The sequence below is a fragment of the Camarhynchus parvulus genome, chromosome 2 (genome assembly GCF_901933205.1).
Source record: "Camarhynchus parvulus chromosome 2, STF_HiC, whole genome shotgun sequence".
Lineage (NCBI taxonomy): Eukaryota > Metazoa > Chordata > Aves > Passeriformes > Thraupidae > Camarhynchus > Camarhynchus parvulus.
Genome location: NC_044572.1, coordinates 123,565,998 through 123,638,086, shown reverse-complemented (window position 1 = coordinate 123,638,086; position 72,089 = coordinate 123,565,998). Strand labels below are relative to the sequence as shown.

Below are 72,089 nucleotides of genomic sequence, written 5' to 3'. Positions count from 1 at the left end.
CCTCCCTGCCTTCCCGCAACATTTTTGGATGCTTGGGTGCCACTCAAGGGTGAGAAATGCTCCACTCCTTGAAATGCAGTAACCTCCTTGTCCAGTGCCTTGCCCCAGGGCACAGACCTATGAAACTCAGGGTCGAACAAGGTTGCTCATCTTTACACCCCTCTTTTTCCAATGGCAAAACTGCAAGAAGGTGTGCCCTGCAATGTCTGGGATCCCAAGACAGATCACAACAGCAGAAATGGGTCACAGAATCAGTGGTATAGTATAATAAATCACCAAAGATGCAGTTCTCCTGCAGAACTTTGCTGTTGTAAAATCAGGGAGATTGAGTGAACCTTGCAGAATGCCCTTCCTCAATGCTGCCAAGAACGTTCATCATATTTGTCAGATTAATAAATTGTAGTAAGAGAGCAGAAGAACGCACATTCGAGAAGGACACCATAAATACATTTTGATACAGGTGATAAAAACACACCGCAGGATGAAGTGTTACTTGGTTAAATTCTTTATAGACTGCTGATGATTAATTTGAACTTCTTTCCACTACTTTAAAAGCAAACATGAAAAAGAGATACATAGTTTAGTCGATTCATTAGTCACCTCAATATGATCTTGGAAAAAAATCACAAATCAAATGCACATGTGGCAAAGGAAGTCAGCACTGGCTAAAATATGTGACTTTGCAAAAGTAAGAGTCAACAAACAAAGCTTTGTACAAAGAAATAAAAGGAAAGACATAAAATTATACAAACACCATGTACTTTGCCTCAAAATCTGGGATTCACCATCCTAAGTATAGTACAACGTAAAACTCTGTTGAAGATAACTCACTACAATTTACATTGTAGCCTATGTGAGATACTTTAAAATCAATAATGGGAGCATACATTTGGAGAAAATTAAAAATTAATAAATCAAAAATAAAAAATCACTAAATCAGAAATGTTAGCAATGATGTCAGAAAGCATTTGAACCTTCTACTTACTTATATCTGCAAAATTTAAGTCAAACTCCCAGCTTTTCATCCAGACATGCAAATCACAACACTTATAGTAGACAATCTGCCTTATTTGCATTTGTTTCTCTTTGGAAATAACAACCTCGTGAACTTTGCATTTTTGTACAGAAATGGCATTGCACAAGTCACATTTTAGAGAATTCACACCACCAGAGCCATGTGTATCCATTGCCGTGTTTCATACAGCGGCTGCTTGCCTTACTAGGGTTTCTAAAATCTACAGACAAAAAGCCAGCAGAAAACAATACAGCCTAAAAAAAATCCTAGGTTTTTCTATATTTCCTTAAGCACTGAAGAAGATCAAGCACTTCAAATATTGCAGTCTTTCACATTTCTAATCAAATCAAACAAGAACAGAATAAAATTACATGAAGAATACTGAAGTCTATAGTAACGATTGCTAGATTTCAGTGAGTGGTCTGCTTCAGCTTCTCGAGCTTTTCTTTTGTAAATGTCACTATTAGCTGCAAAAGTAGCTTAATGAGGAAAAGCTTTTCTGTAAAAAAAAATTGACAGCATTTAAAGCTGAAGATACTCATATTTTACAAAGAAAGGCATTGCAGAATGTTCTAAATGTACTGAAACCAGAAGAGTAAGCCCCAAGTCAATGGTGAAGGGGACATCCGAATATCAAATACTACAGTACCAAGGCTGGAAAATGTGGAAAATGTTCAAGTTTGTTGCGGGACTGATCTGGCAGCAAAGAACCAGAACCAGCCAGAAGGTTACCAGGAGGGAAAAACCCCACTGGTGCACCTAGAGAGAAAGAAGCTTTAGTCTGGCTGGTAAAGGTCTTTTACAGCTTTATACCAACGATTCTGTACGTAGGACAGAGAAAGGCAGAAAAGATGACGAACGGAACAAGGCAGGAAGCAGGATCCCCCCACGAACGCCCCTTTCCGACCAAGCCGAGCGGCAGCGCAGCGGGCACTGGCAGCGCCAGGCAGCGGCGGTGCCTGCGCTGCGGACGGACGGACGGACGGACGGACGGACGGACCGTGTGGCTGTGGCGGCCGCGCACCGCCACCTGCGGGACAGCCCCGCCACAGCGCCGCCTCCTCCGGAGCGCACCGCGCGGCTTCCCTGCGCCAGCCCAGGCCGGGAAGCCAAGGGCACGCACCTTTCAGTGGCCACCAACCCTGCGGAGAGGGACCTGGGGGTGATGCTTGATGAAAACCACCTGCAGTCAGAGGGGCTCACAGCCCAGAAAACCCACAGTGTCCTGGGCTGCATCCACAGCACCGTGGCCAGCAGGTCCAGAGAGGGGACTCTCTTCCTCTGCCCTGCCCTTCTGGACCCCAACTGGAGTGCTGTGCACAGTGCTGGTGCAGTTCTTATGCCTCCAACATAAGAAGGTCATAGAACTGCTGGAGCAAGTCCAGAGATGAGCCACGAAGTTGGTGAGAAGGCTGGAGCACCTCACCTAAGAAAAAAGGCTGAGAAAGTTCAGACTGATCGGCCTGGAGAGGGGAAGGTTGTGTGGAGACCACATAGCAAACTTCCAGTATCTGAAAAGGGCCTACAGAGAAGCTGGAGAGGGATTTTTTTGTCAGTAGCTGTAGTGATAAAACAAGAAGTAATGGGCACAAACTGAAAAAGAAAAAATCTAGGCTAGATACTGGAAAATTTTCTTCACAGTGAGGGTGGTGAGATACTGGAAACAAGCTCCCCAGGGAAGTTGTGGATGCCCCAACTCTGGAAGTGTTGAAAGCCAGGTTGGTTGGGACCTTAAGCAACCTGGTCTAGTGCCAAGTGCCCCTACACATCATAGGGCAGGTTGGGACTAGAAAATCTTCAAAGTCCCTTCCAATCCTCAGGATTCTATGATGAAACTGTACCTACACTGCTGAGCAGAGGCAGGACTGTTACCTCCCAGCAGAACAAGCCACACAGGGTAAATGTTCACGTTCAATCAATCTCCCTGTCTGTGATGTTGGCAATGCCAGGCACATAACCGCTTTAGAAATTAACATTCTCACTTTCGTTTAATGTCTGTGACAGGGGAGAGAGGAAGAAGAGATATTTTTAATTAAAGATGGATACAGGAAATACAGGATTTAGAGGAAATACTATATTAGTTGGCTTTCAAAGAGTCTAATTCCCCAGGATGATTTAACTAACTCTGCCAACCAGCTGCATGCCAGATGAAGACACCGGATATCTTTTCAGTGCTTCTTTAAGATGGGGGAAGGAGAATCAAGGAATGCAAAAGTGTACTTTATGCTATGCCGTGTGGATTCTTGGCCATCCTGGTCACCAAGGCAAAGCTTTCACCAGTCCATATGACTATCCTGCTATATCCACAGTTTGGATATAATGACTGTGTGAGATTTTTCCTAGTTGAGGCTTTATAAATGTCAAGGACACGAATGCTGCAGAAAGAAATTCCAACAGTTTGATGCAAGACATAGTTTGAAAGGTGCTTCTTTCTGAGGACATTATGGAATAAAAACAGCAACAGTGTCTGTGTTACTAAGAAAAACCATCTGCACACATTCTCCAAAGAACTGGTCCTTTCAGCTAACTGTTACTAACTACTGGAAACAGAAGGAATTTTTATGCAATCAATCCATTCAAACAAACTTCAAGTAGTAGATATGAATCAGTGTCAGCTGAGCTACAACAAGCAGTGCACAGCAAAGAAATGCCCCACTTTCCTAGGAAAAGCAGCACTGGTGTGTGCAAGAAGGCAAGAGGGTCTGCCTGGAGGCAGAGCTGTCTGATGTGCTCTGCTTACAGAACACCTCACACAGTTGGGTCCTGTTCTTGACCCTTTTTGAGGTACCTCACATCCACTGTCATCATCAACAATTTGAAAAAAACCCAAGCCCTCTAGCAGAAGTGGACTGAGATGTTATAAACTGCACTGGAGCACTTGTTCAATGCTGACACAAAAATGCAAATGCAAATCTGGGACATGTGGATGTGGTCCATCAGACGCAGAGGTGACAATTCAGGAAATTAGGTTCAGCAGAAATCAACAAGACTGATGAAGAGTGTATGTGAGGAGAGAGTATAGAGCAATAGGATTGACTTAGTTTCAAACAGAGGAGAGGGATAATGAGATTATGGAAAATACTGTCATAAACACATCAGTGATTAATTGTTTTCTGTGCATCACCTATAAAAGAAATCAGCAATGTTGGCAAAGAAGAAGATTTCTGTGAGGCATAGGAAAAATCTGTTTATAAGGAGAGTTAAGTGCTGAAGCAACTGAGGAAGTTAAGAAATCCTTGTGTTCAGAGATTTTTGAGAAAAAATGCAGCAGTATCTGGACTCCTTCCACTTGGACTTAGTGTCAATTCAGGAGATGCAGTGATATTCCATATTTCTCTTGATTCTCTCTTATCAATATGTCTTTAGTCGTGGGCAGATTAAAAAGCCGTGACCATATTGCAACTATAATATGACACATACAAATGTATGAATATGAATACAGAAGGAGAACACATGCACATTATCTCTTTTTTGCATTTCACTAAGCCAAAGATATTTCTGCAACTTCCAGTTTGACTCATAATTTTTAACACCAAGAGAACAACCAGCCTGGAATCAAAACAAATATTAAAGAAAAACAACACTAAATGCTCAATTGTCTTTTTTTTTTTTAATAGGTAAACATACATGAAACAAAGACATATTTACTGTTCAGTAAGTGTAGAATTTTTACATCTGTATATTTCAAACCTGAGTAACACAATAATGTGCTTTTATAAATTCTCAATAACATCCAGAGAACTAGACATATACAATGTAATACAATCATATTGCTTGAAATAGACTACTTTATAGAAAATAAAAGATTTATCACAAAATGAAACACTAGGAGCCAGTGAAGGTACCAAAAATAGGAACCTAACACATCAGTATTCGTTCTGAATTATGTACAGCAGCTCACAGATGTCTTCTGCATTACAGGCCTTAAGTTTCATATGACTATAAAAAACAGATTTGCCACACGTTTAAATAATGAAATCCAGTGATTTGTGTTATTTGGAAATCTCAGACACTGGGCTTCAGCATATTGAAAATATTCTAGAAATTATCTGGATATTAAGAGAATCACAGAATGGTTGGGATTGGAAGGGACCTGGAAAAGTCCAACCAACCTTCCTGCTAAGGCATGTTCATCTGAAGCAGGTGGCACAGGATCACATATCCAAGTGGGGTGTGAATGTCTCCAGTGAAGGAGATCCCACAGCCTCCTGGGCAGTCTGTTCCAGTGCTCTGCCAGCCTCAAAGTAAAGAAGTTTTCCCTCACATTCAGATGAAACGTCCTGTGTTTCAGTTTGTGCCTGTTGTCCCTTGTCTTGTCACTGGGCACCGCTGGAAAGGGTCTTGGCCCATCATCTTGACACCTGCCCTGAAGATATTTGTATGCATCAGTGACAACTCCTCTGGGTCATCTCTTCTTGAAGCTGAACAGGCTTCAGCCTTTCCACATAGCAGACACACTCCAGTCACCTAATTATTTTTGTTATCTTCCACCAGCCCTACTCCACTAGATCCTTGTTTCTCTTGAAATGAGGAGCCCAGAACTGGACACAGCACTCCTGGTGTGGTGATGCACACTTGAATGCCTTGAAACACACCAGAATATCTGACAAATCCCTGAAGAGCTGGTATGTATTTCACAAGACCTCTGTGAGACCCATTTCCTTCTAGAGGCTGCTGGATATTCTCAATAGCTCAGACACCACTGGATGTTCAAGCATGAGCAAATCAACCAAGCCCAAGGAAAATAAATTTGGATTTCAGCCCTTTCAACTTATCTACCAGCCTGAAATGTTCAAACCATAAGAGAAAATGCCAACAGAAATGGTTCTGTGCCTCTTTAAATCTTCTGCTGGAGTGGGAAGAGGCATGAAAAGGGGCCAGGGATGGTGGAAGCAAGTTGGCGTTGCTTGGCTCCAAGGACAGACAGCACAGAATCTCCTACTTTGGGTAGAAATACACAGTCTGAATGGCAAAACACAACATAACATGGCCCTCCTCCTGTGAAGCCTCTTGAGAATAATAATGTGATCACTTTTTTCTTATTATTATAAATAGATTGTTACAGAGCCCTGACTTCTCTAACCTCCATAGAAGTATTGGAAGTATTACTCCACCAGCACAATAATAACACATTGGTAAATTATATTAATTCTACAAATAGTGTGAGAAATTGTGGATAACCAAAAAGGTTAATCCCTGTTTAATCTTCAGTTGCTGCGTTAGTGTGGTATAAATCTGTTGGTAAATGGGGTGGCAGGAGAGCAGAATAAAGTGCTGCATGTAAAACACAGTCATCTGAAAGTTTGCCTCTTACTCTGCTTTAGCACTATATTCTCTCACAAAAGGCTAGTGAATTAACAATAATTGGAAAATAAGCACTAAAAAAGAATAGCATTTTTCTGCCCTTTCTGGTATGCTGACTCCAGATGCAAGAGCTAGGGAAAGATTGAAATACTGCAGCTGAGCTGCACAAACCATTTGTTTTCAGTACAAGAAAAAGGTTCCTCAAGGGGTGCCTAAAATACTCAAAGGACATATTTTGTATACATCCAAACAACCCTTAGATTACTCTGTCCCTAGCATTGCAACACCAGGGAAAGCAGATACTGAAAACAAGTATTTATTCTCTGCATGGTATTTTTTGTCTCTCCCTGCTGCTGATATTATTCTTATGACACCAGACACTGCATAATTTGACATTTCAAATGTATGGCACCATCACAATGATACATGAGGACACATTTACAGAGCCTGGCACAAGAAGCAAAATTAATACTGAAAAGCAAATGACTTGCTTATATTGGCTGCCATTTCTCAGTTTGCAGGGTAAATATTCAGTTTAAGAGTTAAGCTTGAGAACACAAATAATTGATAGCTTTCAAGCAATGACTGTAGATATTTACCACCTACCTGTTTAACTACCTGTTTTTGCCAGCACCAAGTTATCTTGCTGCAGGCATGTCTGGCTATATGACCAAATGTGCCTAAAATACACTGTGAATTCATTATGTTCTTTATGTAAAGAAATTATCTCTAAGATTTCGAGGAGAAAATGTTGCATAAACACAACTGAAGAAATAACCCATGGAGGTCATTCAAGGGAAAATTAAAAAAAAAAAAGAGGAAAATTAATGAAGTATTACTCTCTGCCCAAAGTATTTGTTCTTCTTTAGCACAATTTTAAAAACAATTTGTGAAAAGTTAATCAAGAAATACACTGAGTGTTTCCACTAGGCTGCCTTGCCCCTGCACCCTCCCCACTCCCTTGGGCAGCATTCATTCAAGACACATCCTCACGCTTGGTTTGCCTTAAGCTCAATCATCTTAAAAGAGTTTTTCTGAAGGTCAAAAAGAAACAAAAAGCATGTATCAACATTAAGGGAAGAGGAGTAATATGAGTGTGAGTGCCAAGAAAGAATCAAAGAGAAACCAATCATGTCCTGGGTAGCAGAAGGAGGACAAGGAAAAAAAAAGGTTCACTCTCCAAATTGCAACACTCCAAACAATCATTTCTCATAATATAAATCAGCAGAATAGATTATGCAAGAATTATAAAACCACCAGTAATATGTCCAATGATCTCATCACAACTAATATTAGTGCATAGAATGCTTTGGTCTGCATTTTCAAGTGGGTAGCTAAAATGCACAGCTGCATTGCCAAGGACTAAGACCAAAACGGACCTTGCCAGATCAGTATTTTACAGTGATGAGAAAGAAGCTAGACTCCTATAGCCTTGAACACTGCTAGATTAACTTTCTGCAGGTGATAACAGGTCTGAAATCTCCACGGAGTGGGGCTGACTCAGCACCAACACAACATGTAGAATGCCTTATTACAATCTCAGCTAGGACTTTGAGGTGTTTGGGAGGTTATCAGCCAAGATCTTCCTAATGTAAGATCGAATCTCCACATAACTCCAGCCTTCTGGACCTCAAATTCCATTTGGTCAAAGGTTTTAGTCTATATAGTTGGTTGTAATAAGCTTTTGGTTGAGAAGCTTTTGTTCATGAGTGATTCTGAATGCAGATTTGTGAAGAAGAACAAGGACTGAATACTCTGTTCCTATTTGTTTCATACTCAGTCCCAAATTAACAAAATACTGATGTCATTTCTGGGCTAGTTCTAATTTATATTACCCTTCATGATATTTAGTTTTTCCTTAGCTAAAAAGACAAACACTGCTATAAAGAATTTTTGTTATTCCCTGAACACTCAGATCTGCCATCAAAAATCAAGCTGGGTTTTGAAATTTTAATGATAAAGAAAACAATCTTTCCTTTAATTCAGGTCTTTTAATGTCCTTTATTAAGTTCTGCAAGGTTTTCAGTTTTATATTTTTAGTAACTGCTAAAGAGCTTATTAACTGACCAATTCATTGTGCAATCACAATAATATAATTTATTTCTAAAGTGGAGCCTCAAAGCACAGTAAATCTCAGCCACAAATTAAGCCCTGACCCTGAAAATGAAACCACATGGAGAAAAACTGGTTTTAGATAAACAAGAAAAAAAGATAAATTTGGCTGTTCAGAGAGGAACAAAGCTACTTCACCTGGTCCTGTATTGAAGGGCCTTTTGTGAAGACTATACACAGAGCATTTTTCTTCCTGTAAAAGGAATGATCAATAAATATCAATTTGCTTTAAGAAAAATTCTCTGTCTATAAGCAATTTCTCACCAAGTTGACAACCCCTTTTTCTTATAGTCCCAAAGCAGAGCTATTAGACTGCATTTTAGTGAGAGCTGTGTCCTTCAGGAACACTTTCAAAGTCAAGTGATGTCTCACCTACAAATTGCATCTAGGACTGGCATTGAAGGGATTTAAGTTGGTAATAAAGGCTCACATGGCCAGTTAGATCCTGCAGCTCAGATGGCTCCCATGAGCTCCTACCCCAGGCTTTTACTGGGGTGATACATCAAGACCTTATCTGCTCTCTTCTTAACTCAGATGACTTCCACATCAGCTTGTCAGCAGGTAAGATTCCAGCTCCAAGCTCGAGACTGACACGTCTTTTGAGATAATCAAGATGAGCAGATGAATAAATGTAATATATATATGCTTATTTTTGGCAGGTTGACTGTATTTGGCACTGAAAAACAGAAGTGTTGTGGGAGGGAAAAATAAGGCCTGATTCCCTTTCCTTTTAAAACCTTATGCTGTCCTGTGGGACCTCATCGGGGGCTACGATTCATTAGGCTAAAAAGACCATCCCAGATAAATAAGATTAATAAGTAATAATGCCAATTATGCAACTGTCTGGGCCAAGTAGTGAGACTGAAACAATTACACTGAGTTTTACATTATTGTAGAAGAAAACACTTTATAAATGCTGTCACTGGGGGTGTGACACAGTCCACACCGCAGTCCTGTCCAGAGACAAGCAGGACAGTGCCAGTCACGCTGCCCAACAGCAAAGTCAATCACAGACACACACCACTACGAGCTACGTTGGAGAGTGCTGGAAGTACAGAGGAAGAGATTGAAAAAGGAATCTTCTCAACACAGGGAGAGGGGAAGATTGGGAGAGAGCAAGAACCTGGAGCCAGATAGAATGGATAGAATGAACATGGACTGCATGACAAATCCTAAAAAAATTATCAGAACTCAAAGGTATGGTTTTGATACAAAATTGCTTGGTGTAGGTGAACAGATTGTATTCTGCTGTGGGATAGATCAACTCATCTGGACACAGAAAGCAAAACCAGCAGTCAGCAACAGAAGGAATTACCTCTGTGTACATTGAAGCAATTCTGAAGATGTTAGAAGTTATGTACCTCGATCTGAAATCAGATAGGAAAACTCTCTATCTTCCAAGGTAATATCAAGGGTGAAATGTCTTGTGTGTTTTGTAATCAATCACATCCTTAAAGCAATGTAAAATAACTGCTTAAGTGAATATAGACAAAGCTGTGCCCTTAGAATTGTAACAATTAATAGCTTTCATGATGAACTGAAAGAATAATAAACTCTTTAACAAAAGACATCAAGTAAGACTGATTTGTTCAGCATAACTTGCTTGATGCTGTTAAAGCCAAGCTCCATGAAAAAAAGAAGATGGATTCATGTATTCTCTCGTATGAAAGATGTCAGAAAGTATTGGGAAAAAAGCTATATTCAGTCTTGCAGGAAGATGATTCACCATCCACCCCTTGTAGCCACTGAAGTCAGACACATTCATTACCCATTATGCTGAGGAGTTTTATTTTCCCCGTTTTGGTGAATAAGTGCTGAATTACCCATATCACTGAGCCATCTCACTAAATGTGGTGGCTGCTGCTTGCCAAATAATCATGAAAAGTTTATCTGTGAGGAACTCCAGGCATTTAAATGCATGGAAGCTGCCTCTACTAATAACAGAGATTTATATTCCATTCTGAGAGGGGTGTACACAAATTCTAAAAATCACTAGTCAATACTACATGCAAGTATAAATGCTCTGTGAATACTTGTGGATTAAGTCTCTTCTTTTCATAAGAAGAATCTAGCAATCTTCAGGGACAGGGTTGATGAAATGTGGAATCACTAGTGAGGATTTATAATCCTCTAAATTCTGTTCCATATGGATTGGATTTTGAATTGATAGCCAGGAGCCACTCCTCACATCAAATTTACTATTTTAATGAAATATTTAATTTCACTTTTTTTCTAGATTCACATTATTTTTAATTTTCTCCTTTTAATCAATTTACTCCTCAATAGCAAAATACAACCATTAGGCTGGATTTTTACTAGTCTATATCTTCCAATCTAACTGGATGCTACCTATGTATTAATGTGTTTCTGTAATAAAATCTACTTAAAATAATAGAAATCACTTAAAATGTACTGCTGCTGTCACCTAAATGTGTGCTCTACTGTGCCACACAAAGATCTGCTTATTAATGTACCTGTGGAGCTTGAGAATAAATAACTTTATATCAAAAATATTTTTATTGAGAATAAAAAAATCAGAGAGGTGTCATAGAACTGTGTTATAGAACTCCTAGCTAATATATATAAGCTTTTTCTTGTACTTTATTTACTGTTTATACATGGAGTTAACTGCTTCATTGTTTGCAGAAACAGGAACAAGGAGGCAGGTTCAGTCACTCTATTGAAAATAATGGAATAAGATCTAGTTGCTGGACCAAATTTGACCCATTTCGGATTTTAACTTATTGGATGTGCAATGGATTACCATTTTATTTTGCAGCAAAAATTTCTATTAATCATGTGCAATAAGCTCTGATAAACCTAGCCAAGAAAGACACACATCAATTCAAAGCTTTTTAAATTGTCCTTCACATTTTTGGACAATTATTTTAAATGTTTAAATGGCCTTTATTCTGCTCTCTTAAAACTAGAGCTTTACACACTAGTCCGAAGATGGTGGGGTCCCTGGCCAGGAAGAGGTTGGGGCAGAGCTCAGTGGTAGCTCTCCAACCAAGCTTCAAGCAATGATGAAATCAGTTTGACTACCGTACAAGAAAGAAGTACTTCTCATTTTCCTAAAATTTTAACATAGCTGATTAATGCCAATAAGCTAAGTCATGTATTCAGTGTTTTCAAAAGCATCACAAAAAGTAAGCCCAAATAATTAATCCATTTGCTTGGTAACTGGAATAAGGATAGGCCAGAGAGGTAGGTCAGATCATCATAAAGCAAATCTCAGTCCAGGCTCAGTCCTGAGTATGCTGCAAATTAAATTGTTTGCTTTGGCCTTCAGACATTTTTAGGCCATGTACCAGAAATGCAAATTTCAGTCATTTATCAGTCTTTTGTATTGAACTTCATCCATTGAACTTCAACAATTCAAAAATAACTCAATCTTATTTCCACTCAGTCAGATTTTGTCATATTTTATGTCAGAGAAACTGCTTGCCCAGTAAAGCACCCTACCATATGCATCATCTTTCTCCTCACAACTCATGTGGGGTCTGAAGACAAAATAAACATTAACAGTTAAGCCATTATTATTACATCTCAGTTTTCAACTCACCGCTCCAATAAATACATAACAACAACTGCAATAGACAAATGTGCTGCTAAAAAATAAAAATAAATCTGAGAAATTGACCTTGATTTTAAGGCTTTTCATCTTGCACTATGCTGCTGAAAAAAGATCTTGCATACTTTCAGAACACAGACTCAGATTAAGATTCCCAAAATTGTTCTGCAGATATGAAAGAAAACTGACTTCTCTGCAACTGCCTTTGGTTATTGGAAGTGAGGTGCTGGTACACAGCATGCTGCCTCTGCCAAACCCAGCTGAACCCAATTTTACAGAGAAAAAATCTATGCAGGAATTTCAGACAATTACAAGTGAGTAGTGCTTTTAATTCTGAACATATTGAAAACCTAGAGTAGATAAAATTACCTATACAAATGGCAAGACTGAAGAAATTATTCAAATCAAAGTGTGTTAAGTATAATTAGAAGTTTAGGTGGAATAAATGCACAGTGTGACACAAGAATGATAATTACTCACTTTCCTGTTTTACAATCTATTTTCCTACCTTCTTGAGATCTGATTACAGATCTGATCTAGTAACGTTATTTTTCTTATCATTTCCCAAAAATCAGCATTTTTCTCATAATTTCCCCAAAATTAGCTCTAGATCTACTCCAAAAAAAGTTCCAAAAGGGTCTGTTTGGTGGCTGAAGCCAAACAGAAGCAACTCCTGTGAGAGCACACTTCTGTGCTCCCACCTGGTCCATACAATCACTTTAAGAGATACCTCTCAGCTCCATGATGGCATGGCCGCTCCAACTTAGTGTCCTAAAACTATCCCTCTGCCACAGGCAGGGTGCATCAAACTCAGAAACTCTGAAGAATTTGGTTCAGCAAGTCAGACATGGTTTGTCAGGACATTTCAAATCTTTCACGATTCTTGCTCCTAAAACAAACTTTGAGTTTAATCAAGTTTCTGAGGAAAATACACTCACTTTCAACTAATGAACTTAATGGAACTAGAAGAAGAACAAGAATTGATTTAGAAAAACCCTGTTTTCCTCTCTTTTTTTTTTTATTCCATGGTGTTGTGAATAAAAGTGTTTCTAATTGACTCAGTCTCAAGATAAATTCAATACTTCAACAATACTCCTCAGAAATTAGCTGTGGTGACAAGACCAGCACATATTGAATGTATTAAAATGCTACTAAACTTTCTGATTGCAAAGGAAACATTTTAAGATCCTCATGGAATCACATGCACCTTCACTGGAAAAGAAGGAAAAAAAAGAAAAAATACTCTCTGTGAACTGCTGCTATCTACTGGAAATTAAATAGAAAGGCATTTGGTTTATATATGACTAGAATAAGAGTCAAACCAAGGAAAATAAAGCAGCATACTCATACAATACTACCCATAATATGTGCCTTGCTGACTTGATCTAATAAGAAAATAGTTTTAGCTACTTGAGCTATTGCTTTAGCTAGATTCATAAACTGATTTGTCTGAACTCCTGGGCTTTGTGGGCTTTATTTTCGAGTTTGTTTTTTTCTTAAATGGTCTCAGATGGTTTATTCCCACATATCACCTTTTCATCAGTTCAATAAACAAGCTGTTATTTATACTAGGTAGTACATTTAAACTAGGTAGTACAGTTCTTCAGACTGGGAATATGCCTCCTCTTTTACAATACCCTGAACATCAAATGTTCCAGCATATGGCTGAGGTGACACTTCAAATACCATAAGATGCACCTCACCGAACTCCAGCTGTCACAAAGACCAGCATCAAGTTCAGTGTTACCATTGAGGCTTCTCTGCAGTCAGTGGAGAAAGACAGACACCTCCAGAGCGTGATTCATCTCTTCTGTTCCAGGAGAGAGAAAGCGCTCGCTGGAAGTACCTGCCTCTCTCCTTCTGAGGTGACCAACCAGTCCAGAACAGATAGCTAACCCTCCAACACCTTCAGTTAAATGAGATGACTCCCACCCTGACTGCCTGAGGCTGTACTTAATTACCAAGAAAAAAACAGGGCATACTCCAGGATTTTCATTGTTGATCTGGGATCTCCCAGGACTTGGCTTGGTTTTCCTTTCTGCAGAAATCAGAGCAATGAGATGAAAGGAGGAAGCAGCCTCCTGCACTCCAGGGTCACAGCCTGAGCAGGAGCCAGGATGCAGTCTCTGACAGCCCCTCAGTAAGATTAGCAATGGCAGCTTACAGCTGTACAACCTTTCTCTGCTGGAGGTGTGCCTGCTCAGCGTGGTGCAGTGCTGCAGAGAGAGCCCCGAGGCTCCTTGGAACAAGCCAGTCCAGAAGCAAGGCAGCTGCCTTGACCCAGCCCTGTGTATCAGCTTTTCATCATAGCTAATTAGCTACTTTAATTCAGCACACTATCCTTGTTACACAGGCTCTACGCAGTTCAAAGACAGCTTGGTTATATCTTCATTTTGGATTTAGCTAGAATGCCTGGGAGCTCACACAGATTTAACTCGCTTGTACTTTTAAAGGTGCCTCTGCAACTAAAGGATTGGAAACACATTTTCCCCACATGAAAATTTATTTTCTGGAGCACACTTCAGGCTCAGGGAAGATAAGGGAGGAGACTAGTACAAGGACAAACCCTGAACTACAGGGCTAGACACAGTCTACAAAAACACAAGAAAAAGATATTTCCATATTCAGGAATCTCCACAACTCCAAGGTCAACCTATTCCCAGTGCTTATAAGCTCGGGTAAGCTTATGAAGTACAGGTGGAAAACAAGTGTCTCTTTCTATTCTTTCGAAAATTTTGAATGCTAGAAATTTCAACCACGTGTTACAACCAGGTATTATGCAATTTTTTTTTTCCTTTTTGATCTATTTTTCAATTAAGAGGTTTTGAGAGGGACCTTTGTGATCTCCAGCAATGACAGAGCCGCTGCTCCACACTTAGGTCTGGGATAGCTGAGGCATGGGCTCAGAGTCACCAGAACCAGTGAGTGTCCCACCCTGCACAGCTAGATTTCTTCCAAAAAACTGGTATAAATAGTAAAATTACCTAGAACAGTCAGTGAATTCAGTGCACAGTGATGGTATATATGCTGTACATCTTTCCCACACATCATCTCTTTCTTTTGATGGGTTTAGCCTGCGTGTTTTTGGGAAAGGTTTCTGGCTCACAATACACTGAGTCAACAGTGCAATGACTTTTTTGCTGGTTTTGTCTGGGGTAGAGTTAAATTTCTCCACAGTGTGGGGCTATGTTAACAGTGTTGATAATTCGGGGATGTCTATGCTATTGCTTATCAATGCCAAGATTTTCCATACCTCTCCCACTGCCCCAGCAGTGAGCAGGCTGGGCATGCATGAGGAGTTGGGAGGGGAAATAGCCAGGACAGCTGACTCCAACCAACCAAAGGGATATCTGATACCATATGACATCATGCTCAGCATAAAAAGCTGGGGGAAAGAAGGAGGAAGTGGGCAGATATTCAGAGCTGAGCGGTTTGTTTTCCCAAGTCACCATTATGTGCCATGGAGCCCTGCTTTCCTGGAGCTGACTGAACACCTGCCTGCCTATGGGAAGTGGTGAATTAATTCCTTGGTTTGCTTTTCTTGTGTGCACAGCTTTTGCTTTGCCTGTCACGCTGGTTTTATCTCAACCCACAGGTTTTCTCACTTGTACCCTTTTGATTGCCTCCCCCACCCCACCAGGGGTGAGTAAGCAAGAGCCTGTGTGGGGATCTATTGCTGGCTGGGGTTAAACCATGACATTTTCAGAGTATTCATGAGCAGACATCAAAATGACATGGAACTTAACTTTGATATATACATTTTTCTCAGTTTCTGAGGGCAAGGAGCAGTTTCATACATCTACAGTATGTAAGGCCAAATGCTCCACTTCCACACTCATCTTCATAGTGTGAAGAAATGAGTTGTACATCCTCCTTCTCATAACCCCCCAGGTAAAGGGAGCTCTCAGAAGAAAAGACCCTCAGCATCACCTTTACAAAAGGCTCTAAAAACAGTGATGGGGACTGAGAGGAACAGAATATTTCCTGGCAGTCTCCAGCTAGTATAGAAAATATTGCAAACTCATAAAACACTCAGCTTCAAGCTTCATATTTCCCCACCACCAATAATGGCAGCTGAGCGATCCTCCTTTTTTCTTTTTCCACACAGCAGAATAGAATCCATTCCAGAAAGATTTGATCCTTTGTCCATTAGGAACAATAACAAAATTTGCTAGAGGGAGATGTGGGCTTTTGATGGTTCATTGAAGTTATATCTGTGCAATAAAACTACCTAGTTTTGAATTCTGTATTCTGAAGATGATTTGGTATGATATGAAAAAGAACCAGTATTCCTCCATGGGTTTCTGAGCACAGTAATTCCACATTCTGAAAGCTTCCATTTTCACCATCACAATAAATATACCAGACCACTCACTGACATCCACTACTGAATATGCATAAGACTTCAACAAAGTTTACTTTGCTGAAGCCTGATACACTATGTCAATGAAATCCAAGTGCAGTTTATTTAGGACCTGTAAGAAAGGGTTCTGAGGTATATCAGCATGCTCTGACTCTTAGCACAAACAAACTCAGTCACTGAATAGAGTAGCCCTGTCTGCTAATACAGTCTTGGAAATAAATGTCAGGCATGCTTTCTTCTACACTCAAAACTGAACCAAGGTGTCTAGAGGGACAACATACCCTTTCCCATACTCACTAATCTAAAATGAAACACTTTCACCATGGTACATGAGACTGGGGGAAAAAATAAGAAACTAATTTCAACTCTGAGAGGAACTCTTAAAAACAAAAAAAAAAATTACAGATTTCACACATTACTCTCTCTGTCTTGTTTAAAATGTCTGATGGAAATTGGCTTCAGAGCTGATGACAGATCTTGATCTCATGGGACATAAGGAGACAACAGCTTGAGGTACAAATGAAAGTGTAATTAGATTTGGTTACATCATACTTTAATTTTTAGTCACCCCACAGTATCAATCACACATAGTTTGTACTGGAAAATAAACACCAAGGAACTAGGGTTAAAAATTATGTAACTAAAGTTACATCAGAAGTAAAAGGAAGCATCAGTATCTTTCTAAGCAGTTTGGGGTGGGAGGGTGATTCCCCATGAGAAAGATAAATGTAAGTGTGATTATTGTCTTCTAGAAGGATGCCTTGCTCCACACAGAGAGTTGGTCCAAATCAGATTCAACACACATAGCCCCTAAAGGAAACACTCACCTGCACCAAATATAACTCAAAGTTTTTAAAATACAAATAAGATTTTTTGACAAGGGATATACAGTTCGGTATAGTCTCTTCCTTGTACAATTAAAATATTAGCAGATCTTTATTTTTAATTAATTTGCTGTTTGGATAGTTCTAATTCTAACTACCCTCACATGGCTCCTACTAATCATTTATTGAGGAAAAACATGTGTTTATCAATTCATATTTCTTACACAATAATATGATTCCTGGTTCCTCAATGTTCAGGAGAAATGCCTAAGAGCAAACATTTTGTTTATACACAACTTGGTTAAAACTAAACATAATGCAATTGCCCATACGTGATGAGACAGCTAAAACAATCTCCAGCTCCCTTCTGAGTAGTGGGGAGAGAAAGGAGATTCAAAATGAAAAATTAGTTTCAGATTTTAAAATGAAATTATGTGAGCCATCCAGACATAGTGTAAACACCACTGAACACTAAGCCAAACAGATAATCTTCTCCCCAGGGAAGAAAAAAGAAGTTCTATCTAAATTAATGTTCAAGCATGGGATTAAGTAAGTAAAATTACAGTCTAACCTCTGTTCCACCAACTCCAATCATAAGCAGCCCAATTCTGCAAAGAAACAAGTACAGTGTTTTCACACTGATTGCCAGTAAAGCCAATGTTTGCCAGGGCTGCATCTTGGGTTGTTGTTTATACCACGTTCACAGTCAGCATTGACTGGCAAAGACACCAGACCAGACCTGACTCCCAGCTGGGCTGTTTGCCTTACCATTGGTTTAGCAAGACAGAAACAGGGAAGAACTCACCGTCTCAATTTCTCAGTAGTTTCTGACAGTCACTGCTGACTCCTCCTTTGCAGACAGCGGGACAAAGTCATTCCCAATTTAATAGGATTGCAGAGTAGTTTCACATGCAACCCTGGTAGAATCATGATGAAATCAAAGAAACAGACCATAAATGAATCCTTCAGTGTTATAATAGGAACCTCAGCCCAAGCTCCAGACACACTGTGGTAGCAGAACTGATGTAGGTCCATGATCCACTGTTCACTGAGGTGTGAGAGCGTTTGTGCAGACATGAAGAGAAATCCTTTCTCCAAAGAGAGACCAGGATAAAACTAAATTTTCTCGCTGTGTGGTGATTATCCCAAGTGGCCTTGCACTAAACACCCTTCACAAACCATTTGTACCACTCAAGCCTTCTGAATTCTCTCCTTGCAGGTGCCCCTGTATAGGGTACAAGCACAGGCACAGGTACAAGCACAGGCACACCCTCAGGGTGCTTCTTACCTTGAACAACCTTCAGTCCATGATCCTGATTCAGGAAAGGATTTAATGGCATATATCTATGCTCTTTTAAGCAAAGCTGGAAACATGCACTGAAACTTCTGATATAGTGGGATCTAAGTTATGTTTAAACACTCTGCAAAATAAGCTTTTTCTAGAAGAATGGGAGAAAGGATGAACTATCAACACCCCTCCTCCCTTTTAACCAACAGGGAGGGAGGCTCGGGACCAGTCAAAATGTCTTTAGCAGAGCTCTTGGTACTAGTCTTACTGTTACTAAGTTTAATAATTTTAACATCAAAACATTTTATGTATTAAAAGAGTAATTTTAGCATGCAACTGGCTAGAAGAGTAGGCAAATAAGGTGGAATCAATACTCCAACAATAAGAAACCATGCCTCCATCACTGAAAAAATGTGAAAGCCAATATAAATGTTATAGTAAAACACGCCCATTTTTAAAATGTTTGGCCTACTGATCAGACAGAAAAAAAATCTTTCAACAGACCAAGACTGTAAGAATTCAAAATCATCATAGAGTCTGCAAAATATTGCTAAAATATTACTATTTTTAAAATTCTGAATTATGATCTGGACTATTCTGTGTCAAGAAAGTGAAACATTCCTCTCTGCGTAGTATCTCAGGACCACATCCAAGAAAATAACTGACAAAACCTTCCAAGTATACAAATTAGTCCACAAACATACTTTTATTATTTTTTATTCTTTGCAACCTGTTAGTCAGGTTTTTGATTTTAAAATAAATTTCTTCTCCCTCCTTTCACTTCAAGAAAAATAGACAAAAAGGTTCAACAAAAATTCCTTCACATTTGTAAAATATATCTTCCCCTTCAGCTACAACTCATAAAAGGACATTTTCCTTATGTCAAATTTTGCCACAAAAATGTAATTCTGGCTTAGTTACTTTAATTTCTCTTCTCACCTGTTTGACCAATTCAAATTATACAACTGGCAAAACTGAGTCTTTTTAACTGAGCTGCAGCTTAGTTAGGTAAAAGCAGCTGGGAACAATAGGTATCTTCCAGGACATGCCCAGAGAAGAGGAGAAACCTTCACATTTTGTTGGGGAAAGTCAGACTACAAAAGTTTTAGAAAGAATTAAACCAGGCAGGAATAATGTTCCATTTTGCCAAATGCATTCAACATTTTTAAACTGAATGGCAGAGTTGCAAGCTCAGGATTTCTCCCTTGCTGCCTGCCAAGCAAGTCAGACCTTCAACCCTTGCTTTTTACTTCAGTCTACTTAATGGATGGCAACACAAGACAAAATCCCTGATTCAGTTCTGAGCCTATTTACAATCCATCAGTCCAAGAAAGAGAGTATATCCTGAGTGTTTTGCTAATAAGCTAAACTCAAAATAAGCCCATCTTTGTCTTTAATATACAGACATCAGCAAAGAGGTGTCATTTTCCCCGGATAAATACAACAGAGTTTTTTTAAATAACTGGTGAAGCTGCAATGAGTTTCTACATAATATATCATCAAGTCTAAACATCAATGTTAACATCCACATCAAAACTTCCAACTTTTAAAATCACAAATTATCACTTGTTTTTACCTCCAAAGAGTCAGTAGATCCCTAACACAGTTTGAAGACACAGGGCACAGGCCTTACTCAGGTAAGGGGATGTACTGGTGAACTAGGTGAAAAAAAAATGTTAAGCTTAACCTAATTTCTAAAAAAAACTTCATTACATGCAAGGATTTCTAGAATGAAACATTTGTACTTTTGTGTTGGAAGCATGTCTTAGATTTGTTTGCTGTGTCAGAGAACAGGTGAAGAATGACCTAACAAAAGAGCCAAATGGCAAATTATAGTGTGTTGATCTCAGAAAAGAGAGACAACTATGTTTAAGTCTTTATTACAGGCCAAGGAAAGCAGAGATTCAGACTTTTATTTACTATTATGTAATTTTACTGCCTAAACACTGAATAGTTCCTGTTCCATTATAGCAGGTTTTCACCTTTGTATTCATTATTGTCTAGCAAATTTCAAAGTATCTAAAGTTTTCCCTATGTTCAACCAAGACCAACAAGCAAGATTTATTTCAGATGGTGCTCTGTGCACTCAGAAGTTTTGCAAACCCAGCTCATAGCTCACTATACCGTACTCAGCTCTGCATAAGCAATTCCATTGACTTGCACAGATTTGTGCCCAGTTCTTCAAGGTCTGACTAAACAATGATCTCTAAAACGCTCTTGAGCAGACCTCAGAGCTGCTTCCATTTATTATTTTGTACCACAAGCAGCTATTCTACTATCCAGCATTAACTTAAAATTAATTGCGCAGCACCACAGCCAGCTAGTTATCTAAATATACCTGAGGTAGGTAAGGAGTGAAGAATACACAGAAGAAATTCATCACCAATTCAGATGAATATTAAAAAATAAATAAATAAAATCAGCAAAGGGCTGCATGAATATATAAGAACTTGGACCCATTTTGTGAGTTTATTCTCTTGTATTTCATTATGAACAACTTTCAATCATTTATTTTTCTCATATTGATTAATTGGGTGGAGTGAACAAGACAAATTTTTAAATAGTATAAGTCTGTGCACAGAGCCCATGATCTAGTCCAGAAAAATCAGTGATTTATTTTTTTACTGTTCTTGACAGAATTATTCCCATGGCAGACTCCAGCCAACACTCAGACCATCTGGTAAACTTTGTCTTGGCTAGGGTCTAGATGTGGATTTCACTGGTGAAACTCCCCACTTGGATTTTTCTCACCATCCTCCAGCCCATGAGAGCAGCTCCAGCATCACAGCAGATCCCAGGCACAGGAGAGCAGATTGCATGGCAGACCCAGACCTGGCACACAGCTTCAGGCAGAGCAGACTCTGGCAAGAGCAGCCAGCAAGTCACCAAGAATGGACTGAGAAGCAGCCAATAAAAAGGGAGGGTTCAGAGTGACCAAAAAAATGGGGTGGCTGCAATGGAAAACCAGCACAGATGGAAACTGTGATGCTGTTCTCAAGCCAGGCACTCTGAGAATGTGCTTAGAGATGTTGTAGAATAGACCAGGAACCCTGAATGAATCTTGACAACTCATAGAGTATATGACATAATAAGAGTAGCTCAAGAGCAGTAGGAGAAACATGCTGGAGGAATGTTCCTCATGATCAAGAGTAAGCCAATGAAAACAATAGGGAGTGGTTCCTTTTCTCTTATTTCAACTTCCTCCCGTCAGAATTTTCTTGGGTCTTAGAAGCATTTGGATATTTATTCTCCTTATTTGACAGTTCCAAGGACAGCTGGAGTTACAAATTCCTCTTATATACTGGGATTTCAATTTTGTGCCACACATGAGTGTAGAAAAGCAAGTAATAATGAAAGACTGTGGAACATCTACTGTCAGTCAAAGCCTCAAATCCACTCCATTTGTACAGTAGACTGGTTTTGTTGGTTCTTTTAATTTAAGGGCAATGAAAAGTTTTCTTTTAGAATGAATAACATGCAAGGCTTTGGAGCTCTGCATCCAAACAAGGCTTTAGCAGTGAAAGCATACACTCATCTTTTATTGTTGCTATTATTACTATCACTATTACTATTATGCGATTTTCTTTCCCAAAGCTTTGTTACCTGTGTGAGTTCTACCCTTATCTATGATTGGAATAATTTATCAGTCCCATACCCATGGGAAAAGGAGAGGTCTTCTTCTTCTTTGAATGTTATCTGCTCCAAGATAAAATATAACACCTGCTGTTTTCTATCAAATACGTATGAATAGAGGAAAAAACCACTATATTTGGTATTGTACGTCTTTGTGAATGTCGCATACTTTTCCATGTAATATACAATTAAGCATACACACAAGAGAAACAAAACTAAAAATAAGGATCAAGCTAAGTCTGCTTTTCCAAGAAAAAGAGTAGCAAATATAGAAATTGGTCATTTAACAGAGGCTCCTGGCCCTACAGGTCTGCAGACAGGCTTCTGATGGGTGCTGGGAGCTCTGCTGGGAGTTACAGGGAGGGCAGGGATTGCTGGTGTGATGCAATGCCCAGCCCACCCCACAGTGGGGATCCCAGCCCTGTGGCACCTGCAATGAGCCAGCTTTTGGGCTATCACAACCTCAGGAGTGCTCACTGACCAGGATGCTCACCTCACTGCATGTGCTAATGGTGGATTTGATGCTCTTGGAGGTCTTTCCCAACCTTAACAATTCTATGATAAACAGTATCCATAACCTTTTGTAGCATGAAGGAGGAGAAACAATTTAACAGATACTTAAGCAAACTAGAGAGGCCAGAGTGATTCTGGGGCTGAAGAAGAACTTTGACACATTCTACAACCTGTTTTGTCAGAGGAGACAAGCTGGCCCATGCTGAGGATGCAAGCCTGTGCCTCTGCATGCACCCCACTTTCTTTAACATGCACAGACACACTCTGGTCTCCTACAAACATCTGCCGGCACTAAGAGTCCTTGTGCCTGACAGTGCCCCAGTGTCCTTGCCCAGATGTGTTTATTGCAGAAAAACTGCAGTCTTCAAGAGAATGCTGAAAATGTCCCATAATTTTCCTGTTACAAACCATACCTTCAGCAAGAGCACTTTGATAGCAGAGATCAGCGCAACCACACCAGCATATCCATACCAGCACTGTCTGGCCTGAAGTCCTCCACCTTGACCTCTCTTTTGTCTTCAGCTTTCACCTGCCTGAATTACCACCTTTCACTTTCTCTTACAGCTTTTTCCTTCTGCCTTGATCATCAATTTCCCTGCTGCGCAAAGGATGCTGAGGCAGGATAATGTGCACAAAGATTTATTAGCAGGATCCACTGCTGATGACACACATCAACTCTAATAGACAAAGCAATCTTGAGGGAAAAAACAAAAACAAAAGCAGAGAAGGGCAGAGAAAAGAACAGGAGAAAGGAAAATGCAGAGAGGGGGAGAAAAAATTCCCTGAAGGCCAGTCAGTAAGAGCAGCCATGAGGTCTCAGGTGAGCCTCATCCTCTGGACAGTGTCTCCAGTGATGATGAAGGAGGAGGACATTTCCCTTCATCCTAAATGTTTCACTGAAACACACTTAAATTCCCTATGGACTGCTACTGCTTATGATGGTGTTAGCACAGACCAGAGTACACTAATATGATGCAAGCACTATACCTCAACTGATTTTTAAGGCTTTTTCCACTTATATTATTAGATAATGTTCACTGAGCATTTGTATTATCTACTTGTTGTACAAAGTGCTTGTTTTCTCTAATATAAATTAAAGCCTATTCATATTTTATTGATTGTAATTATCTCACAGTGTTTTCTAATATTGCTCTCAACTTCTACTGAGGTAGCAATGCCAGAACTAGGCATCTGTCTGCAGATTAAAACAGAACAGAGCTTACTGAGTTCCAAAGACTGAAACTAGAATTTGTACCATCCTATCCTTGAATTAAACTAGTAGGCTCATTACATTTCTAGTTATCACAGGCAGGGCAGGTTTGTATACAAAAACAGACTCCAAACCAGCAGGGGTATCTCAGCAAGGAGGCCAAGGACTAAATGCACATGGTGAGTAAATTGTCCTCTCATCTTCCAAACTGCTCCCTCTGGATGGCATTAATGACATGCATTAGTTGTGTGCACCAGCACAGAAAAAATTGAGGCATGTTTCTGAACGATTAATGATCACTTTATCAAGATGGAACAGGTGGACTACATAGGATGGCAGCAGCTAGACAAATAAACCAAATTGTCAAATAAACAATTTGTGAACTTAATTTTATTTCCAAGGATTAGCTCTAATCACTCCATTTGGATTCTGTCCTCAGCTTCCATTACAGCAAGGTAAGCTCACAAGTGTTTGAGATATGTGCAGCCTTGCTGAGCTACTGACCATGTTTCTCTGAATAAAGACAGGATTCAATTACTAGCATTCAAAGGTTGATAGGAAAAAAAAGAAGACAGAAAATTACTTAGAAAGTTCCAGAAAATGCACTGAATGTCAAAGACTGCAATCCAAGCAGTTACTTTCTACCATAACATATGATTAGGTGACTAAATGCACCTATCAACATTACAGGCTCTAAATGCACTGGGAGGCCACCACTGAACCTGAAAGTGAAGATGTAGAGCAAGAAAAGACAAGGCAGACAAGCTTAAGTACTCCAGTCCCTGAAAAAGTTACAAGTGATTTGCTGACATTGGCATGGAGGGAAGAATGCAGGCCCACTACCCTGCATCAGGATAGTGGCCCAGCCCAGCCCACAGGGCACCACCTGGGAACCGTGACAGGCAGGGACAGGCAGAGGGGCTTCCAAGAAGCCCACTCATTTCACAGATGAAGGGAAATGGGTCAGTGCAGTCCATTCCCGGGAAGCAACCCCTGTGCTTATCTGGCAATCCAGCCAAGCAAAGCATCTGCCACTCCCCAGGAACAGGGCCTGAAATCTCAGGTTCCCTTGATTCTTGTGTAGAAGGTGTTGACTTTCAGTGTTCCCTGACTCTTGCGGAAGATGGGTGACAATTCCAACACCAGACTAGAAATTAGGACCACCCTGTGTGTCCTGTGGGTTTCCTTTATTCTCAGATGAAACGTCCCACTGCGAGTGAACTCCAACCCATGCTGGGGATGCTCCATTCCCTAGGCTACCAGTAGAAAGAGGAAGGAAGACTTCACGTTAGGAAGACTACATCCTCATTCAATGCTGGTGGCTTTTCTTATGCCAATTTCAAGACATTTCCACCCATACTTAGAATATTCAAAATTCATTTCCAAAGTGGTGATATTTGTAAATATTGATCTCCTGGTTTTCTTCTAAACAACTCAAACTAAACCTGATACAGCAGTACTCCAGCAAATGAAAATGGGTGATAGTATCTTTTTTATTTCATGAAGAATATAAGAACTTTATTTGGAGAAAGAACAAAAGACAGGACAAAAAATAGGCCAGAAGAATAATTTCAGAAAATTGGTAACAAAAAGCAAGTCTTTCAGCTCCCACAAACCTCATAGACAAAAAAACCATTAAAGCACACACGGTGGCAATGGAATAATTTGCCCTTTCAGGTACCTATAAAAACTCAATTGTAAAAATATTGAATATAGCATACACATAGTATGCTGTTAACTCAGAAGATTACTTGTGTGACATCTTTTACAAAAAGCTGTTATTCATTAAACAATAATATAGAAAATGGGACAACTGATTTATATTCCAAGAGGCTGTAGTTGCAGTTACAGATAGGATGGATGATCATCCTGTACTCTAAATTTCACCATTACAAAAGTTTGGTATAAACCAGAAAGTATCACCCAGTTAGAAAGTTTTATGAAGAAGTCTTGAAAAAGAATAAACATAAAACCATTTCCAAGAAGCCTCCAGGTCCTACTGAGATGTGCACTAACCTTTGAAGAATCAATCTACATGTAGTCCTCAGCCAAACTGTGCTAGTGCTTAAAACTAACAGACTCTTGCTAAAACTGTGTGATTTAAATTGTCCTGGGTTATCTTAAACTTCTCAGACGACCTCCTACTGCACAGCACCACAGGAGTGAATTGGTTTAAAGCACACGACATCCCCCAAGTACAAAGTTACCACCAGAGCCTTGTTTCTGACCCAGAAACTGAGACTGCCTTTTTGTTGCAGAACAGATGGCAGCAGGAAATCAGCACTAAAGCATGCATCTTACAATCGGCATTTAGCACTGTTTGTAGTTTCTAAATGTGGTTTTCTTCTAAATAAATGCCACCAAAGCATTGTGAGAATTGCATTTTTGTCTTCTTATAGATTTGCAGGTTAAATATCTCAATATACCAGCAAAATTACTTTTTCTTCTAAATCTCAGGCCCATAAATTCACTCTGGGCAACAGGAAGTCAAGCTGGGTTTTTTCCATCTTAAACATTACTACCAGAAATAAAGGCTTCACAAGACTAATTTAACTCTCAGCTGTGCTTCTGTAAATTCCCTACTTTTAAATCAAGCTTCTAGTTTTGAACACCACATCAGGTTAATTTAAATGTTAGATGATTCTCAGGGCAAATATTTAGGTTTTGGAGCTGAGTTTGGAGGGCTAGAGGTTATAGGAACACAGCTGATGCAGGGACTTGGGACCCTGATGCATATTGTCCTATGAAGGGTCTCTGCTAGTGGACAGCCCCACTCAGCACACTTGAGTCTCTGAGCATGACTTATTGCAATGTCTGCTGGTTAGTCTTCAAACTCCTTTGGCCCTCAGACTCCTGACTCACACAGAATCACAGAATCAACTAGGCTGGAAAATCATCTAGTCCAACCTAAATGATGTAACACCACCATGTCAACTAGACCATGGCACTAAGAGCCACATCCAGTCTTTTCTTAAACACCTCCAGAGATGATGACTGCCCCAGCTCCCTGAGCAGCCCATTCCAATGCCCAATCACTCCTTCTGTGAAAAACTTTTTCCTAATGTCCAACCTAAACTTCCCCTGGCGCAGCTTAAGACTACATCCTCTTGTCCTATTGGTGGTTGCCAGAGAGGAGAAACTGACCCCCATGGGTTACATCCTCCTTCCTGACAGTTGTAAAGAGTGATAATCTCCCCTAAGCCTCCTTTCCTCCAGGCTGAAGACCCCCAGCTCCCTCAGCTGCTTCTCACAGGACTTGTGTTCCAGACCCTTCACCAGCTCCATCATCCTTCTCTGGACATGATACAAAACCTCAATATTCTCCCTAAATTTAGGGGCCCAGAACTGGTCACAGGACTCAAGGTGTGGCCTCACCAGGGCTGAGTATAGTGGAAGAATCATTCCTCTGGTCCTGCTGGCCACACTATTCCCGATACAGACCAGGATGCCACAGGCCTTCTGGAAGGGGATAAATGCTAAGCAAAAGCAGGCACACCCATGCATAGCTCTCCTTCCTAAGTGAACACTCAGCTCATGCTAAAAATTTACACAGCTCAGTTAGTATTCTCCTGCACTCCTCAGAGCTGTGGGAAACTGCTTCAGCATTGGCTTGGGCTCAGTGAATTTGGCAAAGTCAGTTTGGGATCAAGTGCAAGGTCTGGCCCACACTGGCAGCACATTCTAACCATTGCAGTGAGTTGCACAAAGAACAAAGTAATTTCATGGGCAAGCAAGGAAAACTATTGCCAGACCAGCCAATGTGGGACATTTCATTAAAACTAATTTCTAAATCCTGTCTCCAAGTCTTTAGTAAAATCATTAGTTTTAGACCAGCTCTAAAACATTGCAGCACAAATTCCAGAAAGCCCAGAAATTTGTGACATAATATTTTTACCTGGGAAATGCTTCCTAACAAAGCAGACAGTGTCTTGACTGAAGGGAGCCCCTTCTGAAGAGAAATCTGCTAGACTTCCTGACTTATTTGGATGCACAAAGCTCCACAGCAATATCAGTACATTTCTGAAAAAGCTTATGGCAAGCCATGTTTATTTATTTGTTCAGGTCTACAGGTTCAAATTGCCTCAGCTAACTTATTTGGAACTAATGCCATTATAAATATTTGTAAATGTCAGAGATTATCCTCCTGGTTGATTTTGTATTACTTCCTCTTCAGTGCTTCAAAATGATACAGTACTGTCCTATTTAAAAGTACTTTCTGCAAGTACATGCAAATGTACCAAATTCAAGAGTTTCCTATTGTTTTCAAGTTTCTCAAATGGTGGCAAAAATCAACAACCTGATTCCATAAAAGAAGCTTCATTGTACTATCATTGCATTCCTTTATGAAAAAAAATTGCAATAAATAACTTTAGACTGCAGAATTGGTAATGTTAAGGTTCTTATTGTCTACCAGGGAACAGACATAATTAAATATGCAAAACAGTATACACTAAAGATTTGCTGCAGTTTAACCCATCTACCCTAGAGTTATCAAAAGAGAAATTTAAATAGACCAGTAGCACTTTCTAGGAGAAAAGCCAAGTGTTTGCTTTGAAAAGAAAAAATTCTCCCCACTATTTCATCTCTAAAGCCCCTTTTAGACAAACACTTAGAAAGGGAACTATTATGAAAATTAATACAGAAATTACATAAAAAGTAGGCTAGGTAATAATACAATTAATCTTGCCATAACGAACACCCACCATCATATAATGGACACAGCTTCAATGCATATTATGCTCCATTTTTATTTCTGAGTTTTAGGTATATTATACTTTGCTTGAAATATAAGACTAGAGCTGTCTAAAGACAAAATCAAACCTTACTTTAAGTACCAAAAATTGCACAGTTCTTGTGTACTTATAATCAGCATGACCCTTACTACTTAGAGAATGGAGCTATATACAAGACATAACAATAGGAATTCATGTATTCAAAGTTTGTTCATTTTTCTGGTTTTGCTTCCTTTTACATTCTTAAAAAAGGCTAATAGTCACGGATGCATATCCCTGTAAATACTTGATAGCACACTAAAACACAACATTCCCATTTTAATCCTAAAACGATGTGAGCAAAAGAGCAGCCTATGTATTTTTTCTGTCAGACCACTTAAAGAAAATCAGGTTTTACAAAAGCAAAAAGTGGCACTGGAACAAAGTAGCAAAGAAATTACTTTGAAAGAGCACATCCAGAAAAGCATTTCTATAATTTTCATTGGTCAAAAAATTGCATTAATGTTTGGATTTATCAGCTAAGGACTAATTTCGGTAATAACACCAGATCCATTCTTGTAATAGGAGTCTCACTGTTTGGAAAAGTGAATGAGGTAAAAGACTGAGAAAAATCAGGGGAAGCAACTCTGAAATTATGTATTTGCCAAGACCGTTGAGTGTTCTGTATTGAGCAAAACAACCTACTAAAGCAGCGTCACCACAACACATACTTCTTCCAAACCAGACACAGCTTATGCAAATCTTAGCACTGACATACTTTATTGTGTTCAGGAAGCCACTACATAGTCCATAGTAATTCCATATCTATAAAATTTTCCCATTTGAAAATTATGAATACATTGGCAACACTCCTAATCTAGATAACCAGATGTTAAAAATAGTTTTTTGTGAATACAGTTAATTCCATTCTAAAATACAGATTATATTATGATAGCAAAAGAATTCTTTTCCTGTTATTATACATATCTTCCTTGGAAGATGTGAAGGGGTTACCAGAAAATCTTTTAGAATGATAAGAGAAAGCAATACTTCTGACATCCAAAAATGATAAATATGCAAGACACAAAATAAATTCTTTATTGTCAACTTGCGAATGAATGAGAACATGAGGGTTTTTATATGCTGGATGAGTTCATAATATCTCCCTTATGGTTTATTTGAACTTTTCCAGAGAAGAAAAATTATTTGCCTGGCCACATTTTATTACTTATAGCACAGATTAGAGAGAATCTCCCTTCCTCCCCGAGACATATTGCAGGTCTCTGCCAATGTCTCCTGAACACCCTTCTTTTGTGGGAGTCTTTCTTCAAAAATGGCAAAGGTGACCCCATGTAGATGAGAGATGAGCTGCAACAAAAACACCTTAAGCATCATTAGCTATGGAGATCACACTGTTTTAGGCAAGCTACCAAAAATGAGCAAGCAGTTTGCTGGAATGTTCAAAGTATTCTCACCAAATGTAAGGAGAGTCAGTGATACATCTATGAGAAATGCATAATGCAGGATCAGCACAAATGCACACTATGCATACCAATTCAAATTGCCTTCCTAAATTCACAGAAGAGCACCTTCCTCATTTGTTCCTCTGTACAAGAACTGTTCTATACAGACAATAACTGATATTAAGAACTTTCCCACAGCCACTAGATTCAACATATTATGTAAATGATGGAATTCATAACTTTTCTCCATCTAAAATGCAATTATAACTCTTATTTGTGATGTAGCAACAGAAAATCCTTTCCTGCAAGGAGATGATCCCAATCAGGTTAACCTGAATTTTGACATTGATTTGCATAGAAAAAATATTGGGACTCTGACTACTTATGCATGAAACAGCAGTTATCTGCCTCCAAGACATTTCCTACATTGGTACAGATCTATCACCTTGCATGACTCTCCAAACTTCCAAATCGAGCTTCTGAAGCGGTCTAATTTTCATATCACTGTTCCAAAGTCAGCAGCTATTACCCATAACTAATATAATATGACAACACTCCTCAATGTCTCACTCTTCAAATGCCCTTAGTCATTTCCATCACTCAATATTTAGAATTATGCATGCTGGGAAAATGCAGCTCAGAAGTGTAGAGTCTCTTCTGCACAGAGATTCCTCTCAAAATTTTAGTCTAGAGTTTTCAGAGGTAATATGAGCCTTGTGGATGCAACTTCTTCTCAACAAATACATTTCAAAGCAATGTTTTCTTCTATGGGAAACATCCTTGAAAATATAATAGAAGGCATTTTGACCAAATTGCCTTCTGTTTGTCTGCTACCAATCACACTCTGTTCACATTAGTTAAGCCATACAGTTTACCTGGATGCCAGCAACCCACGAGAGCTAATCCCGAGCTCTGCAACTAATTTTGCCAACACAGCTCTATATTACAGAAGGGGAATATTGACAAATAATGAAGTTTAATTACTGCTTGTGTTCCTCAAGGTGCGTTATCGTACTGACTTGTTCTTTCTCTCCCAGAATCAAACATTTCTTTTATGACAGCTCTTCTTCCATAGAAGAATGAGTTAATATCCTAACACTGGGCTCAAGCACAAGCAACCCAATTTTGTCATCCTTTCTCACATAAACAGCACTTTGTTACATAAATAATACACTGACCCTACAAGGACTTTTACCTGAAATGAGCCAGGTGACAGAACCAAACCCTTCCTAGGTTTAGAGGGGGCTTAACCTGTAGAATACACACCACCACTGCCCGTTGCACTGCTCCAGCAGTATAAAAGGACCTTGAAATGGGTGCAAATGCAAGTGTCAGATCAAAACCAGCACTGTGCATGCATACTGCACAGTCATTAGCAAGGCACAGAGTGTGAACAATAGGCACAGGTGGTGTTCCTGTGCACAGCAGACAGACCACAAGTGACTGATGGGTGTGCATGGCTGAATAACAGGAATAAAAGGAACCCAACAGTCAGTGCTCCACCCCTTTATCAGAGGTTCAAATGTCCAGATGTAGATCCTTGCCAAGAAAGAGGGGAACAAAAATGCCCCGCAACAGCAGCAACTGCAACTCTTAGACCACCAGTGGGAGTCACTGAGGCCACAGAAGCTTTCCTAATGCTTTCTTTTACAAACTTCATAAAAGTCTATCATAAGCATTGAGACATGACTGGGGCCCAAAGAAGCATGGCTCAAAACTCAGCATGAGAAAGCTGTCATTGAAAAAAAAGTAAGCACCACCTGGGAAATTCACTCTGAAGGAAATTAGCTCGTGTTCTACCAAAGATTAGGTCAAAAGAGTTAAGCATGAACTAAGTAAAAGGCAGTAATGTAAAAGTGTCTTTGGGCAAAAAACCTATCTCCTAAAAATATTTGTTTCGCATTACCTGACTTCTTGGCACCTAAAGGTGAGAGAAAGCATTAACAAAAGCAGCATTTTCCCTCTACCCTGAAATCTTAACACTGTGATTTTGTCAGTCAACTGAGTGATCAACTTACCTTCCCTCCATCATCATGTATTTGACAGGGTGTTATTTTATCAGTGCTAAAAAGCCCTGATGCCTCAGTCCATTACAGAGACTTTCTGAGAATAGAAGTCTTTTCAACCTGCAGAAACATGTACAGAAGTGTCTAGAGAAAACTTTAAAGACTTTTTAAAAGTAAACCAGTCAATTTCATGCACTTGACTGCTGCCAAGTTTGTACTGTCATGATCCTTGGAAGCATCCTCTGCATGGAGAATAAAGAGTATTTAATTGTATCAAATGCAAACTTATATGTGTCAGTGTATTTACTCTGCAATAAACAAAGTATTTGGGTTTTTCCCAATGGAAATAATTTAATGGACTCAAACATGTTGAAGCAAATTAAGTAGAAATAGAAGACAGTTTTCTCAGAACCAATATGAACCCATTTATTTAACAATGTCTTTTTCCTTTTTGGGATGTTAACCTAACTAAAGATTAGGTAAATTTTGCTTTGCATTAGTTTTAAGGGTTAGAAAAGAAAGCAGGCAAGAATAGAAATGGCAAAATTTTCAGACTATACTTAACTGTAAACATAGCCAAAGATCATAGCAAATGCAATCAAGAACAGAAGAGTTTTAAACTAAGCAAGCAGACAGCAATTAAATGGGGATAAATTTACAATGAGACTAGCAACAAAAAAAAACATCCCAAACTCTCTAAAATCTCAAAACTTTTTCTGCTGAACAGGAAAATGCTAAGATAGGCCAATATGGAGAAAGAGATTAAAGAGAGCAACATACATTCCTAACAGTTAATATGACACCGTATTTTTTGTAGCAAAAAGGAGAAATTTGTTCTGTAAGTGGGACTAGTTAGTCAAGATTCAAAATTTTGCCTATAAACACCTACAGTTCATAATGGAACTAATTTTAAAAAAAGAGTGGAGACACTACAGGTGATATAGAAATCTAAAGTGTTAAATAACTATGAACAAGATCTAAAAGTTTTGGAAAATTGTCAACTTTTTCCACAGTGTGATTAAATTAAGTGATGATTAGTGCTAATTTTCCATTAGAAACCTTTTTTGAAAATAAATGATGGACAATTTATTACACACTGTTCCTCTTTTATGACTTTATAAAATAGATAATAAATTTATTGCCTTTTATTTTAAAAATCCTGTTGAAAACATACAAGGTAGCTTGTTATATCTTTCAGCATTGACTCAGCTACAGGAAGACAGCAGTTTTGTCACCCAGGAGAAGTGCTTGAATTATTGATCTGCTCTCAGTGGGGTTGATCCTACATCTAAGTAAATATCCCAGCATTCATCAGCAAATCACACAGCATGCTCTATTCAGCACCTACCACTACATTATCTTTTAGGGACACCCACTGAGATTCCATTAGTCCTATTTCCAGCTTTTAAAATTTGCATTCAGACGCTTCTTGAATCTTCCTTTCCTTTATGGGGATTCTCAAATTCAGATATGAGGCTTAAAGGAAAGCTCAAGTATGTTTGTGGAAAAACCTGAGGGGAGATAACAGATTTTTTCAGACCACCCAGAAAGCTGGGATGCCTCATCCTTTTCTTTAACCACACTGACTTAAAATCACATATGACAATAGGAAGTTAGCACAGAAAAAGATAGTCTTCTAATTTCACACAGCTTTGTGAGAGCATTATTCTTTCACTGTTGGAAAGCAGAAGGAAATGGCACCCATACCCATTGCTCCTGAAGAGGTTCCTGAGATATGTGTAGAGATTCAAACAATTGAGATTGATGCTGCAAATTGCAAAACAGTATCTCACTGAAAAACATAATGAGCTATTTCAGGAAGCCAAAGTGGGAACAGAGAGTGTTTCAGTGCCTTTATCCAAGCAATCACAATTCAGACTTCAAGGCAATAGAAGCAGTAAAATAAGTATAATCAAAGAAACTCACTTGTCTAGGTACATTTAATAAAAAAGGATGGATGTGGTCCTAAAGAAAGAGTGCTAATCTGTTGGTTGGTCTTCACCAGCATATTTTCTTCCCTAAGTCCTGGTAGTGGACAGGCTATATAATACTCTTTTCAATACATAAAATGTGAATTCTCTGCAATACAGAAAATACATACAGCTGCTAGGGGTAGAGGCAAAGGTGGACCTTCACCCAGCAATCAATCATGTTATGGTTAGTTACCTCTTTCCTCATTAGCAGCACTGGCTCTAGAACAAACATCTGGTCCAGACACGTGGATCTTTAACAAAATATGGCAATAATTTGTTTTTCAATTTCCCATAACATTCAAATATATAACCAAGAGCACAGCTCAGAGTAACCCTTCTCCTCTGTATTTTCCCTCTGAAAATGAAAAAAAAAAAAAAAAATAAAATTAATGCAAAAAAGAAAGCACAAGGGAAGGGTCAAAAGCAGCAGCTGAAAATTTTCTATCTTGGCTGATAGAAATGTGATAGTTAGGTATCTAGGTCTGTAACACCTACTTCAAGAGATCTTGGTGCTAGTCTGGGCCTTTGAACACATACAGCACATACCTACCACTGCTGACCTGTAATTCAACACTGAATTCTTAAGTAACATTTTCTGAGGGAGATAGAAAGTACTGTTTTTCCCATTTTCTTGACTCCAGAACTGAAACAGACACCTCAACAACTAATTTGAGGCCCCTGAAGGAAAAGTTATTACAGACAAGCTTTCACTGCAGAAAGTCATGGAAAGTCCATGCTCTTAAGTGACAGGAAACACTGCTTTCTGCCTTCAGAGTGAGCTTCATCACAAACATTTTCAGCATGAATATTTAACATTCACTAAAATGTCATATTCTCTTCTTTTGCTTTTCTTTTTTTAACAGGAAGAATACATAATACATCTTCGGTTCATCTCTGCTCTTAACCTTGTAGCTCTCATAGAAAAGTTTAACACATATGTCATTTTCCTTGAGAGCTCTTGCATGCATTTCCTCCCTGGCCATACAATCAAAACTGAGACCCAGCCATGGATGAACTGGAGTTCAACACTTATGTACATGGAAACCTCTCCAAAATGATCCAAAAAGAATCTCAAAGAAAGGTAATCTCCGAAAAACTGAAGTCCTCTGAAAATGCTTTTGTTTAGTGCAGGCTGCTAGGGATATCCACTTTGAACGTAATTTGTTTAGATGGCTAAACAAAGGTAAGAAGCCTCGTTCCTGAGTGGGTAGGAAAGATGTGACAGTAGACCAGATGGCACAAGAAACCAGTCAGCAAAAAGGACAAGTTTTCCCACCACTCTACATCACTCACTTAACTTTTTCCTAAAAGGACTATCTGCCATGTTAGCTACAATTTTCTCTGTACAATGAATCCTCAACCACTGCTTATTCCTTGGTATCAGCTGGGTGCTATCACTCCAAGCAATCTTTTTTTTTAATGTAAATATCTAACAGGAATGAGAACAAAACAATCAATTCATACCAAATAGACCACTGAATAATCACCTGGAGAAGACAACTTCAAACCACTATTGATATGGCTGGAAAAAGACTAATGATTTAGATAAGAAGGATGCTTTATGATATTGGCAATCCTTTTGCCCTCTACTTGCCCCCGCTACAATCTTTCATCAGGGAAGGAGATTAAGGAAAGATGGCTTGTAATGCAGTATCAGATACAGTGCACCAAAAATTTTAGCTTCTAATCACATTTCATTTTTAATAGTCATATCCCAGATTATTTATTTTTCAGACAGCAGCTTAAGTTATTTGAACAACTTTGTGAGCAATTTCCTTTACCCCATTTCTTCAGACATTTGCAGTAATTTCATAGGTACTATGTCTTTACATTATTTTCTAGCTCATCACTTTTACTGTCATTTTGACTCAGAGCTCATTTCATTGATGTACAATAATTTGTTGTGAAAGCACAGGATATCAAAGGACAGAAAGATCTTCATCATCTAATGTGCAGCATGATCTACATGTCAGAAAGAAATAGTAAGGTTATTATTTATGCTTCTTCTCAACCATCTCTCTTGCACAATAGTCAGATTGCTACATTCAAATTACAGCACAAAATTCATTTCATACCAAAGAAGCTCCATTTAATACCAGGCAAGGAGCCTTCTGGTGTAAAATCCTGTATTCTACATTGTACAGAGTAAGAAAAGGCCAGCTCCCTTTGTCCCAAATTGTTCATTGCTCTTTAGATTAACCTGCAACACCATCCACAATACAGCATTTGGGTCCTATATGTAACATTTCTTCTTTTTTTTTTTTCTCACTGAGGTTTATTTTTGTTCTTCCCTATTTCACTTTTTCTTTTTGGTAGAAATCTGTTTTAGCCAACCAAGACAGAATCTCCTTTTATTTCATTGTCAACACATGCCTTGAAAGGTGGTTGATGTAGGTTAGCCTGGGTTTTGAACTGCATGCAGCAACGGCATAATGTACCTGTCATTCTAATTCATGAAGCTGAAAGATAAAAATCAGCATCAAAAATAAAAAGTGCAAGATCAGCTTTTGTTGTTCTCTTCCCTTTTATGTCTATTTGTCTTGTTTGGTTCCCAGCAAAATGATATCAGAGCATAAACTTAGGGAAAACAATAGCTTTAATCCATTCCAAGTACATTTTCTTTTTCCAAAAAAGGCATTTGATAAAGTCTACAATTCTACCTATAATATAGTTTAACTAGAAGAACTCTCTTCTAAAACCTTTTTATATACAAAGGAAAACAATTAGGGGATGCCAATTAAATGAAAACTTCTTACTTTTTACTGTATTACCTATTTTTACAGATTTTATTTTAAAATGTATCTTTAAAAGCCCCACTTAAATTATATCTCAAATTTTCCAACTACTTTTCTTTTTGTTTCATACCTTAATTAAAAGATTAAAACAATTTGCAGTGTCAATTGTGGACCTAATAAGCCAAAGTCTTCACACTGAAACTTCACTATCATACAGTGAGTCAGAATAACATGAGACCATTTAGGAACACTTACAAAAGTAACACCATCAAAAATAAGAGGTTTTTTCAATTATGCCAATAGTATGAATTTGTGGGGGTGTGGGTATTAGTGCCTGTAGTGGTGAAAGGCAATATTGGTTTCTGATTAAAACCTGACCATTCTAATATTGGCTTTGTTCCATCACGTCTCCTTTGAAATACCTGAGACAGTTCTGACAGAAAATCTCCATCTAACATTGCTTACCTTTCTGACATCCACCCTTGTTTTTTGCCACCTCACCCTACATCTGCAACACCTACCATTTCCATTACATCCAGCCACAGCAATGTTTTCATCCAAAAGGCATCCTAATGGCTGCCTTCCTCATGAGCACATAAAGGATATTATTCACTCATACAATTGTCCAATTTTCCCCTTCATTTAAAATTATTGAGTTTTGGGGAATGCTGCAATATGCCAGCAATCAGTTGTGTCTATGTTCCTAGGTGAAACTCTGCCCAGTCTTGGTGTGAGGCATGGCTGTATCCTACCAGCAAGCTGGGACCATCCCAACTTCTGGTTCCCTCCCATCCTCTTACACTCACTGGGAAATTAGGCACGTGGGCAGTTCAGAAGGAAGGTATTGGCATTCCAGACCCCGGAACCATGTCCAGATGACAGCAAGACAAGTGGTGCAGAAAACACTGTGAGGCAGCCTTGCCTCACAGTTTCTGTGATTGGAGGTTTCCTGCCCTTACTCCTCAGCGAGACTTGACACAGCTGAGATCTGCTAAGGCATTCCCTCTAGAGCTCATCTCTCCTAAGAAAAGTCCGTGTAATCATCCATCATAAATAAATACTGTCTGATAATAAATTCTATGTCAAGGCCTCAGGTAAGTAAGTGATTGATCTTCCTGAGATAACCCTTGCTCTCTCTTATCAGCTTGTCTGAAATGGTTTTTATCATCACTTGTTTCTTCCTGTTCAATATAAAGTTACAAATCCATCCAGAAACTAATCATGTTTTTCAATGTCTTTGCAAATGTTTAGCACACCTGTGTGCTCTGCAAGATAACAAGAACAATAACCACTAAACAGTAGCCTCCAGCCCTAGAATAACCTGCAAATGTTAATGCTTAATTAACATGTCAGCGTGCAACATATCCTTTAATTGCAATTCACAAAGAAAAGTAGAAATAGAAAGAGACCAAAAGGGTAAATAAACAGAAAATAATAGAAAGCAAAGTTCTTCTGAATAAGAGAATTTGTTCTTCTTCAAAGCCAGAAGTCCAAATTATCTGCCGGGTTTTTTAAAATAAATTAAGTACACCATTGTATAACACTCATCTAAAACTAACTCCATATTGCTACTTCACAAGAAAAAGATAAGAGTATGATTCTATCCAACTTTACATGTGTGAATGTCAGGTATAGCAATATTATTTCAAACTCTACTTCTAGCACAGAAGGTAAAGCTGCTAGAATTTTGGCTGGCTGAGCAGAATTTGAGCACAACGCAGAAGCTTACTTAAGTGTGGCAGTACTGAACATTGCCACCCTGGCACTTACTGAAGCACAGGGTGTGCTCATTTCCATATCAATGCGACACATGTTTCTCCTAGACAAAGCTGTTTCACACCACTGCAGCTATTTGAACTTTGGAAATAAATGGAAAGGTTTCTGTGTTATTGTTAAAAAACAATGAAACTTATATCCTTTGTGCACAGGATACAGTTAAAGAACTCTGTCCTTTGTAGGGCTGTACCAGAGATTTTGGGCAAAAGGAACGCATTGTGACAGAGCTGTGTTGTGCAGGAAAGACAAGCATCACTTTAAATTCAGAACACAATGTTGCACAAGTAGTAGGGATGCCTTTCAGATTTAGAAGATTATATTCACTGCAACTTTGTTCATTTGCTGAATGAGCCTATAGAAAAACCTGGGAATCGACAATAAAGTGAAATTTAAGTGATTTGTCCAAGGTCACAGAGAAACACTGGAAACAATTAACAGTCTGTCCCATTTCTGTGTCCGCTCATGTTTTAATAAGACCAAGTTTCTTCTCCTTACCCCACAGAGAAAGAAATACTTTTCAGACTGTCACAAATCAATACTAAAATAGACTGTACTGTACAAAACAGTAAGCATTTGGAAGGAAAACCAAAACATTCAAGAAAAGCTGTATCAAAGGACCAGAAGGTTTGTCACGTCACATTAAAACCCAGGGTCCCATTGCATCCAAAAGAGTATTACTGGGAAAGAACCACATCTTCCCTGCAGCGAAAGCAAGCAAATGGTTCAATGCTGTAAAACCAAGACCATTTAAAATCACTGCTTTTAGCTAAGAGCAAACTAACTATTTTTAAACTTGAAGCTTCACAGACATGTAAAGAACTCATTATTGTATATGAATATGACTCCTCAATCTAAATACCTGTAATCCATGGCACAATACTTTTATTTAGATTGAAAAGAAAACATGTGATCTACTAAATTAACAACAATTCCTTATTCTATGCTCCCTGGGTTTTCCTTACAATAGTCTTTTCACAATGATTATAGGGAAGAAAAAAAAGAAGGCAAGAAAAAAGTACTTTATTCAGGAAATAAAGTGTCAGAAAGTACATTTAAAGATTACTTGTCAACATGCCACAAGTCGAATTTTATTTCATGACACAACAGCAAATGAGAACAATTTTTTTCTCCCATACTCTTTGATGAATAGATGCTTTTAAGAAAACAGAAATAGAAATGGTGCTGGTACCTTTTTGTTCTTCAGCAACAGCAGGATGGAGGGTCTCTAAGCTCACAAAATCACAGAAGGGTTGCTGATGAAAGGAACTTCTCAAAATCATCTAGTCCAGCCCCTGCTTAAAAGAAGGGTCAGCTAGAACAAGTAGCTCAAGGCTGTGTCCAGTCAGGTTTTAAATATAATCAAGCAACTGCTTCTCTGGACAATCTATTCCAGTGTTTGATCACCTCACAATAAAAATGTGCTTTCTTATGTTCAGATGGAATTTTTTCTATTTCCATTTGTGCCCTCTGACTCATTTCCTATCACTGTGAACCACTGAGAAAAGCCTGGCTCCAACTTCTTTGCACACTCCCATCAGGTATTTCTGCACATGGGTAAGACATCATCCTTGAACCTGCTCTTCTCCAGGCTGAACAATTCCAGCTTTCCATTTGCAGATGAGTGTTTGCATGTACTTGGCATTGGTGAGGCTGCACCTCAAGTGCTGTGTCCAATTCTGGGCTCCTCACTTCAAAAAAGACATTGAGGTGCTGGAGTGTATCCAGGAAAGGGCAGCAAGGCTCATGAAGGGTCTAGGAAAGGAGTATTATGAGAAGCAGCTGAGGGAGCTGTGTTTGTTCAGTCTCAAGAAGGCTCAAGGGGCACCTCATCCCCCTCTATGACTCCCTGAAAGGAAGCTGTGGCGAGGTGGGGGCCAGGCTCCTCTACCACACCTGGAGCGAGGAGAACAGAGGGAACTGCCTTAAGCTGAGATGGGAGATTCAGATTAGATACTAGAAAAATTTCTTCCACTGTTAAGGTAGTCAGGCACCAGAGTAGGTGCTAAGGGGAGGAGGAGGAGTCACTATCCCTGGAGGTGTTCAATAAGTGTCTGGATCTGGTGATGGATGATTCAGTTTGGTGTTAGGTGGACGGTAGGACTGGATAATTTTGAAGGTCTCTTCTAAAACTGATGGTTCTATGACTCTATTAATGACACGTCCTTATTAGCAGTTGGTGATCAAAACTACTCGTGTATTTTAAAGCTGAAGCAAGATATACCCAGCCAGAACAGGGGCCAAAAATGCTAATGGTAAGGATAAGAAGGAAGAGAGAAGGACATAGTTTTCTAGTAATTTCAGTTACTGCTACTGGCCAGAACCAAATGTTATAACTCAAATTATTTTAAAGTTCACATTTATAGTTAATTTGTCTGAAAATTCTGGCCATAACATCCATGAGTTTCTCTACCCAGATGCAATCCCTGAGAGAAACATTCCTTATAATTCAAAGTAGACCTAGCCTCTGGCAGGCAGAGTTTTTTTAACTCCTTAGAGGCTTCTGCTTTCCTACTTGAGGACTCCCATCTAAGAGAGAAGCACAGCAGGAATACCTGAACAGAAAACTGTCTAGTCCCATTCATAACTCAGTGAATTGCCCAGACTAATACACAACAGCTGAACCCATTATTTCACAAAAAGCCTATCAAGTCTACCTTGATTCCATAAATGGATCATTATCATTATACCACATTGGTACCAATTTAGGTGTAACAGGATATTATGAGTAAGGTTAATGACAAGCATCAGAAGATACTATACAGGTGTTACCAGGCTGGGAGTAATCAGCTGGGTGCCATAGAGGCAATCAGTCTCCCACACCTGAAGTCAGAGTCAGGGGTCAAGTCTGAAATTCAAAACCTGAGCTAGAGACCACAAAGATCTACAGCTAATAAAAATGGACTTTGGGAAAGCGCAGTCCTCAGCATGCTACTTTGAACAAGGACTGCAGGCTTCCAAGAGCCCACACTGCACAAGAAAGGTGCCCCACAAGGATTTCAAAGGAAACTTGAACACAGTCAGCCACAGAGCAATGAATCACAGACAGTCAAACCAAACCTGCAAAGAACCAGCCCACAATGGAATCCAAATCTTCTCTCTTACCTCTCCCTAAGCCTTTTCTGGAGATCTGAAATGGGGTACTACAACTTCCCAAGGACAGGAGCTCTCGAAGGATGTGTGAAAAAGGTCATGGTTTTTTAGCTTTTCGAAAACCAAGGTCCTTCTGATCATGTGCTGATATCACGCAGGCACAGGAAGTATTAAAATACAACATCCACGCACACTGATACATCCTCTCTGAAGTGGAGACATTAGAATGACAGCGCAACTGCTGAAAGTAATTACAAGGATCACAACTTAGGATCTGGATGTCCACATGAAACTCCTGCTAGTACAAAATTCCCAGTTTCGATGCTTAAGTCTACTTTTAAAACATTCAGCTGTACATTTCTAAAATTGTGCAGTTTTTAGAATCTGGAAGGAATTAAAGAATTGCCTTTAGAAGAAGCTCCATCACTTCTAACACTGAAGGCTCTACAGCTGAGAAAGAAAATTGGCTGTTTTGTCATAAAACAAATATCCTCCAAGTCACAGATTTCACAGTTTCCTTACAGAGAAAGGTCCAAATCCCACTGGAGAATAATGGGATTGAATGCATGCGTTCTAAACTACAATGGAATTTAAGTGCCTACATCCAATTGAAGTGCAATTAGATTTGAGTACCTAAATCCCATAACCTGATTGAAAGTCTACCCTCAGTGTTTCACAGGATCATGAGGGCAGGTGGCACTTTGAAAACATATCACATTGCGACTCAATTAGAACAAGAGAAGATGGATTTAATTCAATAAGATTATCTCACCCTTCTCACATATAGGATTATTTTCTTGGGTTTTATTCTTTTACAACAGAAGGTGGCATTGCTGAACTACCAGTGTTACACAATTAGCAGATCCTGCATTCTCCTTCCCAGCAGAGAAAGTGCTGGGAAGTTCACAGAGGTTGCATAAAGTTGACTTACATTAATAGGCTTTCCTGATTCTGCAAGCCCAAGGTTAAATTGAGCTAGTGAGCCAGCCAGCATGAGCAAAAATCATGGGTTTGGCACACAGGATTACAATAGCTGCACAGATTTTGATCAGGCCTATAATATATATATACACCAATCCTTTGGAAAAATAAATAACTAGCAAATGGAGGCAGAACACACATGACATCTGGAACCAATATACGCCAAAAATTAAAAAAAAAAAAAAAGCCAGCGAATAATTTCCGCTGTTTTACACATTGATCATCTACAACTAGTTTTGTCGTCCCCTCGCCTCAATACAGGCGAATTGCAGGGTATTGCCACAGGGTGGCTCATCACGCCCGCGATGCGAGTCTCAGCCCTTTCTGCTGACACAAGCAGCCGGAGCAAAGCCGCTCTTTCTCCAAACCGGATTGCCACAGACCGAGCACACAGGAAAAACAACTACAAAGAGAAAACCAGGAAGAGAACAAACCCAATTTTAATTCACCTTAGCCCCGCATAGCTTCTGTCCCTCCAGTGAGCCAACAACCATCCCTGATGATTTTGCGGGCGGACAGAACCTTGTGACACGAAGACAATGAGCCCACATTCCTCAGCAGCCAAAAATCCCACTGACTTCCTTGGAATGTCCAAATGGCCAAAACAAGCCAGCCTCACGCCTTGTTCCTATACCTGCTCACTGTGACAAAATAGAACTTGTTCTCTTCAAAGGGCATGGGATAGGACTCCTGCTCGCTCGACAGTGCCATGAAAACTGACTGCACTATCACCTCGGGGCTGGTAAAAATTTGGTCTTAACCTCTACAATAATATAATGTCACAAACTGTCAAGAAAGCAGACTAGCAAGCTGAAAAACATGCACTTTTAACTATTAAATGATTCTAGGTGTGAAAAAAACCCTCATTTTTTTGGAAAAGGAGCTTCATAAACGTAGGAAACTTTATAACTATTTACAGGTAAATAAATTCAAACATGAATCTGCAACTAAATTATTGTAATGATCAAACACTATTGACTACTATAAAACAAAATTGTTCTGAACAACTGGAAATTAGAATTCTCGTGTTTCTAACTTTTTTTTTTCTTTTTGCTGCTCTATGTTAAGGAATATTTTCTGAGTGAAACAAAGTTTAAAGTTATTATATACTTAGCATATTTGGTTTCGTAGTGCAATTTTCAAAATGTAATTTAATCAATTTCCTCAGATTTAATATGGCATTTTAAAACCTAATGCATTGTCTTCTCCCACTACTACATATTTAAAATAGAATAGGATCCAAAAAAGTTCCCCATTGCATGGCTTCTGAACTAGCCATTCACAAATGCTTTTTGAATGTATTAATTCTATTAATGATGAATACGAGCTACCCTGCCAAATGTGAGACTACTTCCGGAAAGACTAGCATCCAGAAAAACCCCTAAGTTCAAAATTAATTCCAGACAGTCCAATGTGGTGCTGAAATAACATGACAGAGAAGGAAAAAAAAAAAAACCAAAAAAACCCAAAAAACCACTAAGCACAGAAAAAAAATTCACTAACATCTTAAGAATATAATCCCAAGGAAAGACTCACACTCCGGGGGTAACATTAGCCCCGGGGCAGTAATTACCCGGGGCAATGGGCAGTGCCCCAGGCCTGTCGCGTTGCAGGCACAGCCCGGATCCCCTTACAGCTGCTCTACTCTCATTTGCGTGCCCGTGCCATGCAGAAGGTGTTGAGTTTCTGATAAACAAGCAGAGGAGTTGTGCAGCACAAACGAGAGCTGCAGTGTTTTCCAGAGCCATGAACACAGGAGACATCTCGGGGAGCGGGTATTGCATTCCTAAATCATATAAACAATGTAAAACGCAGGAAGACAGAGTACTTTTTAACATAAATCGTCCTGTGTTCGTCTTCTCCAGAGCATCACACTGCTGCTAACGTACCCCAAGTCACTGTGAGATAACTGATCTATTCCCACCACTATTTACGAACAGCCCTTCCCACCCCCCATCACCCAGGAAATTCCCAGATCACTTTGGTCCGTGAAATTTCACACGGCGCTCCACAACCACTCCGGCCGCGCTGCCCTGCACCCGCAACTCGCGGTTCAGCGGGGCCCTATGGCAGGGCTAGGTGAAACCACATTAAGAGCCCGCAGAGCCTTTGACTTTCCTGTGCCCTTTGGCAGAGGCCGGGGGCTTGCCAATGCCCAGGAACCGGGAATGCGAAGACCCGCCGTCTCTTGCGCGCCTTTACTCCCTGCGCGGCAGCGCAGCCACCCTCAGGGGGCGACCGCACCCCGCAGGACCACACCGCTACACACAGAACTACAAGCCCCACAATGCATCGTGCCCAGGCACGAGAAAACGACGCTCACGTAAGGCGTGGAGCACGCCGGTCTTTGTAGTCCCTGCGCGGCCCCGCCCCTCCCGCCTCTCTGGGCAGGCCCCGCCCCCTGCTCCGCCCCCCGCACGGGGCGGGCCCGGCGGTGGCGCGGCGGAGCGGGGCGCGCGCGGCCGGAGCAGGTGAGCGGGGTCGCTGTGCGGGCGGCGGGAGCGCCGGCACCGGGAATCAGGGGAGCGGGCTGGGAGGGACTGAGGCAGCGGGCAGCCCGTGCGGGAAAGGCCGGGGCAGTGGAACCTCGCCGCTGCCTGTCCCGCACCGGACGAGAACGGCCCCCGCCGCCTCCGCGCAGCTGTCGCAGCTCCCGCGCACCTGTGGGGAGGCGGCGGCGGGCGGTGGCACCGCGCGGTCCGGTCCCGCTCGGGCGGGACGGCGGCTACGGAACCCGCCCGTTCCCCGGGGCGGGGCCCGGCTGCGCCTCCAGGTGTTTCTTCGGCCGGTTCCCGCAGCCGTGCGGAGGCACCGGGAGGGTTCCCCGGGCCTCGCCGGTGTCACGGGCTCGGGGCCGCCCCTGGAGTTACGTAAAGCGGCGGCAGCGGCGCTCCCCGAGCGCGGCCCCTCGGCGGCGGGGCCGGGCCGGGCGCTGCCCCCGCGGTGCGGGCCGGTCTGGTTGGGTTCGGTTCGGGCTCAGAACCGCCAGAGGCGGCGCTCCCTGACGTGCGGGGTTTGCTGCGAGGTACCCGCAGTTGTTTCTAGTTACAGACTCTTCGGGGCAGGAGTTGCTCATCTGTGTGTGAGGTGTGATAAATAACCCCCCCATTTTGAGTTCATAAGCAGATTAAAAATGTTGTTAGGTAACTTGGTTGAAATCGGCAAAAAATGATTATTTTACAAAATCATGAAACCTAAGTCTGGAAGTTGTTTATATATTTCACTCGTTCTCTAGCTGACTTTCCTCAGTAGCCCTTAAACCCTAAACATCAGAGATCGGCTTGTCTGGGTTGTCCAAACAGAGACAGAGTAAATGCAACCAGATCACAAATAGTATTACATAGCTAAAAGTCTTATAAATCCAGTTACAACTGTTAAGTACGGATTGTTTTGTTTCTGATCTTTTATCCTGGAATCGTGTAGCTTACATCTTTCTCACTGAATATGCAAGCCATTAGTTTAAAATGGTTTGGAACTGCGATAGCTGCAAGCTGCAGGCCAACCCTTTTTAAGTGGTTTTATTACAGCCTATTTGCCTCTCCCGCAGAAAGGGAGGTGGCTGCTGTAAACACCAGGATAAGTTGGTGTCATGCTGCTCTTGTAGCATGTGACGGCCGGGTTCCCGGGACTGTCCTATCCTGTTTCAGATCTTGCAGTTCAGCGCTTCCAGCAAATGTTCTCTTCCTTCTCTTTTCGTTCTTAACTCACAGTTGGGAATCAAACTAAACAAAATACTTGTCCCAAACAGGAAGCAAATTTCTTGCAGAAAGTCAAGTAAATAGTTAGAACAAGAAAGTGCAGGGTCTGGGGTATCTCTTAGGTATCATGAGCAGTTTGCTCTTAAAGTTGGTGTGCTGCAATGATTCTGCTGGTTCTGTGCAGCTGGGGTGAGCACACAAATCCTCCTTGCTGCGCCGAGGTAAGTAGGGAGTGACATGGTTTGTTTAAAAGGATTTATTTTTTTAAAATGAAATTGTTCTCAGTTCCTTCTATTGCATGAATTGGCAGTAAATTATATTAGTAGATAAGGCTGGATTCCTAGGATTGTAACCCTTGTTTGAGCATTGTATTTTTTTCTAATATTTAGCAGACTTCATAAAGTGCAGGTTGATTTGATTTTGAAGCCTGTTGTAAATATTTTGCATACTAGGAAATTGTGATACTTCTACAGTTGAAGATGGTTTTACGTATGTGTTTAGGAATATATATGTGTTTGTGAGTCAGGTAATATTTTTGTATATTTCTTTCAACTTTTTTACAAAAAAATATGCAAGTTAAATGAAGCCATGTGCTATTTGCTCCCTTGACCTGACATTTCTGTTACTCAGAGAATACTTTCCTGTTACTTTTTAAAGTTAGAGGAATCTGTGTGACACAGGTAGCATCAGCCCCTTTTATTTGTCTGTGGGCGTGTTTACTGTGTCAGATTGAGTCAAGAATGGCCTTCAGAAGAAAACAGTGTCATCATCACCTTTAATACTCATCGACTCACAATTTGGGGTGGCCTTGCAGAGAACAAAAGAGACTAAACCAGAAAATGTACCCTGGGAGCAGGCTTAGTGTAGAACAGCTGCTAATAAGTGTCCAGGCAGTGGTACCGAATTAGAGCTGGTCTAGAGTGGAAGCTGCTGAAGCACGTACAGTGCAGGTGTTGGCCTCTCAACACCAAGGACTTTATCCTTAGGGTGGGCTGTGTTGAGCTCTCTTGCTTGCCAAATTGGTGCAGCTGCTCAGAAATTCATGTGCAGTGAAGAGTAATGTGTAGTAAGTAAACAAGCTCAAGATAGTGAGTTCTTGACTGGCATTTCACTTTAAAGGAAGTTCTTCTAGGAAAGACTGTTCACAAGTATTGTAACTGGTGAAAATGTCATTGTGGGGTTTTAGGTTTGGCTTGGTTCTTTTTATGAAGTGATGAACAACACAAGGTTTTTTTGCATCTTAAAATTCCATGAACTCCTAGGTTAGCTTCAACAGATAACCCCTGAGCTGTGGGTTTATTTTCCACTCCAGGTTCACAGTTGTGCAACAGAGGATAATCACTTTTTACATATAGATTTTTTGCAGTCTTGACTCACTTAAGTTCTTCCTTTTACAGGAATTTAATCATATACCTCCCAATAACATTTCTGGATGGGACATTGTTTAAAGGCATGTTCTCAGTTCCTTCTGCTGGTAGTAGTATGGAAGAGTCACTGAAGTGGCAAGTGAAAAAGTAGTTACCTTTTTTAGTGTTTCATTTAGATATTGTTCAGAGAATATTGGTAGATAAAATTTATCAGACAATGCTTCACACGTTCCATAAAGAAAATTTATTGCAGAGCTTATTGTTTGAGGCAGAAAATAGATTTTCTTACTGAGATGTGGGTGAAAAAGGGGATTTAGATCTAGTGTAGGTCCAGGAGAACATCTTGTCTCGGAACAGGTGTGACTTGCTTCTCTCACATGGAGTGAGGCTGAAGCAGGTCAGATGTCTGACACGTGGCTTCACTCCCACAGCCAAGCACAGGACTGTGCTGCAACAGAAGCTGCTGGATAATTCAAATCCCATCCCTGACCAGCTGAGTGAGTCAGCAGGGGTTTATGATACTGAGTTCAGCTCCCTCAGATGCTGCTGAGTGTCCAGCCTCATTCCATAGTGAAGCAGAGATATTCCTAAGAAATTATTCCCAGTTTGAAATTGTTCTCCTGGTCAAGTTAACTAAGTTTCCTGACAGACAGTGTGTGACAGCTCCCTGGTGTAGCTGACTAAGTTTGTTTTTCCTTTACTCAAGGAATTTGTTCAAGAGAATTTTTCAGTCTTCCTCCTGCTGGTTCATTTAAAATTTATGTCTTTATTCCTGTACTCTAGTATTAATTTAGAGCAAGACAGGGAAAGCATCACTTCTTACTCACAATTTAGGAATCTCATTTGGTTTTACTGCAGTAGGTGATTGATTGTCTGATGAGAATCAGGTTGGCGGCTTCCCATTTCACAGCTTCCTGCAGCCTCCTGGTTGATTAGTTTATTCCTGGGTAAATGGATCACGGCTCAAATCCTGTTAATTCAAAGAGGTGGCATTTAATTTGCATCTTGTAAGGGCTCTTCTTTGGGTACTTTGTTAAAATGAGGAGATGGTGCTTTTCTGGCAGTTTGATACTGCTGTCTTAATTTTACTTTGCTTTTTTCCAGAAATGTATACACATGCACACAAAAGACTCATTTCAAATGCTTTTGTTGAAGAAAAAAAATAATATTTTTTTATTTCTTTTTTTTCTGTACACTTTTTCTTTCCATTTTAATCTTCTGGAATGGAAAACTACCTGCTGTAACAACCCTACTTTTGTTGTGCATGCTTGTAAAACTTAATTGCTGCAATTCAGACTCCAGAAAATGTGCACATTTTACATTGTGACAAATGTCTGCAGCATTATATACAACAGAGTTGTTTTGAAAAAATATTTTGCATTGGAAACAGGTCCACTATACTTCAGTGAGTGTGTAATATGCAAATATGTTTTCACCTAAGTTGTTTACTGTCATGTCTTTTGATTCATGCCATGTATATTGTTGCCTGTGTGTTTGGCTCACATAGTCTGCAGTGGATGTCTTACAGAACCAATTCTGAGAAAACCTTCTGTACTGTTGAGATGAAACAGTCACTGAAACTACTTCTTCTTGTATGCCAGAAAAATTGCTGACTCTTTGGATAAAACCAAATAACACTTAATTCTTAAAGGACAAAAGAGTTTCTCTCTTTTGTAATCTTGCTTTACTTTACCTCTTTGCTGTTTTAATTTTAATAGCTGTGGAAGACAGAACTCTTGTAAAGCTGTCTGTCAAATAGTTGAGATATAACCTAAAAGCACCATTTTATATCAGCCAGATTCTTTGTGAAAATGTTTTACCATCAATACTGCTATGTACCATCTCAGATCCAATACAGATTTTTTTCCTAAAGCTCTGTTGCTTTGACTTAAAAATGACAGCAATATTTTCTGTCCTTGATTGCAGGTACTGTTCCTGAAAACAAGAGCCAAGATGGTTTACACAGCGAATGAAGCTTAAATTCCTGGACCAAAAACTGAGGGCTTGTTTTCATGAAGGATGGCAACACCATATGTTCCTGTTCCTATTCCTATTGGAAGTTCATCATCCAGCTTTACAAACAGAAACCAAAGAAGTTCTTCCTTTGGGAGCATTTCAACGAGTTCAAGCTCCTCAAAAGGACAGCTGGAGGACTCTACAGTTGATAGTTTTAAAAAGATGAGCGTGCCTGACCAGATTGGTTCCACGTCATCTGCGTGTAGCAGTCCCCTTGTTAGGACTAAATTTACAGGTCTGGATACATCCATAGAATACAGTACTCAGCCTGTAGAAGAAATAGAGCAGAATGAAGATTCCAGGACCTGGGAAGATCGACCATCCACACCTACTATTCTGGGCTATGAGGTGATGGAGGAAAGGGCAAAATTCACTGTAAGTTTTGGGCATAGTAGAGTTGATCCTGTAATGACAAGATAGCAATTCAGTGTGCTTTGCATTGTCTTTCAGGAATTAATCCTGCAGTTCAGGGATGTTACCAGTTTAGCTTCAAAGTACTTCCTGATGGGAAAATACCATTCTTGTTATACAGGTGGGAAGACTGGGACTAGAAAGCAGTCTTTCCTGTAATTGTGTATGTAGAATAGAAGGAATTAATTCTGTTTCATGTATCAATTTCTGCTGGAAAAGTCAGGAATTCCTTGCAGCTACAATTCCTTACAAAATTGAACTTGTGTAAGTTCTGTGTAATTAAACTTCTTAAGTAAAATGCAGTCTTCTATTTGGCATGAATGATAAGAAACCTTGATGTTGGCCCTCTCTAGTTATAAGTATCTTACAACATTTCTGTTAAAGTGCAAACATGTTGGTTTCACCTTCTTGCCCAGCTCAGTTTCTAGTAAGGGGAAATCTGTTCTGCAAACAGACTGGGAAGTTGCTTATGCCATATCTTGTGCCAGAACAACAGCCTAACTGGTTTGTATTGATTTTTCTCAAAGTGCACTGTAGCTGGCAGTTCATTTTTTTCTGTGCCATAAATATATCAGTGTACTTCCACATTTGTTTCTGTGCGTGTTGTTGAAAACATTTCTTTGAGTTTATACAATGGCGCTTGTGGGACTGATGGCTGTTTGTTACTGATTATTAATTATATTACTTAAGATAAAAAATATTAATTAGAAAGAGATAAGGAGAAGGAAATAGCAGACAAGGTTTTTTTTTCTTCCTGTTTTCTTATAGATTAGAGAAGTGCAGAATCTTCATGACAGTTAAAATAGTAATGAAATCAAGATCTTTTAGCCAAAAGTTAAATAATGATGTTTTTTAATTATTTGAGAATGATACCCTGTCTTTTCCTGAGATTTTCAGCTTCTAACATCTTAGTGTATGTTAGCATAAAAGAAGAGCAAAATATTTTTCACAGGTAAATTTTAAAAATTTTATTTAAATAATAACCTTCAAAACCAAAACAACAGTTGATATTGTTATATGTACGAGGATTAGTCTGCAAATACCACAGAATCATTTAGGTTGGGAAAGACCTCCAAGATTGAGTCCAGCCTTTGGTCACCCCCTTGACAACCAGATGATGGCACAAAGTGCCACATGCACTCATTTCTTGAGCACCTCCAGGGATGGTGCCTTCACCACCTCCCTGGGCAGCTCATTGCAATGTTTAACCACCTTTTCCATGAAGGAATTCTTCCTGATGTTCAACCTGAACCTCCCCTGGCACAGCTTGAGGCCATTTCCTCTTGTCCTGCCACTGGTTGTCTGGGAAAAGAGACTGACCCCCACCTCGCTACAGCCTCCTTTCAGGCAGCTGTAGGGAGCCTCCTTTTCTCCAGGATAAATGTCCCCAGCTCCCTCAGCCATTCTTCGCATGACTTAGCCTCTTGACCCTTCACCAGCTTGTTGCCCTTCTTGTCTTTCCTGAAGACATTGCCAAGACATAATCCAGTGTGCCTGTAAGGTGTTCCTTTGTATTAACAATGAGAACTTTGTCTCATTATTGTATGTGGAAGGCCAGGTCATGGTATAAGTGAAACATTCTTCCATTGTAAAATGCTTGGATGCATTTTTGCTCTTTCTGATTTCACTTCTGTTGCTGAGTTGGTTTCTGAAACCACACAATTAACTGTTTGTTTTCAGTTGCATGTTCTGCATGCAGTTTGCTCTTGTGCATTAAAGCCAACAAGTAATTAGTCCTTAGAATTTGAGTTGCTTTTGCAGTGCTAAATCTGTGAGATTTAGAAGACAGCGGAAGACAGTGGAAAGCAAATTAAATCACTTGTAAAAGAGAGGAGACTCAATTGCTGAATTCTTTTTTTACTGTTGGTTGCATCTCATAGTTTCCAAAAATAAGAATCTGATTTGGCTTAATGATGTCCAAGCTTCAGGAGTTAAATGTCAGTGCATGTTAGAGTACGTGGTTGCTGAAACTTATGGGAGAGAAAAATAGAGGCTGAAAAATATCTCCTTGTAAACATTTAGTCTTAAATGAATTTGAAGTCCTGGAATGTTCAATTCGCACTCTTTTTCTTTTCTAAAGCCAAGTAGAAATGATAATAAGATGCTGAATCAGCCAGAGAATGTTGCCACATATGGGTGTATTTTCATTGATGATTTTTATTTATAGAATAAAGCAATTCATGATTGTGTGGAATAAAATGAATTTGTTGAATTAATTTGTGATTTTTACCCCTTCTTGTATGAAGGAACTGAGAAGTTTTTTTGTATTATTCTAGTTCTTACTCGTTAATTGCAAACCTTAAAGAAAAGCCAAAAAACACCCAACCACCTTTTTTTTAACTCTGACAGGAAAACTGAACATGTTTGTTTCAGGTTTCCCATAATTTTGAGGCTATAAATCACAAGTTAATTGCACTCCCTGTTACAGTTAAGTTCACTGTAATTGGTGAACGTTTTTTTTTTTAAGTTATCTAATGTTTACTTGGAAATTATTGCTTTTTTTTTCTTGTAGACATGTTAAAATAATACTTTTGCAGAACTTTGAGTAGAATACAAGAATAGAATACTGATTAGCAAGTAAATTTGCGCGCATATTCCAAAGTTTCTTGTTCTTTGTTTTACTGTGTACTGGCAGAGTCGTCACAATTTTACATTTATTTATTAATTTCATTTATGAAAATAAAACTGCTTATACTTTTAGTATGACAGTAAAGTAATAAAATATTTGGATAAGCATTTAGACATAAAATGGAAGGCAGAAAAATTATATTTTAATGCTGGTCTTGTAAGCCAGTCCTGCAGCTTGAATTTTAAAAGCTAATAGCTTTTTCCTTTGTCACAATCCATGACTTCCAGAGATTGTGTCTTGAAAGTGAAATTGTGTTTAAAACATAGATAAGAGAAGTACTTGCTGAAAAAATTGCTTTTGATTTGCACCATAGTTATGTGTAGTTTCTGTAATTATCTGGTGCTTAATATATTATGGAATACAAAATTGCTAGAAACAGTCTCAGACCTGTACAGAAGTTGGCTAGCACTGGGGTTATCACATGTTGGGACTGCAGTAAGAAAAATACACTTATCAGCTGAGACAACCTGCTGTGACAGCATGAAGTGCTGGAGATGATTTAAGTATGTAACAGATTAGAAAATGTTTTAAATAGAATTTGGTTAAATGAGGGATCATTTATCATTATGATTCTAAAAATACCTTTTTCTTTCTTGTATTATATTTTTTACATACAGACTGGGGAAAATAACCCAGTACAATTGAAAGAGAGTACCTGTCTTTCCCTATGTTGGAGAGAGTAAGGTTATGACATGAGACACTGTTTAATGTTTTCTAGTTGAAGTTGTATTGTTAGATTCATTGTGTTCAGACATTGGAATATTAATCCTCCTAGAAAGTAATTGTAGTGTTACCATCATCATTATCATCATTGTTTGTTTCTTTTTACATTTGCTTTTAAATAGGAGCATGGTACTGCTGTGCTGTTGTCTTGCTAAATCTGATCCAAAGTATCCATTACTTCAGTTACACAGTGATGGTATCATCATTCTGGTGCAATTTTCTAGTGAAATCTTATTTGCCTGGAAAGACTAAACCTAATGTTCAAGACAAATGCAATGGAGGATGTAATTTTATTCTGCATCGTTTCTCCTTGTGAAACAAGTCAGATGAGACATTTTGAAACAATATCACACACAGCACCTGATGATTAACAGTCATCTTAAAAATAGAGGGGCCTCCAGGATCAATGAGTAAAACTGTAATTTTGCAAAGGTTAAAGTAGATCACAGAAACACACTTCCCTTACTTTTTTGATAGCTGAGCCTTTTGTTCTGCTTGGCAATACATCCTTTCTTACAGACAGAAATAGTTATGTGTATTTAGGAATTACAGGAACTCTGTCCCTAAATTCTGAAATCAATTTAAACTCTTTGTACTGATAGTTGCTATTTGCATTTCTTTTACTCTAATTAAGATTTTTTTATCCACAGGTTTTGTTTTATTTAGAAATAGAGGATCATTTCAGCCTTCCAGACAATGCAGTGTGAAGTTTTGCACATTTTTCTTATATTTCTGTCTTTCCACACAGGTATACAAAATACTGGTGAAAAGAAGTCCAGAGGAAAGCTGGGTGGTGTTCAGACGGTACACAGATTTCTCCAGGCTTAATGACAAGGTGAGAATTATAAACTGGTAAATTCTCATCTATCTTACCTCACTTCTTTCATGTCTTATATTTTTGTCACATCTTCTAATTTTTTCTGATTTTAATGCATATAAAACACATAATAACTAGAAAATTAATAACTGGAGATATATGATTCCTCACTTTTTCAAAGATACATTAAACAGCTGATGTAAAGAAGATGTAACAGCTTCATCTGAAGCTGTTAGTATGCTTCAAACTTTATATTTATTCCCAGTTTATATGATAAAGGAATTAACTCTTGATTATTTATCCCCTGCATGGAAATAGAACTAGGGGCTTGTATTCTCTTGCAGGAATGATCCAGTAGTTGTTTAGCTCATTTCTGTGTAACGAACTCTGATTTTGTTCATCATAAAACTGAAGTTTCATGAACATAAATATGTTCTTTGTATCTTGGTCAGTCTTCAGTTGTTTTCAGTGTCTTCAAAGTTAATAGTGAAATACTATATCACATCTTTAAAGATGGAGGAAACACCAGATGAAGAGGAATTCTAGGTCAACAACTTAATACTTTTAGAATACTTGAAAGGAAAAAAATGCTTCTCTGAAAAAGCACAGGTTTTTATGATTGGTAAATAGTGTTCAGCTATCAAAAGTAGAGAAACAATTCCCCTTTTCATTGCCAGTTCAACACGCTTTCTGCTAGAATGATCTTTCATGTTTCAGCATGAGCCTTATTTCTTTACCCATTGTGAGGGATTTTTTGTACAGGTTATCACTTTGGATTTGTGTGCCTGATCAGCTAAGACCTAAACTTAGCTGAAATTTTGAAAATGGACTTGAACTTAAAAATTTCTCTGTGTTCTTGGTTTGACCTATTTGAATATCTTCTAGGCTACCTTTGAAACACCAGTGGTGTCTAAAACTAAATTGCTAATGTGAATTAGTTAAGAGATTTCTTTCTGAAGAAATTCCTGTCTTAAATACAGTCTGTCTTTAATTAAGGAATGTCTTGATATTGGCAAAAGCCTGACTTCTTTTGAGACAATGATCTTAGTATTTCAACTCAGATTTTGGAATTCAAGTCATACAGCAGTCTGCATTTTGAACAGCTGTGTCAGGTGTAAGTCAAGAATTGGCTTACCTCCGTTGACTTAATGTGGTTGTCAGTGGTTTGAAAAATCAAAATCATGAAATATCTATTAGAATAAATACTTAAATTTTTACTCATAAAGCCCTTGGTCTTTGCCATCAAATGTTTGGCAAAAATATTTGGCTTTTATCATTATTTCCAGGTATTAGTATTTCTGTTTAAAGGAAAAATCTCTCTTTTTTAAAATTTGTGTCACCGTCTGAAGCTTTTTCACCTTTCAGTATGCATCTAAACCATGTACTTTTTGGTCTGTGAGACATTTTACTTATTATAATATAGAAATATCAGCTCTAGGAGCTTAAACATACCACCATTCAGGAAACACTAGGTAATTACAGTAGTAACATAATAATAGTTTGAAAACACGTGATGAAATGGCCATTCTTAAGAACAAAGAAGTTCACCATTTCTTCCCGAGACTGTGACTCATGTGACGTGTAATGTGTCACATGGTGATGTAGGAAGGAGTAGGAAAGGTGCTGGATCCAAGCAAGCAATCGTGGCCAGAATAAGTTGTCTGACCCATGGATTTTCCTGCTGTGTCTGAGGAGTGCTCAAGAAAGAATGCCCCAGGACTGTGCTGTTGAAAATTAGTCCACTGACAGCAGCTGGGTCTTACCTTCTTCATCCACAAAAGGAGTAATCTGTGGGTAGGTGTGTTCTCTCCTTAGAATTAAATTCTGTGATCCATGTGACCAGACAAGTGAAAGTACCATTAAGCAAAATCTGTGTGGTTGAACCATTTCCCAGCAATGGTGATCTGCACTCTTTTGTACAACTAACAGGAACTCATTTTGTTACGTCCTATGGGTTCTGTCCTATTCAGATATATTCTTATATATATGAAATTAATGATAGCTTGGTAGGAGATGAAGGAACTTTGGAGGACCAAATATAAACTTAAAAATATAAAGAAGGGTCTAATATCAAGATGAAATTCAGTAACAGGAAAACATACTTAAATAATTAAATTCAGAAATAAAGAGCAAGGCTTTGACAATAAACCATTCTGTAAATAGGGAACCAGAATTTATCATGGACTATTTGAATAAACAATATTCGTGATGTTTAAAAAGCGCCTCATGCTGTGAAACAATAGTTACGTAAGCAAAGGTGATCCATTAATGTGGTTCTTCCTTCAAAGTGTGTAGAGAGATTCTATTTGAAGTGCAGTATCTGTTCTAAATTTTCTGAAACTTAATCTGGTGAAAGAGCTGTCCATTAGAATTTTCCATCACTGCAACATTCATATTAATATAATCAGTGTACGCAGAATATCTCTGACAGAAGCTGGCTAGATTCAGAAAAAATGATGAAACAATTCTTGTGGCAGCTGAGATATTAGATTTTATAAAACCTATTTGCTTTTTCATGTTAGTTGTAAATCCTCTCCCTGATTTTTCTTCGTCAAGCATAATTTTGAAAAATTGTTTTTTATCGAAAAGTTAAAGTTTTTTTATTATCATGCATATTAGAAGAATAATTTGCACTCTTGGAGAGGTTCATTGTTATATAATTTTATGCTTTCATTCACCTGTATGTTTTATTTCTGAATTCAAAGAAAAAATCTGAGTATTTCTGATGTCAGCTGTACCCCATTGCTATTTAAGGAGCTGAGAAATGCAGTTTTGCATGTTACTAGGGGTTGAGCCATACTTGCATATTGAAATGTTATTATTCTGGGTGTACAAAGAACTACTCTTCACAAGAAATATCTCATGCATGTGTTGTAATTTATTCTTCTAGCCCCCCAAGAAAGACAAGTTGCAGAGCTGTAGATCTGTAATGGGGTTTTATTCTATATATGTGTATATGTAGTAGTTATTATCCCTGAGTACTGTAAAAGAAATACCGCTGAAATTATTTTTCATTTGATACTTTTTTTACAGTTTTTTTATGTGTACAGACTCAAAGGTTTTAAATAGCAGACTCAGACATTAAATAACAAAGCAAAGGTTCTCATTCCTATTTTTATGTGTTAAATTTGAGGAAAAATACAAAGCACTCTGTTGCATAAGGCAGCAAGTGACAGAATGTGTCCACAATTTAAGTTGTAATTAGGATTTTCCTTATGGTTGAGACTTGTCTTGTGCTTGAACTTTACCAGAAGTCAGAAATGTCTTATAAATCTGAGTAAAGTCAGTGCCTGTGGCAAAATTAGTATTTTTCTCAAATTTTTTCTTTTTTTTGTCTTTAATTTCAATTTCAGCTAAAAGATATGTTTCCAGGCTTTCGGTTGGCCCTTCCGCCAAAGCGCTGGTTCAAGGATAATTACAGTCCTGACTTCTTGGAAGATCGACAGCTGGGGTTGCAGGCATTCCTCCAGAACCTAGTAGCTCACAAAGATATTGCTAACTGGTAGGTGATTAACCTTTGCTTGGTCATTTGTGGCTTTATTTCTGTCTATACTCTTCTTATAAAACTCCTAGACTCCAGCAGTGTACCTTCAGGCAGAGTAGTGAGGGATTTCAGTAACATTCATGCTGTGCATTTGGTCATTATGTCAATTATTCAGTGTCCTTTTAAATTAGACCCATCTTAGCATTAAAAAAGTGGAATTGCAGTATTTTGTAGTGGGATAACTAAAAGCTGTAATATTTAAAATGTTAGAATAATCCCATGTTTATTCCTAAAACATTACTTCTCTGTGTTTAATGCAGAATTGATAATATTGTTAATTTATACTAGGTGTGTTAGGCTTTCATAATGTAGAGTACCTACACTATTAGGCAATTAGTTCTTAAAATGTGTATTAAACTAGAGGTTTTTATTGACATGGCATGAAAGGAATTTACAGATTCCTGTATATAAGTAAATGTAAGCCACAAATCAAAAAAGTCTTAATAGTTTAAGAAACATAATGTGTTTAGGCCGGCAAAGTGCAAAGATTTCTTTCAACAGTATCTTTTTTTGTACAAAGTGGGAGATTCTTCCAAAGCAGGAAAATGAATAGAATGTAATTCTGACAAATGAACTGTAAAATAATTTTGTTACGGACCAGAAGAGAATTTAAGTAAGCAACTTGCTAGAGGCAAAGCAGTTACTTTTAAAACCTTTGCCAGCATCAGAATTAAAAAAGATTTTAAGGTTGCTACACTGGAGATTCTTTGAGGAATGAGTCTGAGAACCTGTCATCATCTGAAACTTCATTCAAAACAAAGAGTAAAAAATGTTCTAAAGCAAACCTAATTCCCTCAAGGCTTTTAAAGGAACAAAATTTTAAAATTGCCAAGCTATGGTGTGGGACTGAGACCATATAGTGCTCATAGCTACTTTACTTTTCAGTAGAAGGGGTATTACTACATTTGACATGTTTTTATAAAGCATTTGACTGCTCAGTCTGGAAAATAGGGATTTGTACATCAGTCTGGCTTTGGTACTGCTTGTAGTAAAAAAAACCCAAAGTGGTAAGCAGGTAAATAAAAATGATATAGTGTCTTCTGTAGAGACAAACGAGTAGTTATGACAGGGCTCATATAAAATAGTTAAAAGACAAGGGGGAAAGAATTGATGGTAATTTAGGGGTGGTACCAGTGGAATGTTAGATTGTAGTTGTGGACACTGATGTTCAGGACATTTTGAAATTATCTGGAGAATGGAATGAACAATGAGATTACAAACTATTGTAGAAGGATCCTGAGGTACTGAGTGACTTACATCAATTTTTGTGTCTTGAAGTAGAAAGTGACAGTAAGTACACCCATACAGATTTATGAATGCAGCTGGTTTTACAACTTGGAAAATAACTATTGGTAATGATACCACTAGTTTTCTGAATCAGTTCAGTACTCAGCAATAGTCAAAAACTTTCATTGAAATCATTGGAGGAACTTAAAAGGGGAAAAAGAAGTTATTGCTCTGGGAATCTGAACTGTACTTGCACATAGTTCAATGCTGAAACACAGCATTCCATCTCAAAGGAGGTGTCTGTTAGAGGTACAGAGAAAGCAAGGAAGAGCAGATGAAGCTGCAGAAAAACTTCCCTGCAAGAAGAATTCTCTTTAGTCTGTTGTGTTAGGTGAGCAAACAGGGTTTGTGAAATCGTCAAAGGGGAGAGGGAAGGTGAGTAAGGAATGTTAATATTTTGATGATTCATAGTCATCCTGGAGTATGTCATGCTGAGTGGCAAAGCTTTGTTGTGAGATGTCAGAGACAAAGCTTAAATGGTTTAAAAAAGAAATGGGGCTCAACTTATGAGTTTCTGTGTAAGTAGCTATTAAATATGATTATATGGGTGAGGTATGCAGCTGAGAAGTTTAAAAACTTCCTAATAATTAAATTACATAATAATAGGTGTGCTAAAAAGAATCAATCTCATCCCTAAATGTAACTTTTGTTATGCTGCTGGAAACACACTAGTGAATGGAATGGACTTGCTTAAATAGATCAGAAGTCTTTATGCTTCATATTGTTGCAGCTAGTTCAGCGTTTCAGCCGGCTTATTTGTATCTTAGTGATGGATCATATGGGACAAAATAGTGTTTGTCATAGTTTAAGGCAAAAAATTCCAAACTCAAACTTTTAGACTGCATTGGTTATCAGATACAAAAAGGAATTAAAATGTTTGTGGAATCAGTTTGTATTTTGGCTAATGAAGAGGTGGTTAACTGAAATGTGGTTTCTAGAACTTTTGTCTGTGTAGGGCTCTGCATGAAGACAAAATTTTTTAATAAATTTTATAACCTGTTGATATGGTTCTAATGTTTGGATCTGTGGAAGGTCTGAATTCCTCCAGAAGTGAATAGAATGAGGGAGAATTGACCAGCTAATATATTTACCCACTTACCAGAGAATAAATTTACTATTAATGGGAATTAATACTTTTACCTCACATGAGCAGTGGTGAGCATTTCACCCTGTTTTCTCCTTTAAAACTCACCATTTACCTGTCCAGTTTTGCAGGTAAGTCAGACTGCTTGAGTCTGACCTAAACTAAAAAAGCCTTTTTTCTTTGTAGAGAAGTCTGGTTTATTTCTCTTTATACTTTATGTACTGTATTGACAGTGGGAAATTTGCCCTTCAGGGATAGGAGACCTCACTTGGTATACCTATTTTTAATAAAACTAGATTCACAAAGTATTTTAAAGATAAAATGGAGGATAATATATGCAGGTGGCTAAATTTTTGTTTGTGTTTTATAGACTTCTTCTCTTGTTTTAGGTTGTATTGAAGATTCAGTGAAAGATCCACCCACAGAGTTAAATAGTGGTCAGGAAAATTTCATACAACTCGTGAAGTGGGTGAAAGAAGTTTAACCTGCTAAACAGAATCTGGCTTTATATAGATGACAGAGCTGTCCTGTCTCCACCCTGTGTAAGAAGCTTGGAAGGGAGGAACTCACTCAGCTTGGAGTCAGGGATCCCATGTGCTGCGCTGCTCTTGCTGCCCTCCCTAGTGCTGGCACTGCTCCTCCCTGGAGAGGGATGGCAGCCTGCACACGTGTACAGCAAGCTCTGTCACAGGACAGAAAAGATCCCTGTGGTACTTTAAAGGCAGAATCTTCCATTCATGAAGTGAAAGGAAGAGGTGTAACACATGGAGAGGAGAGCAGGGTCAGAGCAGACTCTCACACCAAAGCTAGGCTGTGAATAAATGTTCATGCCATCAGGTGCCTATTTCAGGTAAAGAAACAACAAAGTAAATGTTCAGTGTATTTTAGATAAATGTTCTTTCCAGTCTTGTTAAAATTAAAAGTGATAGTATAATGAATGCTTAGTGTTTCAAGAAATTTCTGCTCATTTTGCTTGCCGCACCTGAGGCTGGTTGATTAGGATGGTAGCTGGATGAGTTTCCTTTCTTGTGTTTATGCTTTGTGAAAATGTCAAATGCAGAGAATGAGTGGAAAACAGAAAATTACTGCCTTTTGCCCTCACCTTTTCCATGGGGCCCAGGTGGGAAGAAGGGACAGGAAATTAAGTTTGGATTCCCATTTTTCATTTTTGTGCACTCATTGCAATAGGAGATGATTTAAAGATTTATAGTAGCGAAAGCAAGCACAGCATTGCTCCTAAGTTACTACTTGCTAATTAATTGTGAATACAGTGTTCTAATTTGAGATTCCTTGAAGAAGAATGAATTCAACCGAGCAGGAAAGTGTTAAAAAGGTGGCTGAAGATGTTTGGAGATGTTTAGGAGTTCTGTGAAAAGTAATCTAAATTTGGAAGGCAGAATGAGACAGATGTTTAAAATACTCTGTAGTAAACCACAGGATTACACCTACTTCTTTCTTCTGGCCTTTGCAAAACAACACACAGAGGGGGATGGCAACTGTTACACAAATCAGAATGGAATGCATTAGTTTGAAATGCGTATTCAGAGATGGCTATGTAGAAGACACATTGTCTTCTATTATTTTATAACTTACTATTTATATAACAATACACACTGTATATATATAAATTATATAATGTGTATATGTCAATGGATTGTGATCTTAGCAAAATGGAGACAGGTGAACATGTTTTAGTGCTCATAGTTAAATCCCCTGATCCTACCTGAAGGGATCTGCATATGGATTTTAACAGCATACTGTTCATCCATTGCATAATACTAATTTTATAATACTTATTTTTCTCCAGGAGAATTTTTCAAACCTCTTCAATACCAAAGTGATAAACTTGTCAATTGTCATGTAGCAACAAATTCAATGAAATTTTTTTTTAAATCATGAAAAATTGTGTTCTGAAATTGCTTATTCATCCTCCTAAGTTACATTCTAAATACTGTCCCTGGTCAACACATACAACTGAGATTAAATAGTTTGTTAACCATTTATTTGTTAATTGTTGTGAATAGTTGGGAGTATATTTGAGGATGTAAATATTGTGTCACTTAAAGAAATACCTCCATTTTGTGATCATTTTTAAGTGTTTTTGCTGGTTTTGTACTTCCAGTAACTCACTCTCTTTTATTTGATAAAGCCTTGCAGTGAGAGAATTTCTTTGTCTGGATGATCCTCCGGGTCCTTTTGACAGTCTAGAAGAGAGCAGGGTAAGTGCTAAGTAGTAGGATAGAAACAAAATGCAAAACCAGGTGTTGTTAGAATATTGTAAGATCTCTGTAATGATGCAGAATAAAACACTTCTGTTTCTGTTCTTTCACAAAAATCGCAAAAGGATGTATTTTTAGGATGGGTGTAGTCTGATAATTGGTGCACAGTTGATCATCTTTGACTGCTGTACTTCATCCCTGTCCCAAAATATATCTTCTTTTTTGCCTTTTGTGAGCAATGGATGAAGTTTGTTTTGTAAAGCAACTACTTCTATAAGGCACCTCCTGAATATAAGGAGAGATTTTTATAAGTTTATATTCAGCACATTGTTACAGTGCTTATACCTTTGACCTCAAGTCTTGCAGGGAAATGTTTCTTGCTATAAAATCACAGAATCATAGAATCATGGAATGGTTTGGGTTGGAGGGAGCCTTAAAGATCACCTACTTCCAACACCCCTATCGTGGGAAGGGATGCCCTCTCATGTAACGAATGCAGTTAAATGATTAATTCTCACTACCAAAAATAGTATTCTTGCAGAAAACTAAGTGGTGTCAAGTAGTGTTGTAAACCAGCAGCCTTTCAACATTTATATGAGCACACTGAACTAATAATACTGTGTGTTCTGTTCTCTTAGAAATAGTTTTACTGACATGCAGAGCAGTATCAAGGTTGTCTAGAGCAGATGATCTTAGTTTTCTTACTTCATAGGATAACTGTGTTTTAGAATTGTATGTACATTGTTAGTCTTGCAGAAATTATGAGTGTTAAATGGTGCTCATTCAACTAAATTTATATTTGCCAGTTTGTTTTGTTTTGCATGTTTGTAGGATTGCCTTGGTTCTTGTTACATTGCTATATGCATGGGAAAGATTTGGTATGTTTTTTGCCCCAAGTTCATACTTGATTTCCATACAATCCCTTTTCATCACTGATATTTAAGCTGATGATTTTTTTAAATTACCATAATTATATGTTCAAATAATTTAAAAAATATAAATGCCTTCTTCATTGAAATTTCAGTCGTGCATGCTGTGGTGAAATCTGTGTTATTCTTCCGCTGGAATTTAATCAAACCATTAAAACAGCTGTGCTGTTGTAGTTTTAGCTATTACCAATTTCTGTGAAGTTGTTGAGACAGTTGTTATAAAATTCTCCAAGAGATACCACACCTTATTTATGAAGTGACTGGGGTTGGAAGGGACTTCTTGAGATCATCCATTCCAGCCCTCCTAGCTCAAGTAAGGTCAGCTACTGCAGGTTGCTCAGGTCCTTGTCCAGTCAGGTTTTTAATGTTCTACAGAGGAGACTTCACAGCCTTTCTGCCCAGCCTGCTCCAGTGGCTGACCACCAGCGCAGCAAAAAGGTGCAGCCTCTCAGGTCCCATGGATATTAGTGTATTCATTTTGTTTTAGTGCTCCCTGATCTGCTCTTCCCCCACTGCAGGTGAGTTTGTCTTGACCTACCTTTTGGCTGCAGGGAAGGATTACTCAAGGCTGTTTTTTCCAATCAACACAACAATCCATGGTTTCCCATCTTTCTTTTGTTGATGATGCACTTGTAGAATTCTTTTTTTGTTTCTTTACACATGCCTTGCCAGATTCAGCTCCAGGTTGTCCTTCACTTTCATAATCCTGTCCCTGTAAGATTAGACAGCAGCCTTACCTTACTCCTGTGTCATTTCTCCATGCTTTCACCCCTAGTAGAATTGCTTTTTATATCTGAGCTCAGGAGACTCTTGCTCATCCACACAGGCCACCTGCAGCCTTTGCTTGTTAAGCTGTACTTACTGAGCCTGCAGGTGTTGATCCTCAAATATCAACTAGCTCTCCTGGACTGCTCTTTGCTCCAAGGTGTTTTCCCATGGATTCTTTCTTCCAAGCAGCTTTCTGAAGAGATTTGAAGTCAGCTCAGCCTGAAATCCATGGTTGTGGCCATGCTTTTTGTCTTGCTTCTGATTGTTAGGAGACAATCCTAAACTCCTGCATACTAAAAACATCTGTATCCATTCCCTATTGTTTGTTGCTTTTTTTTTTCTTTCCCTGAACTGCCTTATACAGGAAAAGCACCAAGGTTCATGTACTTGTTCCTGGAGTTGATTTTTAAAGATACCTCAAAACTTATTTCTGTTTTGCCTTTCTATTGCCATCCAAAGCATTGCAGAAAAAAAAATCTTCTGTTTTCCTGATAATGGAAAATATGGATATCTTCTATTTGGTTTATATTGGTCTATATTGGTCTATTCTGTTATCCCAAGGACTTGCCAAAACACATTTATCTTTTCCAGGGCAGAGATACAGGGACCTGCTCCATTAGAAGCTGATTAGGCCAAGAAATTAATCACAGAAAAGTAGGCAAAATATTCACTAAATCTTTTTTTTTTATCATATCCTTGGTAGTTGTTTCCACAGATCTTTTCTCAGCCATCTCTGTTTCATGATCTGAAGAAGGAGGCAAAGCTGTCTCCTGGTTGTCCTTTCAGAAATTCAGGAATAATTAGTCCAGCCTGGGTATTAAAACTGTTCCAGACTCCAGGTGTCCAGCTGTCTAAAGAACAAGACAGCTCATTACACACTGCTCCCTTTCTCCGCTTTGGTTCACTTTTCTGCTATTGCAGCATCCTTCAGAACTGATGTTTTCTTACTCAGTTTCAAACAGTGCCTGTGTTTGCTTGGACAGCTCCACCAGACTGCAGATAGAGATGAGTTTTTCCAAAGGCTTTATTCAGTTCTCAGAACAATGAATCAGTTTTCAACACTTGTGCAATATTTTTATCTATTTTGTGCATAGGGAAGTTTCCATGTGCATACATCTAAAGGTAGAAATAATAAACTTAATTATATTCTTAAGGAAATAATGTCCAATTTTCAGTTAGGGTATCAGCAATCTTGAATATTTTTACCAAGAACAGAAATATTTACTTAATTGGCTTGGCTGAAATGGGATGACTGCTTAACCACAGTGATAGCTAAAGCAATCACTATAAATGCTGTGTCAAGAGTGAGTTGCATGACACATGCTCTTGCCTCTAGTAGACATGAATAAAGCTATTGCTTAACTCATGACTGGTCTTCAAGTGCCTGTCAACAAAGATAAATTTGCTATGTGAGTCAATAAAATAAACTAAAATTCCATGGAAAAAACAGGGTTATTGAATTGAAACTCTTCATTTCTTTGTATTGTATAATTACAGGAAAACTTAACATTTTAAAGATCATGAGGCTGCTTCAGTTAAAGCAAAGGACAGTATATTCTTGATGTTTGTAGCCTGTTTTAAAACTTTGGGACAAACAGTATCTAAACAGCATTGTTCCTAACTGAGCTCATATAAAAAGTTTATATTCAGCAGACTCTGAGTTAGTGGTTAGTTGCAGGTAATATCAAGCCAAGAAAGCCTCCCATGTGGGGCTCTTATTTATAGAGCACATGTAAAATATTAAATCAGAATTGCACATTACTGTTGGAAGACTTGTGCTTTCCAGTAATAGATGAGGAGGCTCTGTGCCAGCTCTTCTGTCACTTCCTGCATTCAGAGGATGTTGCATTAGACACGGGCTCTTCACGCTGCGTTTTGTGGCTGCTCACCGACAGGTCCATCAGGGTGTGTGATACAGACATGCCATGCTCAGCAGAGGAGCCCAGCATATTTGTCATGGCTGAGTAGTTAGTGTTCACAGCATCCTATTAAACATTTTCAAACTATTTTTTTATTGGTCTTCTGGTTGTCATGATTTCATACTTGTCACAGGTGTTTGGTACAGAACTGTACAGCTTTGTCTTTTATCGTGGATAAGGAAAGAATATGTACTTAATCCAAATATTCTTCACATCCTGGGAATATATAGATACTTTGAAACTGACGTTCAAGTCATGTGGAAACAAAACTTACCATGAGAAAAGGAAGCAGGGAGTTCAGTTTATGTTCCATATAGGCAAAAAGGTTCCAAATCAGGAACTACTCTTCTGATGTCTCTCTTGTTGTGAGACAAACAAACAATATTGATGGTGGTCACACGACTGACACCGAAATTGGAGGCAAGCATCAGCAGTTCATTACCCTGCAGTAAAATTCATATCTTTCCTCTGTAAATTCCCACAGACAGCAACACTAACTCCTTGCTCTCTCCATGACCTGCCAACCCACTCTATTATAACACACATCCCTATTGGACACAGCTGCAACCTATTAAGGGCAAGGCTGCTTCCACTCTTTGGTAATTAGTACAGCTGCAATTCATCAGGGAGAGGCTGCCCACAGCACCATCTCCATTCTCTTATAATCCATTCTCCCACATGATATGATTAAAGTATTTGCATTGCAGTTTAGCATAATAAATTCATCATTCAAAGCAAAGCAACATTATTAAGATAAGAATTTTTTTTTATTTACGTAGCTTTTTAAGGTAATCAATCTGAAGACAAGCAGCTATAATACTGTTACAGGTTGATATTTCTAAGAGAAAAGTCAATAAAGGCAGTCCACTGAAGGTAAATTGAAGATGCACTTAAATTTTTCTTCTAGGCTTTCTGTGAAACTCTGGAGGAAACAAATTATCGCCTACAAAAAGAACTGCTTGAAAAACAAAGGGAGGTTGAATCACTGAAGAAATTATTAACAGAAAAGCAACTTCATATTGATGCTGTTGAAAGAAGAATTAGGTATGTAGAAATTTTAAGGGTTTTAGGAAGTTATCTCCATGAAAGCACTTTCTCTAGTCACAAGTACCAGCTTTAGCTGTATCTTGGAAACCATTTTCCCTACATAACCACATACAAAGCAATATTTTCAGTAAGCTCTTTCTCATATGCTGGCTAAAAGCTATTTAGTACAAATGACTGAGAAGCTTGTCCTATCTTTTCCCTCTAAAGTAACTGTGATTGTTTCCTAATCCTTTAAGTCCTGTAAAGATAGAGCAAGATTTTGTTCTGCTTTTGAAATGTTGAAAATGTGAAATGCCATGCTAGAGATGAGTGGGAAAATTGCTTTGAGTTATAAAATTCTGTCTGTACTCAAAGCTTTGACAGAGCATAGTGATTAAGCAGTTGTATATCTATAATAGTTTAATTTTGTTCTGGATTGCTTGGAATGAGATGCTGCAGGTACCATTTAAATAGCATGGGAGATTGTCCACTTAAACCTATGGGAAAACAGTCTGCTAAATTCTGTAGCAGGAGCTGAGGAATTGATGTTGTGCTATCCAATATCCCATTAGAGCTGCCGAGTCAGTATTGCAGCATTTCCTCAGCAAAAGAGTGAATTCCTATGGTCCCATTAGAACTTCATAGAATCATAGAATTATTTAGGAACCTTAAAGACCATCCAGTTTCTGCTAGACCAGGTAGTTCAAGGCCCCACCCAATTTAGCCTTGAACACTTTCAGGGATAGAGCAGTCACTTCTCTGGGCAAACTGTTCCAGTGCCTCCCACCCTCACAGTAAAGAATCTCTTCCTAACATGAGATCAGATGAAAAAACATCTCCTCTGCATGTGTGTCAGACCAGAGGCAGTGAAGAAATTTATTTTAAAAAAATTAAAATAACTTTTATTTTAATACTGAATGGGTTGCTGAGTCCAGCATATCCAGGTTGACTAACAAATCACACCTTAAAATGTTCTAGTGAGCTACCTTTGGAAAAGGCTTTAAATGCAATTATTGTGGCCAACTGAAAATTCTGATCAGAATATCATATTCAGTTTGTTGCTTACTCCTGAAGGCAAGTAATTACATTTGGAAGATTCTTCCCCTGTTTGATAAGAAAGTTATATGCTGCTGCCTTAAATAGTGAAATAGTCAGGAAAAGTTAAATAACTTGCATTTGGCTAAAACATCATGGTAGGAAATTCTGAGTGACAGAAAATAGGTGTGAATAGCAAAAAGGAACTTGGTATTTTAGTGTTTTCCCTGAAGATAGATTACATTTTTTAAATACTCAAACACACTGCTAGTTTCCCATGCATATAAAATTAGTGAAAGTCAGCCACATAGTGTGTGAAATCTTGATGAAAAATAACTTCTCTGGCTTCTGGCTGTAAAAATAAACAAGATCACAAGTTTTTCCAGTAAAGAACTTCAGCTTGTCTGATAGTAAATGAACCCAAAAGAAACATGTCTGTCTTTGGCCTTATTAAAGTAGAATTTTTATTTGATGGCCCAACAAAAATTAAGCATCTTATGCCTACGTGCTCTAAAGGCCAGGTACCTACAATGGATGTGAGGCAGAAGGGAAGGGGACAGCTGGACAAGTCCTGAGACTTGCAGGACTATTATTATTATTATTATTAATGTTATTGTTATTATTATTATTTTGCTGGATTTGGCTCAGACATAGGCTGGTAGTCATGTTACAGAATGCTTTTAAGGCTTTACGTAAAATGTATGCATTAAAATAAAATAACAACAGTAGTTAGAGCAATTTTAAAAGGGAAAGAAATATAGTGGTATAACTTTAAACACAAAATGGATCACAAGCTTTTGTTTCCAATTCAATGCTAAATTGATGTATGTTTTCCACATAGAGAAATGGTTTGGAAAAAAGGATTTCTTTGGTTAATCTATGTGACCATATTCCCATTTGTAGCTAAGCTAGCTGGACCATTATCTTGTGTTGCCATTAAGAAAAAAATTGTCTTTATCACTAATGGAAAAATGTATTGCTTTGAAACTTAGTGTGTGGTTTTATAAAGTTACAGTCAGAAACTTGAAAAACTATTGAAGAAATCTTGTTGTCATCCTCCTGTCTTCCTTTTGACTATATTTTGGTTATAATCATTTTGCTGTTTAGGCAAGACATGTGTGGCTTAGTCTGAATGTAATTTTTTACCTTAAGTCATATACACTTCTCTGGGACTTGAATTTTGTGAAGTTACTAAATTGTCATGCAACCAGAGAATGATGAAATGGCCTGGGTTGGAAGGGACCTAAAAGAGGATCTGATTCCCAACCCCCTGCCATGAACAAGGACACCTTCCACTACATCAGGTTGCTCAGAGCTCCATCCAGCCTGGCCTTGAGCACTTCAAGGGATGGGGCATCCACAACTTCTCTGGGCAACCCATTCCAGTGCCTCAGCACCATCACAATAAAGATTCTTTTCCCTAATATCCAATCTGAATCTACCCTCTTTCAGTTTGGAGCCATTCTCCCTTGGGGAAGAGTCCTGTCATTACAGGCTCTTGTAAAAAGTCTCTCTGCATCTTTCTTTTAGGTTCCCTTGAGGTACTGGAAGGCTGCAATTAAGTCACCCCAAAGCCTTCTCTTTTCCAGGCTGAACAATCCCAGTTCTCTGAGCCTTTCCTCATAGAAAAGGTTCTCCATCTCTCTAAACATCTTGGTGGCTCAGAGATGTAGAGAACTGAATTTAGTTCAGGAATAAGCAGCTGGAGCAAATAAACTGTTTAAATAGTACTAGTCAAATAAATAGGACATGCAGGAGTGAGATTGAAAGGTTACTTTCAATCTTTTTGCAGAAACTGCCAGGGCTAAAATGAAACAGTTCTTCAGTCACAAATGTTTGCTGTATGGATTGGTGGTACTCTGTTCTTATCTGTTGTAGGGATTTATCTTTAGGAAAAATGACTCGTCAAATGTCAGGAGAAGAAAGTGAGTGCAGTGGTGAGGTGGAGTCTTCTGCAGTAGAAGCAGACCAGGGTACCCTGGGTGAGGACAGCTGGTAAATACTATTATTTTACTTGTATTTTAGTTATTCTTAAAGTATGTGTTTTGAAATGTTTAGTCTTGCATTAAATCTGCACAGCTGAGAAATTTAGCATTTTGCTGCACCCCTCTGCTGCATAAAGGCCCTCAGGATAGATAATTTTAGATCTGGAATGAGTGATAAGTTAAAAAAGCTTTGTCAATGTTTTGTGGATTGTCTGCCTAAAATGGCTATAGAAAATCATACCAGTTTCCATTTATTGATCTGTCTTTGCAGCTCAGACAAAGAGAACCATGAGCCATGCTGGAGTGGCTCTTTGGCTGGAAATTCTGTCCCAGAAATTGAAGTTGCTGAAGTAGCCTATACCACGGATGAAGAATAGCTGAGCAGCAGCAGCTGTTACCTGGGAAAGGTTCATGTTAAGGGTGTATCTGTGAGTAGGATCATAGAGGAGCTGTGAAGAATTCACAGCAAAGAGCAAGAATGCACATATTGAATGTTTACATAAATCCTTACAAATTATTAATGTAAGAAATATATCCAGTGCTGCTTTGATTTCAGTTTTTATCTAGCCTTTATATATTTAATATATTGAAGTCTAATAAGGGCTAAAATCAGCTAAAGTTTAGATAGTGTATATACACAATTTGGCTGACTTTCCTAGCAGAATGACAAAAGTTTGACAGTAAATCATGGAACACATCTAACTCATATGTTATATATTGCCACTGTTGTGACACATTTGATGTGTTCATCTGTTTGGTATTTGTGTTTTCTTATAGCCATAAAATAATGCTTGCTGAAGTAAAAAAGGACTCATTTGTGTATAGGAATGGAGAATGTGTTGATTTTACATTCTAAAGTTGAAGAAAGTTTCTCTGGAAGTTTTATGCAATGCAATAGGAAAACTTCCAGTACCAAGAGCAAAGTAGTTACACGATGGGATCATAGTTGGACATTGTAAAATGGCCATTTTTGCTGAAAGAACTGATCTGAGACCCCCAAAACACTGTGTATTTTCATCCCAAGATAGCATGCTGTAATACTTTTTGTTCAGTAATGCTGCTTTGAAAATCTGGGATACCTTTGTTATATACATGTAACACGTATCAACAAAATCTGTAAATTTGCCTTTTACTCAGAACACTACCTCTTACCACCTTGCTAATGCATTCATGTTTGTTTAAAAATATTCCAGATTATATGGAGGCTATTGAAAGACTTGTAAAGAAGCCATATTTTTTCCTGCACAGTTCATAACTAGAATGAATCTAGTCGCAGTGTATTTTTGTTTCAATATATTGTACACATGGGGATGTTGGTACCTATGTTGTATAGCCTATTTTTCAAAATGTATTAAGACAGGAGATGCACTTTATAATTAAGACTCCATTGTGCCAAGTTCAGTTGGCTAATTGGTTGAGAAATGGGAGTTGCAAGGAGAGGATTATGTAGTGCCTTTTTGTATTTTACTTGTTCATTACTGCAGAATTTTGTTACAGTGCTCTGGGTCAGTTCTGTGGAATCTTTGATACAGCGTTTTTCTGTTCTTCACTTATTTACTGAAAGTGCCTTGTTTTATTATGCTTTTCCAATAGAAAGAATGCTGTTTTGTTTTAATTTTTTTTTTTGCCCTATACCACCCACATTGTTGTTTAATGTTGTCAATATGCAGTGTCTTTGTGCTGGAGTTTTCAAAGGGAGCTTTGTACTTCAGGCTATGCATACAATGACCTTTATGCAGAACTGTATAAACCTTCCTCGTGAAATAAAACTATGGACAAAACACCTGTGTTCTTTTTTGCGTTGTAGAAAAAAACAAACATTTAATCCCTTGTCAAGTAGAAGGATCAAATACTGCTAGAATGAGACATTTCTTACCTCAGAGATTTCCTGCACTTACTCAGCCTTGGTCTGAATCCTATTTTTACCAAAAATTGTCTGATTGCATGAAAATGAATGAGAATGCTGTGACACCAGAAGCCTTACTGTACTTCTGTTGGAGGTAAAAGTAAAAAAGGAACTTTTTTTTTTTAATATCCTACAGAAATCCTCATAGATGTTG

General features: G+C 38.7%; 1 protein-coding gene across 2 annotated transcripts; it reads left to right on the top strand.

Moving 5' to 3' along the window:
* The first annotated feature begins 44,988 nt into the window (after positions 1–44,988).
* Positions 44,989–71,810, top strand: SNX16 (sorting nexin 16). 2 transcript variants are annotated; one of them, XM_030943999.1, is made up of 8 exons: positions 44,989–45,043; positions 49,564–50,028; positions 54,165–54,251; positions 57,587–57,735; positions 62,298–62,367; positions 66,891–67,027; positions 69,923–70,039; positions 70,301–71,810. In XM_030943999.1, the coding sequence occupies exons 2-8, from the start codon at positions 49,657–49,659 to the stop codon at positions 70,404–70,406; spliced, it is 1,038 nt and encodes a 345-aa protein (XP_030799859.1). In that variant the 5' UTR covers positions 44,989–45,043; positions 49,564–49,656; the 3' UTR covers positions 70,407–71,810. The 2 variants fall into 2 exon arrangements, with proteins under 2 accessions (XP_030799859.1, XP_030799860.1); XM_030944000.1 differs by lacking the exon at positions 69,923–70,039.
* The last annotated feature ends 279 nt before the right edge of the window (positions 71,811–72,089 follow it).

What these genes read in the sequence shown, in the direction of transcription:
- SNX16 (XM_030943999.1), top strand. Translation starts at nt 49,657, where the DNA reads ATGGCAACACCATATGTTCCTGTTCCTATTCCTATTGGAAGTTCATCA. An exon ending in AGGAAAGGGCAAAATTCACT is followed by an intron (nt 50,029 to 54,164) that starts GTAAGTTTTGGG and finishes CTTTCCACACAG; the next exon opens with GTATACAAAATACTGGTGAA. An exon ending in CACAAAGATATTGCTAACTG is followed by an intron (nt 57,736 to 62,297) that starts GTAGGTGATTAA and finishes TATTTGATAAAG; the next exon opens with CCTTGCAGTGAGAGAATTTC.